The sequence below is a fragment of the Diuraphis noxia genome, unplaced genomic scaffold (assembly GCF_037042655.1).
Source record: "Diuraphis noxia isolate RWA-SAM2 unplaced genomic scaffold, SU_Dnox_SAM2 contig0001, whole genome shotgun sequence".
Classification (NCBI taxonomy): domain Eukaryota; kingdom Metazoa; phylum Arthropoda; class Insecta; order Hemiptera; family Aphididae; genus Diuraphis; species Diuraphis noxia.
In genome coordinates, this window is record NW_028301711.1 from 87,465,735 (window position 1) to 87,516,292 (window position 50,558).

At 29.3% G+C, this 50,558-nt stretch overlaps 2 protein-coding genes across 4 annotated transcripts; both read left to right on the forward strand.

Annotated features, from left to right (window-relative positions):
• The first annotated feature begins 25,083 nt into the window (after positions 1 to 25,083).
• Positions 25,084 to 44,024, forward strand: LOC107164007 (very-long-chain 3-oxoacyl-CoA reductase-like). 3 transcript variants are annotated; one of them, XM_089217037.1, is made up of 5 exons: positions 25,084 to 25,333; positions 27,962 to 28,197; positions 39,992 to 40,512; positions 41,045 to 41,275; positions 41,744 to 44,024. In XM_089217037.1, the coding sequence occupies exons 2-5, from the start codon at positions 27,999 to 28,001 to the stop codon at positions 41,900 to 41,902; spliced, it is 1,110 nt and encodes a 369-aa protein (XP_089073163.1). In that variant the 5' UTR covers positions 25,084 to 25,333; positions 27,962 to 27,998; the 3' UTR covers positions 41,903 to 44,024. The 3 variants fall into 3 exon arrangements, with proteins under 3 accessions (XP_089073163.1, XP_015367154.2, XP_015367153.2); XM_015511668.2 differs by having other exon boundaries at positions 27,965 to 28,197; XM_015511667.2 differs by lacking the exon at positions 25,084 to 25,333 and having other exon boundaries at positions 27,687 to 28,197.
• LOC149062336 (uncharacterized) lies at positions 32,281 to 39,985 on the forward strand. The gene has a single exon (XM_089217028.1). The coding sequence runs from the start codon at positions 35,235 to 35,237 to the stop codon at positions 37,233 to 37,235; it is 2,001 nt and encodes a 666-aa protein (XP_089073154.1). The 5' UTR covers positions 32,281 to 35,234; the 3' UTR covers positions 37,236 to 39,985.
• Positions 44,025 to 50,558: the final 6,534 nt, after the last annotated feature.

A 50,558-nucleotide genomic window follows, 5' to 3' on the forward strand; every position in this document is an offset into this window, starting at 1 on the left:
CGTTGACGGGCCAGTCTTTGTCTCAATGCATTAGCTCGGCGGCGTTCATTGCGTTGCTCTTGACTTTCATTAGCATGTGTGATTGCAGTCTGGTTTCTTACATATTTTTCATTGTCCGTCAATTGATCTTCTGCCGATCTATTTAACCGATAATTATGGACTAATTGTGAATTCCGAATAACCTAACCAATATTTTCTACTCCTTAACGTGGCATTGTTTTATGTATTACGCGTTGCTGTACTAAACTACTTTATTAAATAAACTACTTTATACAATTCTTTATTGATAACAATTCATTTTATAAATGTTATTAATTTATAAATGTATACTCGTATGTAGGTATGATAACCAACGGTAACTCTATAAAAAAAAAAAATTTCGTTGGTTAAAAAAATCCCTGTGTGACCATACCCTTTAGAGATCAAATTTTAGAAATTTTCTTTCATACGAACCTTCTGTCAATTACGAACACTACAAAAAAGGAATTAGTGAAATTGGTCCTGCCGTTTAGGATTAGTTCAGTTACAAACACACGTACAGTAGAATTATATATAAAGATGTATAATATATAGCCACCTTGTATTTAGTATATTATATATTAGTTATATTCTTATATTATCAAATATATATTACATGTGATTTGAAATACAGTTTATCACTTATATCACGATGTGTAGAATTATAAAAAAATTTGAGAAATTATATGTCTGGAGGGGCCTAGTCCTCTAGGCCACCCGCTGGATCCGCCCCTGGTCTTGCTAGAATCTTGCTGCAAGACCAAAACAAAACCATTACTGCAAAATTCTTTTCCCCCGAAAACACATTAGTAGGTATGTCTAGAATTCAGTAACTAAAAATGTATAATGAAAATTATTAGAAATTATTTGTATTGTTATTAAATTTGATCAATATTCGAAGAAATAGTAAATTATTGAAAAAAAGATTTAAAATAATTGGAATTGATATAACAAAATAAAACTATTGTTTCATATTAACTAGTAAAAACTAAAATATTATTTTATTTTCCCAAAATTGATAAAAACATCTTAAGTTTTCTTGCTAACAGAATAATTTATGCCCGTAATACACGTCTACTTTCATTCGAATTTCGAATATACTTATAATTTCTGGAAGTCATTTTATTGGAAGTACGTTTTTATTTTCGTTCGTAATTTGTGTCATTCTTCCGTATACTACTGGACATCGTGTATCTAAACTAGTGTCTCATACATTATAGCATATAAAGTGAAAAAACAACAATTTATTTTTGTAAACATTATATTGGTTAATAATTAGTAATTACTAATTAGTAACTACCTACTAAAATTTATTACAAATATAATAGAAACTTACAAAGTTAATTATGCTGGTAATTTGATTCACCAATACCAATACAAGTAAAGGAATATAAATATAATTTTAAAGTGCAGTTTGAAACAAGTATAATAAAAATTAAATAGTTTGACTTATTTTAATATGTTCATGTTTGAATTATAAATATATTATAATTAATATATTTATTGGAAATTTGACTTAATTTTCATCTTAGAGGTCGTAGCAAAAAATCTATACACACACCCATAACAGGTATTTTATTTTATTTTATACATTTTGTAAGAGTGGCAAGAATCTTGCAAGACCCAGACCAATACTAATTGATGTACCCAAGACCAAGACCAAGATCAGGATTTTGGAAGTCGTAGTCTTCGTTTTTTTTTTTTTTTATCATCACTAACTTGTATCCGGAAGTATTAAACATAAACATTTTTAATTTAAATGATTGTTTGAATTAAAATACTAATTGTTCATAAAATCGTAAAATTTCTTCGCTAATAATAATATTAATAAATCTGATACTAAAAATATTTTTAACTATAAGTTATTACATATATTTAGATTGTTTAGTAGTTGACTATAGTTAAAATTATAATATTATTTATAGCAAGTTTAGACGCTGTAAACAAAACGGTAAACTTATAAATTAGAATTAATATTTATAAAAATTAAAAATTAGATTTTTATTATATACTTATTCTAAACACTAGTAAGTATAGTAAATACTATAATATAGCTTATATTATAATATACTCCATAATATATTTGGATATTGCAGTCATCGATTTTTTTTTAAATATAATGATTGAATATTTTGAACGTTTAGGTCATAATATCATGAGTAAATCTGTAACCTTGTAGTAAAATGTTGTTAAAAGATTTTTTTTAGTTATATATAATAAGACATTCTATATAGTTAAAATTTATTCAGGTTTTTACTATCAGGATATAAAAACGAAACGTGTTTGTTTACAAAAATTTACAATTTATTTTAAAATGCATATGTTATAACTTGATTTAAGGTTAAAAAAAAACCTACTACGAAGAGAACTGAATAATATTTTTAACTCGAGATTTGACAATATACTATACAGGAAGGTCAATTCACACTAATAATATTAAGAATAACAGAGTAAAATAGATTCTACTTAACGTAAATTTGATATATTATGTTATAAGACGGAAATAACTGCTCTCGTACTTGGGGACGACGTCCTTTTAACTAAGAAAAAATAATAATAATAAGTTGTATTGAAACCAATACTTTTCTAAAATACGTATCGTGCTAGAATATATTTGAAAACCAAAATTGATGAAAATATAATAAAATATACTTTTTGTCATGAATGTATTTTCTACAGGGTTCCTAGTACATACAATATATTCAAGGAGACTCAAACCATCATTTGTGAGACATTTGTGTGTCACACTTTCATCAATAAGTAATTTGTTACTTTGGGCCTATAAGTTCTGTGATATACACTCATGGAAAAATGTATACCTAAGACTTATTACATCATGATAAATAATTGATAATATAATGAAGGCTACTAAAGACAACAATAACCTCATTATCATATTATATATTGATTTTTGTTAGCTATTTACCTTATAGACTATAGTATAACCGTCTAAACTCTAATATTGTACACTATGATACGTCATATACCTACCTGCTATAGTGTTCAGCCATTATATAATGGCGGTTTCCTGATTTTTTTACTTAATAACCAACAAACCTAATCCCGGATATGGTCGCCCACTGAACAGTATTTATATAGATACTATCGTACATACAATAACCATATTATATTGAGTAGTTTTACCTTATACACTCAGTACACACACTATACATACAGGGTGTATCACAAAAATGACAATCCTCCTTATATATATTATATATATATTATATACAGTAGGTACATAATTTAGCAAATAATTTTTCTGAAAATTTTGATGAAATAAAATCAAAATTCTAACGAGTAACTAAAGTTTTTGAGTTATTTAACTTTGTGTACTAAGGATAGTATCTATATAGGATATAGTGGTGTAATTAGGAATTTGGTTTAGGCAATATGTTTTTAGCAAATTTTGGTAAGCCTCGTACTACATAAAAATTCAAAAAATCAGTATTTATTGATTATTTGAGGGGGTGGTGAGAGGATAAAGGATAAACAATGAGCATGTTTGGGTGATCGCTTTGTACATACTGCCTAACATGTAAGAGTATGTATTAATATTACAATTATTCTGTAGGTATACTTTATAATATCGTATTAAACATAAAACAATAAAAAGTAGATAATTTATTCATGAGTTCCTATGCGTGAAACTAACCGGCTGACCGTGCTTGTCGGATCGCGAACCAGTTATAGCCGCTCTCCTTCTTGTATCCATCACAACAGTCCACACGGCTAGTCTACGCAGTTCTACTTCCGCGAGTAACCATATTTTACGAACTGGTGTATAATACTTACAGCTGATGGCTCATAACGATATCACCTCCTATATTGGAGGTACCTAGCTTACTATAACTATACGGCCAAACGTCATACCTAGTAATAATTGCTGCTGGCAGTGTAATTCACAAGAAAATACCAAAAAAACTACTAAACAATTTTGACATAATGATCTTATAAAATGCATAATTCATTTTTATTTTAAATAAGTTTTTGAGAAAATAATAGGTATTTACCTACCATTTCAAAATTAATACAATCAAAAATATCTTATAGTACTGACCTAAACTATTTGACTTGAGATTATATTAAAATAATAAAATAATTTCTATGAAATTTGGTTGAAAAATGTACAATTCTCATATAATAATAATAGATGTACCCAGTTCCGACTATTGTATCTATATAAATAGCTTTTAAAATATTCTCATATTTTTTAAATACAAATATTAAAGTTGAATCTCAACATTTCAATTAATGAACAAACAGAGCCAAAATCAACAAGGATCAAAGTAGAAATCATAATATTTCTTATTCTCAATCAAAATTTAAAAAAATACACTTCCTAAGTAAAATGGGTTTAGGAAAAAAAGCAAGTGAATAAAAAGCAACGGAAATAAAAGTGAGTAAATAAAGCAAATTAAAAATAAATATATGGAAAAGAAAACGAAAACCAATTTTTTAAACATTATTATTAATTTATTGTTTTAAAAATTAGTAGGTACATATGATTAAAGGTATATAATATTATAATGAGTCATGAAATAATATTACAAAAATTACCATAATATGTCAATATGATATATTTCCGATATACAGACTTCAGTCTGTCCTAAGTTACGAGATTACAGCTGTGCTGCGTTCATTGTAATAAATACAAAAATTCGACGTTTTTTCTATTTAGTTTTAAACTAATATTATTATTATTATTTTTGTGCTAATTGAAATGTCGTATCAAACAATGAAATCTAATAAAAAAAACGGACAGAGTTTGTTTTAATGGCCACATGTATACGAATATTATAGTACAATTATTTTTACTGTGAACAAAATATAATAGTACCTAATGATGATAACTCTATCGACAATTTCTTAAACGCTGTAGCTATAACCTAACACCTAATATAGCACGAATTTACTTTTAAACTCCATGATATACCATTTATTTGATTTTTTTTAATAAACTATTTGTAATAATTATAAACTAAAGTATTTTAAATTTAAATGTTATGTTCATTGTAAATTTTAATATTTAAATGTAACACAAACATTTTGATATTGTATCCGTGTATAGATGGGATGTAATATTATTTATTACGACTCATTAGTCATTATAATATTATATAGCTTTAATAATGTTTACCTACTAATTTTTACAACAGTAAAATAATAATTTTTACAAAATTGGTATTCGCTTTCTTTTCCATATGCTTTTTTTCATTCGCTTTTATTTCCGTTGCTTTATATTCTTATACTAATAAACATAAATATACTATACATTTCTATCACGACTATCAGTCACGTCACATTTTTGGATACATTTGAGTTTATTATATAATATTATATACCTATATTGTAGAAGATCAATGCCAAGGATGTTGGGTCTGCGGCGGCAAACGGGTTCGCTTGTATGTAAATAATAATATTGCAATGTTACGACAGGTCGTACACATATTATAATCATCGAAGTTGATCTTGACCGTGATCTTGTGTTTCTGAATCCACAGGTCGCGGGTTTTACAACTAACGCGGTTCTTGCGATTTCACTAAGTATAGGTAACATACAATTATTATAATATTATAACTCAACGTGGTTTTCGTTTACGTTCGCACACACGCCGATAATATTGTTATGCATAGTAATTTTGAATCGTATACAATGTTGAACTACGTCATAGGTATCAACATCTATGGATTATTATAATTAATCGGCAATGACGTGCGCGGGGGGGACGGATACAGTTTTTGTGTGAATTTTTTATTTTTATTTTTTTAAGAGCGTCCCCCACGCACCAAATCCACCACGCCACATATATTATTTTTCTCGATAGACTATACAATAATACTCTGTGTACTGTAATACAACTACGAGTATAGTACGACGTCAAAATATAGGAACGTTAAGTTATCTTGCGTATATTTTTTCACAGTATGCTCATTGCACAATTTAAATATTTAATTCCGATTATTTCGTATAGAACACGTCCGTCAACAATTTACTCGCATATAACCCACCATACAGCCACAAATCGCATATCATACCTACATTTTACATCAACAAACTATATTATTCTTATTCGAACGTTGTGTTGGTATAATTTTTGCACCAGTTAGTGGATAAGTGTTGATGTAATTGAAATGGTTAATTTGTTTTAATTAAAAACTGAATCGCAAAGATCTTTACTCCATTATGACTTGCACATCTAAACACAATAAAACTTTGAAAATATTTATACAAATTATAACGTATTTTTACCATGGACCTATTCACACCATCTCTATGTTTTGGTTTGTTTTAGCGAAAATGAATTAAAGCTACCTACCGAATTAAGAAATCACTAATAAACATAAAATATAATTATTATAACACTTTCTGTAGGTACTTAAGACATATAGATAGGTACCGGTCCCGTGTTCTGTTTTGTAATTTTTTTTAAACTAAAATTTCTCAAATGTATGCGTATTTTGCAAGCGGAGCAAAAGTGGCTAATGTGCTCAACTATTGCAGCGCTGTTGATAAATTATTTTTGCATTCTCTATGATTTCGCATCAACATACAATTATTGACGTGGCATTCTCGTGTAAATTATACCTTTTATTATTTATTGGTATAAAGGCATTGATTATAAATACTATTGTTTATAATCAATGGTATAAGTTGTATATTGATAAATACCTTACAACTACGTAGTTAATATTAATTCGGTGGTCGCCTATTAATTGACTCACTTTGAGAACAAACCATTAAAGTCAATAAGGCGAAAGATCCCACAAAAAAAAAAATAAGAATATATATTTACTTACTTAAAAAATATTTATTTCGGTTTCAGCTTTTATGTAGTTAAACGTATGATCACGAAAACAATATATAGGACCAGCCGTTTTGAGTCTAATAGGCAAATGAGTCCAATAAGCGGTGACTATACTCTACTATCTTATACTGCTATACCTAATAATATTATAGTATATAATATTGGTAATCCTTTTAAGATTTAACGTAAGGTACTCGATCTTAATTTCAAAAAACGTTCAATGTGTAAATACCTAATGACTAATGAGTATTATATATTCTATATATCGATATATTGTTATATTATGATGGCGAAAGAACGCCTGATTAATATAAATTTCAGACAAAGGTGCATAGAATAGGTACAACTGCAGCAGCATCTCTGGCACAATTATAAGCTGCAGCAAAGAGAACCTATTCTTCTAAAACGTACTATTAATATCATTATGTTCGCATAACATAATAATATAATATGTATTCAATATACCTATTTGAAATAGGTCGAAGCTGTAATAATAATTTATTGAGATGGAAATCGGGACACCATCATGGTTAGTGGTATAGTGGTACAAAAAGAGATAGATTGTGCGGTGAAAGCATGCCTAAATGTTGTAGTCTATATGTACCTACCTAAGTTTATATATATATATATATATATATATATATATATATATATATATATATATATATCATTAATTTATATATATATCCAAGCATGCAGTATGAAAATTATAAAAATACATATATTTCGTGCTGCAGCGATTCTATATATGCGCGTAGCTTAGTGCCAGTATAGGTATACTATACGATTATACTCGTATACAATACTGTATTAGTATATTAATCTTTACATTTTGCGGTATAATGAATTGTAATTAATGATACGTAGGTCATATGAATATAATACTGTAGATATATAAAAATGTCTATCATGTTGTGTACATTTTCACATCAGTACCTACATTCCTCATTTTAACGGTCAGTTGGACTTCAATTTGACAGTAAAACTAGTTAAAAAGTTATTTTTTTTTAAACTTTTGAACTGAACTTGTTGTTAGCTTAAGAATTTTGACTGTTGAAATAATTTCTCTATTTTCGGTTGGCTTAAAAATAATTCATCAACTTTCGAGATAAGGAATATTTTGAAATTTTCTGTTTAAAAACATGAATACACGAATAATTATTAATTACTGCGTATACCAACACAATTTATATTAAAAATGATCTTAAATATGATAATGCTATATAATCTATAATAGTAGTAAATAATATTCAATAATCTCTGTTATTTATCTTCATAAATATATATTATGTATAAATAGACAATAAATATTCTTTATTATGTGATCCACGAACTGATAAAAAATATAGATTAGGCAATTTTTTTTTTTGGACTGAATTAAGTTGATATATTTTGCTTCATTAACTTTAAACTTGGTGAACTGAATATTTAATTTGATATCTATCTAAATTCAAAGTATCAACCTTAAAGTTATATAGAAATTCATCTTTAACATTAATTTGATTTAATTATTTATTGGACTACATCCTTGAATACTCTTTTAATTCGAAGATATGCTCATGTAATAAGATATAATTTATTCCTTTCAATAATATTATTAGATATTAGAATAATATATTTTTTTGTCCATCTTCTCATCTAAATATTGAAACGACTCATATCAAAAAGTAATAACACACAGGAAGAAAAATTTAAAATCTTAGAAGTTAAAATATCACCTTCATACAACCATAATGTTGACCATAAATATCTATTTTACTGAAATAAAACTGTTGAATGGAGTATAAACTCTCGTACGATTTAATTTGAAAATATTTCACAAGTATTAACGAAACGGAAAATACAATTGATTTTCAATACACCTCCACAATTATTCACGCTTTCACGTAAATTACGAAATCAAAATACTGCCTGGAATAAAATTTCCGATATGGATAGATAGATATTATTATTGATGTTAGCACCCATAACAAGTTTGCCATTGAAAATTCAATTATTATCCAAATAATAATAGTGTGGAGGTGAAAAATATGTAATAATTTAACACGTAAGCTAAATAATTCAATAGAAAAACGGCTTCTTCTGCGTCTTCACTTCTTCGCCACCCAACTGGTTTAGGCGTCACTGTTCGCGGTTATTAATAATTATTATATTTTATTATACCACGCAACGAGGAAAATATTTTCTACTTCGATTTAGTAGATATACCATTATGGTATATGAATATTGTTTAAGGTGGCTTATTGGTATCACACTATTAACACTTAAGACGAATATAATATGTATGGAGAACGCGATAATAATACATATTAGGTGGATTTTTTGTGTGTGGACATCATTCTTACTTTGACAAAAAGCTTACTCACTAAACATAGTTTACGTGGAAAACCACTTCATAACCAAATAATAAAATATTAAACACTATCTCCAGTTCGCGATTTATATTTTTAAATTTAAATTTATCAATAAATATTAATCAACCGATTTTACTGGTATAACTGTTGCAAAGCTCAAATATTTGTAATGTATACTTACCTATGTGTTTAAGAATCTGATAAATATATTCATTGTATTTATGGATTTATCTATACCTACACGGTTTGTAGTAGGAAAATATCCTTTGATATTGATCTCATCTTTGAGAATGGTTTCTGATTGAAAATAAACCTAGTTGATTTTTTTTGGAGGTGTCAATATAATCGAAAATTAGAAATTTTTATGTAAAATTATATGCCTAAGTAGTTTTAACAAAATCAGATTTGTTTTTTTTTTTCTGTTAAACTTAAAATTAAAACACAAATAACAAGAGATATTTTGAAATTTTCGTAAAATGTAACAAATTATTTAAAAGCATTTTCCATCATAAAAATAAAATGTTCAAATATAATATTGTCTTGATAGTTAATATAATATTTGAATTTATCAATTTTTTAGTTTATCACTTTGGATTAAGTTTGATCGTCGAAGCTTAAATTCTAATTTAGTTATTCAATTATAATCAGAGATTCAGAGAATGGCAACGCTTCGTCTCGAATTTTAATTAAATAAGTAAGATTTTTAAGTAACATCGAAAATAACATAATTACGAAAATAAATAATGATAAGACGATGCGTACCCTTAATTGAATTAAATTGACTTAGAACATAAGGAGCGACTTTCTCGATATTTTATATTTTGAAAATGTGTTTATATTTTATAGTTTTTAATTTCTCACTACAAAATAATTTAACTACATAAATTAGTGATGACATAAACGATTTTTTTTTTTTAGTACAATATATTTTTACAATAAACACAATGGACGGATACCTATAATACATAAAAGGGATTGGTTGGTTTTGTTTGAAGAAACTATTCAATACTTCATGGCGTGGGTAGAAGTGGTTTGTCAACTAGCCGATTAGTAATGAGTCACGGCACCAGCAATACTTTAGACGTAAAAAGTCGTCTAAATAATATTCTTACCTTTGAATTTTATTAGAAGTCAATTCACTCTAATTTTTAAACTAATGGAGCTAAACGTGATCTGCTGAGCGTAAAGTTTGTTATGTTACGCACTTGTAAGAAGGAGACAATACATGCGGGTATCACGTACTCATTATGTAACATGCGAAATATAAAGCAACAATTAAAAACTTATAAAAGCTAAAGAATATAAATAAATGTATGTTTAAAAAGAAAAGTTACTTTTCTACAATTTATGCTGAACCATGCAAAATTCTTCAAACATGCTGATATCCCTAAAATGTGCATTTACATTTACTACAAACTATTTTTCATGAATTCTCTGCTATAGACAATTAACAGATCGTCAAAATTTCTTAATCTGAAGGACATAAGTACCTATAAAATAAAATAAATAAAAAATGAAAACACATCTAATACCGGATTTAATTTGGTTTACAAAATATATTAAGCTAATACCTATAACACATAAATAAAACTGCTAGGTACATAACATAATGATATCTAATCAAACTCAAAAAATTTAAGTATTTCGTAAAGTACTAAAATTACGTCAAACATATAACGTGTAAGATAATATGAGCATTTAAAATTTAAAAAAAATTTTTAAACTCAAACAAAGTTTACTAAAAATAGGTAAGTAGTTTTATGCGTCGCCTGACCTTGAGTGTTATATATATCATCTATGATAATGATATATATAAATAATGTTTAATACATTAATGATATCATTCAATCTGTCTGTGCGTTTATTATTTAAATAACTTGAAATTTCACTCGTTAAGTTAATAATTGAATGCTCTGCAGTAGGTACCATCAACTGTATGACAAAACGCAAAATACCTACCGTCATTATGCATTTGTTGATAATTTTTATCTATTCGTATATTATGCGTAGGTATATTATATTTTCGGTAATGGAAATCAAAAGATCACGTGTGAGGTAAAATATTTATGTCGATTCATTAATGTCAAACGATGTTATATACAGAGGCTAAATAACTATAAATATTTATAATTGTCTGGAATGTATTTCCTGTACACGGCAATTTGTGAAAATATGTCACAGCTATAATATGGTACCTACTAAATGCAATTTACAAACTACCATAGATACTAATCAGGAACATACAAAGTCCAGCATTACTATAAATATACTATCGTGGTGTATTAATATATTTTAATATTTTATTCGTATTTAGGCATGTTGAAGGGCATTGATTTTGAAATCGTAGGTATTCACCGTAATATGCACTGCAGAGCACCGCGATGTCAAGCATTTTATAATACATTTATTTTAAGTATCATAATTATTATAAAGCATATTTGGATAGGGTATGTGAAGTATTAATGATAAAATCGCATAATATCATATTCGTAATATATAAATATATGTAAAATATTTAAAAGGTATTTGGTTGAATTACTCACGCACATCCTTGTATAACTAAATGAAGATTATTTCTGCACATATTTAATGATTTAATTTTAACTAAACCGTAAAATACTCTCACTAGAGTAATTTATTAGGATAGGAACATATTTGAAATTTTACAACCATTAGGTAAATTATTAGGTACCTATAAAATATAATCTTTGTGGATAATATAGTATACCTTTATATAGTATAAATGCCTGCAGGTTAATCAATCATATTATGCAATATAATTTAATGTCATATTTTAAATTTGGAAAAAAAATATTGTATTTTATAAGCTATCACATTTGAGTATAATTAAAATACAATCTGAAAGGAAATTGTTTTTTTTTTATTTGATACAGTTTTGTAATAATTTTTTACGAATAAGTTCAATCATGTAAAGTATTTTCTAATACCTAATATACTAGTATTTATAATGAATGTCAATATATTAAATTATTTTATTTATGTTTTTACTTACTAATAATTTTAATTGATTGACAATTTTTAAAGTTTAATAGTCACCAACCACGCGCATAAAGAAAATATTATTTATTTATTTGGTTCATAAGTTTTTTATTCAATCTGTTACATAAAAAAAAAAAATAACAATTGATGGTTTATAGCTAATATTATTTATTAAGAAATATATTATTTTGAACAATTATTTTATACCTATATCATCGTTTGCCATGTAATACGTTTTTTTTCATTCTCGTAGTGCGCCCAACAATATTCACTTCACAGAAGATACCAAACAAAGTAACTAAGGTACCTCACGACATTGACGTTGTACTTGACACGATTATTTTTTAGTAGTTTCTAGTCATACAATTAATGGCTGCCGAATATAAAATTATAATATAGATACAGGTTAGCATACTAACTTGCTATAGCGATAAAATTTGTCACTACTTCAAAAGAGCTCCAAGCTCATATGGCACATTCGCTTTTTTATCACGATTTATTTCGGAAAAAAATTACTACACAATTCTAATATATCATTAGAATAATAAAAATATTTAAGTAATAATACAACAATGTTTTTTGTTTTACATTTTAGTCAAAATCGAATATTTTAAATTTTCGATTTAAGTATGAAGTTCCTCATCACTTGTTCTTGTTGGAACCTAAAAATCTTAAGCAATATAATATGTGAGCATAATTTTTATCGTGTATTTATTGATAACGATTTTAGTTGTTTTGTTGTAGTTTAAAGTATTCGAGGTGAGTGGTGACTTGAAACTTTTGCGTATATAATTAAATTTCATAAGTTACAATGACATTTTCAAAATATTTTTTGAATAGTTTTAAGCTATCGCTTATTGAACCTGTTTACAGCGTTCTACTGCAGAATTTTGGTAAGTCAATAAGTACAATATCCGCTTGTAATATATTATAATATATGAAATACAATTATAATTAAAAACAGGGTTTTGGTACAATTGCAACATTTTATTTCGTGTTCCAAGACCAATAGAAACAAGTTATAAATCAAGTGAATTAGATTAATCTAATAAAGTTTTATTTTGAACAAAATTATATGTTCAAGGGTTTTACATGGGATTACATATTTATCTCACTAAAATATATGCATTTTATCTATTATTAGTTATTAACAGGTATTATATAGATGACTTTTATTTGTAGTTTGTATTACATTATCAATGTTGTTGGACTTGGAACATAATTAAGTTTATGTAAATTATTATCATTCTATATTGTATATAATACGATGCAATAAAGATAACGAAGAAATGACCTATAGGCAGCAGACGACTAGGTTTATATTATATTTTAAGAGTACCAATGAATGTATTAATTTTACAATTGTGTGTGTGTGTGTTTTTTCTTTTTTTTTTTGTAAAAAAGGTGTCTGATTAGGATATAGTTCTATTTTTAAGTACACTTTTTATACCTTTAAATTTTAATAAAATTGGGTTTTCTCGCACTTAGCCACGGTTTTATATTAATAAGTGTTTAAATCGTTCCTTTTCCAATTTGTTTTAATACTATTAGTGGAATTTCTAGTATAATTAAGGAGAAGATTAGGAATATAATAGGATTTTTACAGTTGGTTAATTTGCTGTGGATTGTTTGGCTATTTTAAATAATAGCGTTAGCCGTAGGGTATTTTAATTGAATCGACGATCGACATGGACAATATTTTTAGAACAAACAAATCAGTGATTAATAAAAACATCAAGTAAAACTATATTTTAACTATCCATTTAAAATAATTTGAAATTGAGTAGGGACAAGTGTTATCGTTGAATACTCCAAAAATAAAGTGCCTTAGTAACCTCGAAACTTAGATAATATTTGTGATACTTAGGTTTTCGTTTTTAGGAATATCCCGGACATTATATTACATTTTAATGATGTAATAATGTTTGACAGGTACGTACTAAGTATCTACTATCTATATTATAATATATTGTAAAACATTGATTATATAGATTATAGATCATATTATTTACATCATAATTTATAACTTAATTTAATTATTTTGTATGTTATTTGACTTTTATTAATCATTTATAAGGTACTCACTATTTAGTTGATTTCAAATAATCGTTCGTATTAAATTATATTACAAACAATTTTTGTTATAAATACTTGTTTGTCCATAATACATTAATACATAATTAAAAATAATACAAAAAAAAAAAAAAAAAACAATAACAATGAATATTTTTAAAGAAAAAACTAAAATATAAATAAATACATAATTTATTACCCAACGTGTTGCTAAAAAACAATTAAAAATAACACAATTCATAGTTTATCATATATTAATGACAAATAAAAAAATCCATAGTTATCAAGACTTATATTCAGAGTTCTATTGAACTTGTATGTAATATATGTATGTATGTTTGTACTTTGTAGTAACAACAAAACAAACAAATCTAAAATAAATCGATAGCTCAGAGCAAACGGCAATATTGTATCTTTAGATATTGACTTAAAATAGATTCGAATTATTATTAATGCTGTGTTGAGACACCTGATGTGATGGTTAGCTTTAATAATATAGATAATAATAACTTCCTAATCTTAATTAATAATTTTAAAAACCACATAATATACATTTTTCGAGTTAAACCATGTTATTAAATATTTTCAAATGGATAGGTGGTTACTGGTTAGGTATAGTTTAAATGTGTGCACTAAGTGGTTCATACACTTCATGCGGTAACACGGTTTTCCGTTGTAAGTACTATACCTATTTACTATTTTTCGCTACTCTCTGCGTGAATTCACAGAAAATATGGTCTAATGGTCTTCACTGATGTCCTTCTAAACGAACTTGATCTTAATATAAGTATTTAAATATATTATGAAATACACTCAACTGCTATAGATTTAGATTCGTAAAAAATAACCACCACAGAAAGTTATATCAATGGATATACCCAAATTAAAATGAATTATAATATTTTCATTCTCAAATTGAACCATATAATATTTATTTATTGTATTCATATTATACTTAATTAATAATTATTGTATTATTAATACCATTTATGAGTGCTTTTAAAAATAACATTATTATTATTTTTTAAACCCTTCAGTTAATTGTTGTATTCAAGTACAATTAAACAATGTTTAGGTACGACATGTGATTTTGACCTAGCCTATATCCCGCGTGTCCATCATATCAATTGCTCATAAAAGTACCTACTTACCCGCAATGTCAAATAAATTATTATTTAACGTTAATTTAATATTAATGTAATATTTTTATCGTCGTCATTTCGATTTTATTCGGCTTTTAACACATCGTTGTGACCGTTGTCGTAGTTTTTTTATCGTTGCCCGACGATTGCGCGTTTACAATTATTTATTAATTATTACTGCTAGCCACTAGGTAATGACTATAATGAATAATGAAATTTTTAATTTTTAACGCGTTTGTTTGCACGTCCGGCGGCCGTGTTAATTTTAAAGAAAAAATAAACACCTCGTTGTCTCGGCAAAGGCCAAACGGGTCACAATTTACTCGGTCGTCGGCTTGTTCGAATAATATATTATATCATGTTATCTGAGCACGCTATAGCGTTACAATATAACATACACGTAAACATCCGTTTTCTGTGTACAGCCATCAGTGTGCCTATATCACCTATGCGTGTAACATAATCATAGTTTATAACATTACAGTACAATAAATATGTATATATAACCACATCGACCAGGTATCCCGTGCAACTATGTACATACATACATACACTCAAACACACACATATATATATATATATATATATATCGATGTAATAATAATAATTTATACTCCGACCGTTAATAACTAATAATAATGTTCCTTAAACCGTGTACACGCACTCACACCGCGTTGTGTTGCGTTTCTTACGTACAGAATTCATTAGGTTTTTAGGTAGGTAACAAAGTGTTGGTAACACGTTGCCTACACAATATTCAACTCTACGCGACATAGCGGTATAATGCAAATTTAACTTAAATATCGTTGCGATCCAATTCTATTCTACGAAATTCTATACTGAATTTAATGGATGTTTGAAATCAACGACGAGTGTGTCTCAATAATAGTAAAGAATAGATTTAACGTAATACAATTTTCCGGAACACTTCATTTGATAAAATAATTTTACAAGTATATAATAAAATTAAATTTATTCCATAATCAGATTGTAGTCAGTGGTGTGATCAGGGTGAAATAGGCCATGACCGGTTGTCCATTGTGGAAAGGTAGGGACACCAGTAGTATTTTCCCCAAATATGGGAATGTAGAAAAAGGAATATTGACAGATTTTATACAAAAAAATCTAGAAAAATTAAGATTATAGATTAGACTTGAATACAATAATAATATTATACGGTGAAACATTTTGTATCTGAATGCTCAAAATACGAACTTGTCCGACAATCAAAATCTACGTGACGCTTGACACAGCATTTGCACCTGCAACCGAAGACAACTCAAAAATGATAGACTTTTAAATCATTGGAACTTTATAATTTAATTTAATAATATCGCCTCTCTATTTGTATACTATAAATGTATTTTATATTTATTTATATTAATATATTATTTCATTAGTACATGTGTAAATATTTTAAAAACTGTAATTATTGTAACTATAACTAATATTGACATCCTACTGTTACAACTCAAATGTATCATCCAACCACCTATAATAACTGTAATTACTAAAACTATTATGGGCATTTATTCCGGATTCTTGAGATAAAAAAAAATTTATATACATATATTACATGTATTATAAGTTTCTCATAACGCTGTAAGTTGTTTATAATAAATTAACATAAATATAAAGTTGTTAAAATTGTTATTTATTTAAGTAGAATTCATCTAATAATATTATATTATTATACATTATCTAATCATATAATATGTATAAAAGTTATCTCTAGTACAAAAATAGAAAAGTAATTTTTATAAGGTTTTTATAGGCCTTCCCATTGGTAAAATATAAATTAATACAATATTTAAATATTATTAAAGATGTAAAATATACCTATAACATTTTAATGTGCATAATTATTAATATGTCGCTTGACCTGAAACAAGCAACTGAATTGAACACTGAACAGATACATCAAACTCATTAAATATAAATCAATAATTTTATTTTGTAAGTAAACGTATATTATACATTTATTGCAAATTTATAAATTATATGCATATTCGTGTGTCTAGGTGTATTATAATATTTTTGACATACATGCATATATATTCGTATATTAAATAACGTTAGTTTTGTATTTTATAATAAGTGTAATTAAAAATGTTCAATAGGAAAAATTACTATTTCAAATATTAGGCTGCATCCCTAAATTACCAGCCAATTTCCACTGAAAATTATAAAATCAAACACATTCACACTAGACAATATCATATAACAATATTAATTGATGAGAATACTATAGACAAATTATAAAATAGTTTTTCATTTGTTTGGACATTGATGCAACTAACAGTAAAAATCCTTGACTTTACTTTTATTACACGCCTGTACATACAAATTGCTATGAAAATTGTCAAAATAAATTAACAATATTATAATTGATAAATTATTAAGGATTTTGTTACATAAATTATATTAATAAAATCTCGTTTAAAATTTTTTAATAGACAGAATAAAAAATTTAAATGTACATATTAATCAATTCAAAAAGAATTGGTTAGTGAAAAAAAACCCTAATTTATGGGATTCTGTCGTCTTGAAAAACTCCAAAATGGATTTTGATTACCTAATTAATTTAAGCATTACTCGTATTTGATATTATTTTTGTAAGAGCAGACAAATATATATACATTTTTTAACTACTATAACATAATTTATTTTTCATACTTTACAATGTAGACTCGAGATTCCTCTTCCCTCTTAGAATTTATAAACTTAAAGGTACCCGGGAAATGTACAATGTACTATAGATACTACTTTTCTATTCCCGTTATCATTATTCTAACAAAAATCTATCAACCGTATGATGAGACTTACCATTGACGATCGGACCATTCACCATTCATCATTTAATAAAATATAGTCTTTAATTAGTTTAAACTTATAAAATTGTATTTAGCATATTTACTCTTATTTTGATATAAACGAATGTTATAAATTTCGTGGTTATATGTAGTGTGTACCATATACGTACACGCATAATCTTGAATGCAAATTCGTTTTTCTTTAAGAAATAATAAAAAAAAATTAATGATGAGTTTAGTTGTACAGAATATTTATTGTTTTACCAATTATAGATCATTTATTGTTTCCAGTTTGAAAAATTGATGTTAAGACTATTACATAGAACTAAAGGGTGTTATTTGAAAGTACGGCATTTTTATCTTCTCCTGAAACATCTTGTTTTTCTGTAATTTTGTAAACTATACCGCCTGTATTATTTTTTAAACGGGTATCTTTAACTATCCTTTCAATATTATATAACTTACTTGAATTTAAATGGCAATCTGTTGGTGGATTGTTGCATGGATTATCTGATGCGATAACATTTTGGTTTCCCCTTATCCATTCTGGAATTGGCTGGGATGAAAGAAATTCACAAATTTGGTTTTTTCCATAAACTGATTTCTTTGAAATTCGTGGATTTGATTCAGTATCGTTTTCGATACCAAATTTCGAAAAATTATGAATGGATTGTTTAGTACATACAGTAATATGATTCATTTTTTCTTCGTTTTGTTGTTGGTCACAATTATTATTTAAATTGTCGTAAATTTGATTTCCACCACAATTATTCATAAAATTAATTGATTTTTTTGAACAAACTGATAAATTACAAGTTTTATTGTCGTCAATTTGATTTCCATCACAATTATTTTTAAAATTAATTGATTTTTTTGAACAAACTGATAAATTACAAGTTTTACTGTAGTCTATTTGATTTTCAACAGAATTATTTAAAATATGGTTTGATTTTTTTGAACAAACTGATAAATTGCAAGTTTTATTTTCAGCAGTTATATTCGAAAACTGATTTACCTGTGCCATATTTTGATGCTCACTCTGTTTAAACATTTCCGCAGTTAGTTTAGCGTTTAAAAACTCACATAAAATGATATCACCGTACTTAATTTGATTATGACCCTCTTTTGAATTTATAATATCTATATTAGCTGTACTAGTTACATTAGAATTGTTAATTAATTGGCATACACATCGATCTGAAGTACACTCGCTTTTAATATTTGTGCTCTTGATTGGAATATCGGTGAACTGTTGATTTTGTTGTACATCAATTGAATTTGGTCGTATTAAATAATCAATACACATTTTAATATCGTCTATACTTTTTTGCAGTTCTTGTTTATTTTCTGTTTTAATGTTTGATTGGTTTTTCATAATTTCCTGTTCATTTTCTTTACTCAACTGTTGCACACTATATGTTAATTTATCTATGTTCATTTCGTTTGTGTTCATTTTATTATCCAGATCAGATAGATGAACCATGATTTCACATTTTTCATTTATTTTATCAATTTTAAATTGCGATAATGCTGACTGTATTTTTGTAAAAAAGCATTCCAACCTCTCATCTAAATAATCAGACAATTGGTCAATTGAATTAGTATTATTCTGAGTTGAAATTTCGGAATTCGTCACTGGATCATTTTCATTTATGATTTTGGTAAGATTTTTTTCAAAATTTTCAGATCTTTCAGGCTTTTCGGTATTTTTATTTTTTGTTACACTTGGATTGTTTTTAGTCGTTTTCTTATTTTTTATGGAAACTTTGCCCTGAACAATATTTTTCTTTTTTGCTGTCGTAGTATTATCTATAATGCTTAATTCTTTTTTAGAGTTTTGACTGTTTATACTAGAATTATTTAAAATAATATTCTGGTCAGTTTCTATTTTTGAATTGAGTTGTTTCAAATTAATTAAACCAGATAAAAAGGATACCTATAATATTAATTCAAAAATAATCAAAACATTTTATTTAAATTTTTGATTTATACTTACTTTTTTGGTAAGGGTGTGTATATTTTTTTCTAAAACTGGTATAATTCTTAAGATCTCCTCTATTTTACAATTATTTACTTCTTCATTTTTTTTTGTATTTGTTGTGTCATTGTTTAAATGTAAATCTTGTTTATTTTGTAATGCTTGTAAATTTGCGTGTACTATTTTTACGTGCTCAACTCTTTCTTGCAAATCAGTTTTAATTATTGATTCCTCTTCGTTATTCGACAAGATTTTGATTGATTCCTCATTAACCTTATCTTTGTTGAGCTTATCTTCGGCAACCTTATCTTCATTAACTTTATCTTCGTTAACTTTATCTTCATTAGTAGTTTGTTGAATTGTGTCCTCACATTCATTTTTTTTGGTTTTACTAAAAAAGCTATTTAGCCACATTTAAATATTTTTTTATGTGTTATAAAAATTAATGCCTTCTACATGGATTAAATGTTTAAATATATTTTGTAGTTATAGGTAGTGTATTAATTGACGTTTAATAAGTAATTTTATAAATATTTACTTTATTGGTATTTACTTTGGATACCTACTACTAATTAGTTATACTTAATTATAATTAAGCCAATCAATATTTTGTTTTTACAACATTGTTAATAGAATTTCAAACCAATCTGTTTTATTTTTGTTAAGTAATTATAAGTCCATATAGGTGATTAAGAAATGTAGATTAAAAAAAACTCTGTACTTACCTATTTATTTAATTTTTTCAAGCGTACATATTATTATAATCATATAATTTACTATTATAAACTCTCACTATTGTACAATAGCTATTATAAATATAATTATTTATATTCATTTAATCATTTAATCTATCATAAAAAAATATTTAAAAAATTGAATGTACTTAGACTATATAATATAAAAGATAATAATATTTCTATACAGGTAATATTGTTATCGTTGATATATTTATTATTATTTCAAAATAAACCATTAACATAGTATGAAGATAGGATTTGTATTTAAAATTAATAAATTAATTGTAGATAATTCACAAACAAATTAAAATAATAATGTATTAAACATGGTTATTACACAAAATAGTCACCTATCTGAATTCTTTACGGTTGCTTAAGAACTTATAATATAAGTAATATATAATATAGTATAATAGACAAGAAATGTATATAAACAACAATGTACCTATTGTCGCAATTTTTATTATATATATATATATATATATATATATATATATACATATAGGTACTATAATATATTAAATGTTTTACCATATATTTTTCAATACATACAGATCGTTCGTTCTTAATTAAACAGCTGTTAATTATTAAATATAAATACAACTCTTATAGAAACAATGTCATGAAGTTTAGTTTTTTTAATTGCTAAGGAAAGTGCATAACAAATATAATGAAATGTTATGAATGATACTTATAACTTAAATATATTAATTTATAAACATATATTTAAAAGATTTTGTACGCGTGATATACTAATATGATTGAAAATAAAAGTTGTGGCGTTAAAAATTATTTCATTACCACCGGTAAGATTGAAGTTCCTCTTTATTTGTCAAAAATCTTGTCAGAATGGTCAAAAGCTGCAATACGTACTAAACCTTCAGATCTACTTCTATGGTCTTCAATTTACTTTTCAATGAAAGCTAGTGGTAAACAGCCACCAGTAAAAGAATATTTGGATACCCCTGATCTAAAAATAGGACCGGGTGGCTTAACTCCAAACACGTTAAAAGCACTGGCTAAGACTTTATCAAATGAATATGAGACTTATGATAAAATAGAAACAATGTGGAATATTTTATCACTTAAGAAAAAAATATTTATGGAAATAATTAAAATTGGTAATTTTAAAAATGATATCAAATCAAATGAATTTATTGGAATTGCAGCAGCTTACTTAAATAATAGCCTTAAAGGTACAATGATGCTATTGTGCAATACATTGTCTAAAGATAACTCAAATGGTATTTTATTGGAAATCTTTGTGGAAATTTATCAATATTTGGCAAGACTTGATTGTGTAGACGTAGTATTATCTTCAAATAAAAGTTCAATAGTTGAACTTGAAATAGAAAATTATGAAGAAAACAGTGTTCATAATGATAGTCAATGCTTTAGTTCTTCATCTTCTCAAATCTGCAGCTTGGATACAAAACTTTCTTTTCACAGGGAATTTGAGGAACCAGAAACCAATTTATTAGATAGCAAATCTGCTGAAGGCATTATGGTTTGGCAAGACGTAAATATGGATCATGGACCTGAATCGTTAACAGAAATTCTACGTGTACCAATGATAAATACCCCGATAGTTACTACAGTTTGTGATGATCTGGAGTATGAATTTTTAATAAAGAAATTAAAAGATAATCTTTTTGATCAAGAAATCCTGTCACAACTTAGTGCTGAAAGCGTGATATGCGATAATCCACATTCAGAAATCTCATTTGATTCTATGTCAGATACTTCACAGAAAGCAGAACATCTGAGCTTTGATGAACTTGGTAACGAAGAAATTATCGGTAACCCTTCATCTTTAGTATTAACAGAATCAAATTACGAGAAAAATGACTTTGAAATTCAAAATGAAGACACGTATAATGACTATACTGAGATCAATCCTGAAATATTGGATGACATGAGTATGGTAAAATATGAAGACGATATAAATGAGATAAATTCCGAGATGAATGAAGAAATCAAAAATAATTTAAATAGTATTACAAACATTGAAGTAAACAAAGATTTCATTGTTATGATGGCTTTAGTTAGTGATGCAAATGGTCCATTGTCAAATATTGAACCCGCGGATGAATCTTTAGGAGATAATGAGTCATTGAAATCTGAATTTTCAATACTTGAAAAAACCGATTTAAATCTTAATACTGCGGATGATGATAATAATAACATACAAGTAATTAAACAAATCTTTGATGAAACTACATATATGACCAATGATAAGGAAAGTTCAGGCAGTGAAATTAGTAGCGGTTCAGAAGGATTCCATCATTCAAATATTGATCAAGAAAGTAATCGTTCGGTGGCGTTAGAAAAAAGTTCAATTCATTCGGAATCTAATAATAGTGCCATTTACTCATCCAGAGATGATTTAGTGACTTTAATTGATCACAATAAACTTGATGAAGATCAATTAACATTAATTGATTTATCGGAATCTGCACAGTTTGAGTCTATAGACATGCTGGATGAGCCTTCAGATGAAATTAGAGAAATGGTTGAGGAATGTGAAGAGTATTCAAATAGTTCAGAAAAATCAATAGAAATACCTCTAATGGATAATAATGTTGAATCAAAAATAGATAATCCCGAAAAACGTATTCGTGTTATGTTAGGAATTGGACCAGCACTTTCAGAAAAACAAATAAAATACGTTATTGACTGGGTTACAGAATGCGCTAGCAAACAAAATAATTATGTACAAGAACATAATTTAATACATTTTCAATGCCCTCCATTGGACTATCAGCCCGAGAGTGCTAACAAAAAATCCAATCAAAATGCATGTTCTTAAATAAATAATTGCTCTGTAAAAGAAAACATATTTTACTACATTATGTAATAGAAAATAAGAATTATCAATTTTTATTATGTACGGTACAATAGTATAACAATTTGTAAATCCATCTTTGACTCAGCAATAACATAATATTTTGAAAAATATACAGTAAAATTGTATAGTTTTTTTATGTTAATATAATAAATAATTATATGGTCCAAGTCTACCTTTATGTATTGTAAATTTAATACAATTTTTGATACCTTAAGTAAAATAGTATAATTTGTAGTACTTCTGTCATTCATTATTATAACTTATTCATATTACTACTATCTACTGAATACTTATAGCGAAAACAAAGTAAACGTTTAATTATTCAGAGGACACCAGCATCAATTTACGACTTTTAACTTATAAATCAATAACAGCAAGTAAAATTATTAAACGAAATATTATTTTAATAATAATAATAATAATAATATTAAAATATTATATAATATATAATAACCATATTATGGTTTGTTTTTTCCAAAATTATTTTAGATTTTAGATTTCCAGTATACCACCGAATTGTTTACAAAAAAGTACATTGTGAAGTAAAATATCCTTGGAAATTTAGGCTGACAGATTTCCGTTCAAAATCGTTTAAATTTATCATCGAATTCAAATTCACCGCATCCATATTGCTATCACTGCTATCTAATAATCAGTGGCGAGGTCCGAAGAGGAGAACTCGGACACTATCATACGGCAGAGTGACTACCTCAATTTATTTTTAAATTTATACAACAGTTTTTAAAGTAAGATTTTTTTGTAATATTATCTTCAGACCGATAAAGTGTATTGGTATTTTTTAAAAACATTAAATCCTCCTCCCTCATTAAAAGCACACAGATATACACAAAAAACAAACCTATATAAACGAGAAAAATATAAAGAACTTTATATTGTTACTATTATTATAACAATAAAAATATAATATTGTATTGTTTAAATAGTTTATTCTGGTGGTTTTTTTCTAATTGGTTTTGATTTTTAATACTTACCTAGTACCGCGATATATCATAACATCGTGGTCATAAAAATAAATTACATAATTATTTACGATTTTAGTGTTTAAATAAAACAAAACAATAATATAATAGGCCGTTGAGCGCGCGGCGGATGCTAAAACGCCGCCGCCGCCGACGTTGTATCGATCGACGGCCGTCCGGCTCTTCGCCGGGTCGAGTGGGTCGCCGCCGCGCCGCCGTGGCTATCAGCTTATCACTCGGCCAGAATATTGTTTATTAAAAAATAGTTCTTTTTTTTTTTAAATAATAATATACAATATTACGCTTTTTATAATATTTATTAATCAACATCGTTATGTTCTCAACTAACATTAATCTCGCCGTGTAAGGTGTGTAACCGTTTTCCACGATTTTATCTTTAACGAGCGCATGCGCGTGTGAAGCCGAAGACATGATAATATGCGTAATGAACACGCCGCAATCATAACGTATCAGAATTTATAATATTTTTATGATGGACAATGGACTTCATTAGTCGTAACAAATCACCAAACCTACACAACGACCACGTGGACGGTCGTTTCGCACTGCAGCTACATCAAGTACGTATGGCATTTAATTACATATTTATAATATTATAATACATAATTATTATCATTTATTACCTTCCTGTGATATCATGACGTTTTTGTCCTGAAATTACTATCACAAAAAATCGTACCTATCACTGCGGTATTAAATCCTCAAACGGGCAGCTAAAAAGTCGTTTATCGCGTTTCGTTGAACTCGGCCATCATGTCGACATTGATTTATTGTAACAAATATAGTAATGGCATTGTATAGAATAAAAACACTGTCTAGGACAACTAGGTACATTGTACTGTTGACCAGTGGTCGAAATGAGACATCACAACAAAACCAAAAAAAGGCATTTTTTTCATTTTTTAGTTGGTACTTGACTATAAATATTGACAGGTACGCCACACGACGTGGTTATCGATCGTATACGGTGACGAGGTATCTACACTGTCGCAGTGTTATTAATCGAAACCACTTTTGAGTTTTGACTTCTGTTGATATCTAACGATTATTTGTACAGACTACAGCTGATATAATGACGTATAGACCGTATAGTATAAGCAATAATAGACAAGTGGCAAGAAAATAAATTGTTTTCGTCAAATTAAAAATATAACATTTTGTTGAATATTTCATACTTACTGACTTTTGATTATTTAACTTTTACTATCAAAACATAACGCAACATTTAAAAAATTTTCACGATATACTTATACCAGGTTTTTAACAGTGTTATTCAATATTCTAAAAACGTATTCGCCACATGCATAAGGATCCGATTTCACAATATTTGTTGAGTGTTGTTCTTGTGTTGTGTGTACAATAAAATATATACGTAGATCTTGCAAATTTGGCATAGTATCACACTGGTCGGTATTTTACCACGTAAATAGCGATGATTATTCATATTTATATTTTTTCAAATATGGCTTAGGTAAATTATTTACAATATTACAGAACTAAAACAATAATTATAACAATAATAATATATCACCGTAATTTACGCGTAGTAGTAAAATGGCCAACCAAACTTTAACATCGACTTAAACATCTTCGTTTTTTTCCTTTTCTGAAATGAAAATATTTTAAAGATGAAATAATTAATTTCCGATCAATATTTAGATACCTATATCGTGAATAAGAGAGGACGCTACACACATATTTGCTGTCTCCGTCTTACAAGCGCGTAACATAGCAAATTTACGCTTAGCATATCACGTTTAATTCTGTTAGTTGGTTATGTTACGGAAAGTTCAGATTTGGTATGTCGTACATGTGTCAGGATGGAGAAAATACATAAGGGTGCGGCGTTCTCTTAATATTTTTATCAGTTATTAGCAACAAGTGTTTGTAAAAGGTATTATTATTATTTATAACGCCCCCCCCACCCCCCGAATAATATCTGAGCACACCAGATTTTCACTCAGATGTGGAAAACAAATAACTTACCGTGGTACAACCTATGAAACATTGATATAATATTATATTAATTCAAAATTATTCCAAGTCAAGTGTACCAGAATATTACAAATTAAATCCGAGCCAAAGTTATATCATCACGGTGTCGCCTCAGGACGATATCTCTAAAGGACTAAAGCTATAGTCTATGCCCACTGTCAGGCCTGGCGGAAGGCACAGGCAACACAGTGTTATGTCTGGGGTGGCATTATGTAAGAGGCGGAATTTTTCAGTGGTAGGCAGTGCCGTATTTAGGGTAATGATTTTGCCAATTTATATTCATTTTGTCTAGAGACGTCCCTGTCCACTGTGTCTGTGCAGTGGGGGGAAGGAGGGGGGGGAATGTAATTTCTTTAAAAAAACAGTATACAGAAAACGACATAACAATATCATAAGCACGTCTTCTTGCCGGGCGTGTTTTGGAGGACGATACCTGTGCACTCGCTGTGTAGTATTATACGATAAAATTCCATACAAAATTATTATCATGCAGTGCACGCGGAAAACGAATAACCAGTCGGACGAGTATGGTCGGGCCGACTTGTAACTGACTAGGAACAGGAATCGTTTCGCCGTGTCGGACAGGTTACGGAAAGAAAAAAAAATTAAAAAAAAAAAAAAATCGTCCAGAAAAGCAACGCGGAAATCATAGTGCAAGCGAATTAAAATATGTAAGCAACTCGTAATATAAATCGCGTGCGCGTGTACACGAGTAGGCGTCCGTGTGTGAGCGCCGCTGCTGACTAACGACGCCGACTTCGACGACAAACCGGTAATAATAATGCATGTATAATGTATGCGGCAAAACTGTTGCTGATGAGTACGCGCGACTGCTGCACGACAAGTCCGGTGGTAGTGGTCAGCGTTTTCAGCACACAACACGCGCGTCCGTCTCCTGCACCACTCCTCCCGACCGGCCACCTCCAACGACTCGGCCGCCGCCGTAACCCGATACGCGTTTTATTATTAGTACATTTCGATCGCGATTAAATAGTCGTCGCAGTCGCAAGCCCCGCGCAACTGAGCACCACTCAGTAGCGTTACGAGTACCCGTGAATATCGATCACGCCGTACCGATCCGAAGTCAATTGTCGGTTTAGATCGCATCGAACGCGAAGAGTGAAATCGCCGCGATCGTCGTTTTTTTTTTTTTTCGGCTCTCTAGACATCGGACTACATTATATATTTTTCAGCAGCCGACGCCACTAAAGCACACGTAACTACGCCGTCATGTCCTTATCGCAGTCCACGACCTCGTCCGGAGGTTCATCCACTAACAGCGTGCTGGAGAAGTTGGGCCTTCTGCTCGTAGCCCTGGTCGTGCTCCGCCTCACCCGGGCCACCATGCGGTTCGCGTACCGACACGTGTTCGGCCCGTCGGCCCTGTGCGGGAGCACCGTCGACTTCGCCAAGTGTGGCAAGTGGGCCGGTACGTATCTATTCAGGTTCTAACTGTTGCGATTCAGTGGCGTCATTTGGCGGGCTCATTTAGGCCTTTGAAGGCTCGAGGAGACGTAGTTACATCCGCACAACGAGTTGTGTTTCCGTCTCATACAGATGGACTACACGCCAAATTTGCGTTCGGCAGTTCCAATCTTGTGTGGTTAGCTTCATTTAGAATATTTTAATTTGAGCTAATATTGATCCACTGTCAAACATTTCAGTGGCGCCGAATTCAATTTAAAATGGGATGGCCAACTAGTAAAAAATGACCAAATACCAGAACCGTTAAATCAAACCTATGCGCTTATACGTTAACGTTATCATCAGACAGTATTCATGTAAAATATTTTAGTATTTTCACAAATTTTTCAAATTTTCCTGTTAGATGTTTACCCATCTGCATAACCTACGACCCACCCATTTAAAAGCGGTGGCGACTGTATAGGTTCGGCGCCACTTGCTCAAACTTTAAGAAAGGTTAAAGATCGTGACCTGCGATTATTCACAATATTTAAATTTCCAAGCAAGTTATGAGCGTTTTTAAGTATCAATATTTTTAAACTCATAACTCGTTTACTTGAATATTCTAGCTAAAAGTATTGACATAATTGGAACTGCTGAATGTATGTTTCGATATAATAGTAAACCTACGTGTTAGTAGAGACGAAGCATGCCAGGCATTATAGCAAATAACATCTTATTTATTAATTATTTCGATCGGAAAATATTTGAGCCCGGAGACGTGAAAACATGACGCCACTGCGCAACAGCGTTTCAATATAATATATTATTATTTTACACTGATCGTGAAGCAGCGACACACGCAATACGAACCGAAAAAATAAGTGACAACGGATGCATAATACAATATTGTGTATACGATTGACACGCACACGACACGAATCGACATCACACGTCATACATAGATATCAACTGTTATCGTAGGCTTTACACGTATACGCGTTACAATAATGATTATTGTTGTGTTTGCGCAAGTGGCTTCTTTATCTGTGTTTTTTGTCAATAATATGAAAAGAAAATTTATTGGGAACCACCGCCACCGTCGCCGCTAATATAATATTTCACTCATTTGTACGGCAGTGGTGGCGGTATAGCAACCGTGTTGGACTTGTATCGATTCAATACAATTTGTATTATTTTATTTAGTACTTAATATTATTATAATATTAAATTAAATCGATATTTTACTACTTTATCAACAGTCATTGAATAGAGATAGTCCCAGGGCAAAGGTCTTCAGGAACTCGATTAGTAATCTTCTTTACATGTTTAAGTATATATTATAAAATTATACCTAATCGTGTACGGACGGAGATTGTCGAATAAAAAAAGATAAAATTAATAACCGGTCAAGTATAGACGTCTAAAATACCGTTAGTTTTCTACGATCGTAATAATTTTAAATATTAACATAGTATATTATATTCCGTGAAAATTGTCGTGCGCACTAAACTGTCACTCATAATTATTCTTTTATTAATTAATAATGATAGTATTATGCTCGTCTACAATCGCCGCCGCGTATGTATTATAATTTATAATAATACAGGGTGTCACACAAAGTACGAACTTTGGAACGCTCTGTATGACATATGCGTGGATGCACTGCAAGTGGTTCTGTTGCAGTTGTTTGGAGAGTGGGGAAAGGGGCCCTAGGCACATTCCACTGGCCGTGGATCTTGGATGGTTTTGATTCTCAGTACAGATTTTGAGCAATTATATCACCGTGGGCTACGAATTTTTTCTCCGGACATCGTGTAATCATTAAAAAGCACAGATCCGCAACTATTTCTCAGGTTTGCAATAAGTTTTTGGTGAAATATTATAATAAATTATACCACCTCAATAATATGCATATAATACTAATCAAATAACTCATTCGATTATAGTCCAAAGTTTGTAATTTTTCGAATTGTCTAAATATATTTTTAAGGGTAAACAACATAAATACTAAATATGCGTTAATCGTAAATATTTTATACTGCGTTTTAGTTTAATCCGATTATGCATATTTTTTGTTGGAAATTTAAAGACGAATAGCTGAAAAATTATTACTTTAACTTTATTGATCTTGTGTATTTATATAAATATTTCAAATACAATAACATAAATATCATGGATTATAATATTTGTTCAATATTATAATTTATAATGCCTATTCTAATGAATTATAAAAACAATACACAAACCAACGGAAGTTCAGACAATCAGTTCGCCACTGTATAGTATGACTGTTATGAGTTATTACCACGATTATTGATATTTGATAGAATGGTTACGCAACGAGCGAAATAATTACTATATTTTAACCTGCGATGACACTTTCGAGTCTCGACATACGGTGTACGACATCTTTCTAAATGTCTAATTATATGTATTCGATTTGTTCTGCATTTTCACTCGACTTCTTTCAAACATAATATCGTCGTATGGCTACATTATACATTGTAACACTGTCTTCACTCTCGAAGCGTAGTCGTGGTCACTCATTTCTCACAGACTAAAAATAAAACGTGATGAGTGAGTGTGAAAGAGTGATGAAGTGAAGGCTTGAAAGATTATATAAAACTTTTATACTTGTAAGTGACGAGTTCGTATATGTGAATTGTTACCATTGTAAAGACGACGAAGTCCCGTAACTGCCCTACATATTTACAAATATTATAATTATATTCGACGCTATTTTATAGTGTTATATGTTACATATATATAGTACGTGTTTATTCTGTTCATCAAAATCGTTTTAAAATATGATATGATATTTTATCGCATTGATCGTTCGAAATCTTTTCTAGGAAACTTTTAGATGATTTTAAAGAATAATACCGAATTGATTGAAAATGATGGAATGAATGTGAACAACTTTTGGCTTATTTATACTTATATTGCTACAGGAACTAAAATCCTACTAATTCATTACGTCTAAAGTTTCTCGACCGGTTTGTTGTACCTAATGCATTATAATGTTGTTGGTAGGTAGTTGAGGACTATATTCTACACCATATTCTAATAAAATTCACACAACTATTTGTTTATTAAGTTATTATTATTATATATTTACTTGCATAACCTTCGAATAATATTATTTTTTTCTCATATTAAAGCAGACTACACTGTTTTCAAAATATAATCGGGTGGTGCTGCCGCCTGTTATAAGCAACATCGCTTATAATTATTATCAAATAAACATACCAAAATAAATTACAAACAAATAATGGATAAATTAAAACTAAAGAATATATTATCATAAAACGTTTGCTTACAAAATTATATTTTAAATATATTTTATACATTTAATTAATAGAACACCATAAACAGAAATTACAAAAAATGTATAAAATAAATCACATTTTTAAATTTAATCGTAAATTAATTAGGTGTAGCCTAATCCAGTTAATTCGAAAAGGCTTGAAATCAAATTGTTAATTTACACGCATTATTCAAAATATATACACGTTTAGATATTATAGAAAATGTACTTAAATTAAATTTATATTTTAAGTAATAATACAGTTTCCTAGTTATTAATACAGTGGATTCTTGATAATCCGAACCTCTATAAGTAGAATTTTCGATAACTCGAAGGAATGCCTTGTGCTCTTGTCTTACAATATATGACATGTGTGAATTTCCTTAAGTTTAATTATTGATAACTCCAATTTTTTTTCGCACTTAACCGATTCGAGTTATCGAGGTTCCGCTGTATTTATTTATTCACTGCTGTGTTTATAGACGTATATAAACCGGTTTTTCTGTAAATAATTAGCTTTAGTGCAGTAATATAGTAATTTCATTGAATAATTTTTATATAATTACAACTTTTTATATTTCAACATTTGATACCTAATGTTTGTAACTTGTACAGGGCTTAAAATTTAAATTTTTTTAAATAATAAATGTTTTTAATGTGTTTAACAAAAATTAATTTTAATACCTATAATTAAATACAATTAAATACAATTTAATTAATAGGTAGGTAATTGCATTATGATGAATTACAACAATCATAATTATTATTGTTTTATTTAAATTAGTCCTATGAAATTATTTTGTACTTTTTCTTATTTTTAATATTAAAGCTGAACTGTTTTTATTTGAATAATTAATTCATGATAACAAAAATTATAAATAATAGTTAGATTTAGTTTATGATCAACAGTAACTATAAGCTACTAAATAATATATATGTTGAAAATTCTGGGTTTTTTTGGCACCTGAGAAGAATATATATTTTTACTGATGAGAAATATTATTATGTGCAACCATTCGTGATTTATATCAACGTGTCGGGGGCTGGAATATTGAATAAATATAATATTAATTTCCTAGGCATTTTGTTTTGTGATATGTGCGTATTTTGTATTTGTCAATATGTGATTGTGTGAATGCACAATAGACTATTGAGTGCGTTATCTTTCGTGTTACCTTTCGCTATTATCGTCACACATCTATAACGTGATGATTGCCTCGATGCGAGAATAAACTTAAAATAACGTGAAACTAAAATATTAGGCACTTATATAGTACCTACTTACCTATATGCACTATGTACATATTTGCATGACAATTAAAGATTATTAAAATCACTAATTATATTTTTACAAAATCATTATACGATTATTATTTTATACTTTTATAGGTATTTATCATTTTTTAGAAAAGTATTTTGCATTCGATTATTAAATAAGAAGAATATGTGATTAAAATAATAATAAGTATTATAAATAACTTTGAGCTTTAACTAACTTCACGAAGATGACTAAGACAATTAATGTAATCGTATGAATGGATAAACACGAAAAATTCGTGAGTACAACCCAATACTTAAATCCTATAATATATTATGTATTGTGTATTATTACTGTTATACACATGTGTATAATACACATAATTATGTATTAGTATTATACTTGTAGGTATTTAAGTATAATACGTGTTTTTAATTTTTAGTTAAAAATTAATCTTTTAAATAAAACATTCGTCTGGAAAATATTTAAAAAATTTTAAACACGTATTCTAATATATTGTTGTGGAAATTGTAGTTTTATAAAGAATTAAAGTAGATATAAACGTTTATTATATTGTAATACATCTACTTTGTAAGTGGTTATAAATGAAATCACCACGATAATATTAATAACTATTAACTACATATACAACACATGGTATAATACTATAATATAGATTGAATTATTTATAATTACGTTTTGTTAATTAATTAATTAAAAATTCATTGGGTAACCTAACCATCAGTAACCATGGTAATAATACAATAGTACATTATTCACTATTATTTTTCTTAAATTCGTATTAAACACGGGTATGAATGAGGTTTTAGAATCGATAGGAATTGACAGATTGTATAATATCATCAATATCTCAAATTTAAAAATATTATTATATTATATATATTAAAACGACGCATATAGAATCCAATAGTATACTAGAGCAGTAGAGCACTATTTGTTTTCTCAATCTGACTCACGCGCAACATAACACATTTTACGCTCAGCATCAGATCCAATCGGTAATCTTGTTATTGTTTTAATATTAGAGTGAATTTACCATTGACCAATGATCAAACTTTAAGTTCAGAATATTATCTGTGTTTGTACATTGACATTTTTGCAATGTTTAAATTTGTATGTATGTTATGAGTAGGTATGCAAAACATTACAATTCAAAATACTCATTATTTATCCACCCATATAAGTATGCTAGGATGACACACCGGCTTCGCTCAGTATCACTTTTCGTATGTAATGATTTAAGATTGAATTTAAATCTAACACGTCTGTTATGAACGCATTAATTATTAACACATTACAATGACATACTTGAAAACTACTGTACAGCAGAGCATTCAAATAAATAAACAAAAAGTCAAAATAACGGCAACATTAATGTAGGGACACAGTATCCATATTATATTATATTGTAATCGTAAAATAGATTGTACGACTAAATATATATTTTTAATATCGTTATTCATTAGTACCTACTACCTATGTAATAGTTGGATTTTCAACTTTGGTATTCTGGTCATCAGAAATGTGACGGTAAAAACATTTGTTGAAATATTATTGTATATTTTGTTCGGTCGACGTTTCGATTTTTTTCTGCACAACGCAGTGCCATCGTCACCTCCGACTCACTCGCCCTCGACCCTTTGGCGTACATGGTCCTTGGTGGGTAGACGAGTGCGGGACATCGAATGTTTTGTGGGGATCATATGAGAATATACACATAAGTTGTGGTGGTGGCATGGGTGCTTTGGATTACACTAGAGACCTTGTTGAACGGCCGCTGCTCTAGAACGGCGCCAATGTCGAGCGCGAAAATGGGGGGTGCGCGTTGGCGATGGGGCTGTATTATCGCCGGCTAACTCTTGTCTGGTTACTCTTGCCGCTGTCACTTACTCTACCGAACGTACTGCGCGTGTGCCTTGTTCTGTACGTGTTTGTATCCTCGCGCTTGTTCAATATAGTTGGTACCGGTCGATATCAAACGTATAATATACAAAATTACATCAATATAGCGTACGTGTGTAACCTCCGTCCCGCTTGTGCTGTATATAATAAACTGTTGCGCGTGTACTTATTCGATTTACATGTTCGTTTTCAACTGTTCTGTTGCTATTATAATATGATTATTTTTCAAGTACCTACATAATATTATTTTTACCTAACATAACATATTTTTTTATGCTTCCACCTTCGTCTTCATATTTATAGACCGATTAACTGATCATAGACCGCTGAATATATACGATTATTGTACATATTACGGTGTAAAAGACAGTCACATAGTATCACGACACAAAATCGACATCAAAGTTCATCTGTTGACTACGTAACTATAAAGGTTTATTATTATTGTTATTATTATTATTATTATTATTATGATTATTATTATTATTATTATGATTATTATTATTATTATTATTATTTAGCACTATTGTAATATTATATGTTTGGTGCAATTTAAATTTAAGATTTTAATATGGACCGTATCTTCGAAAAAACGAATGCAGACAAAGAATTCACACAGTCGCAAATAGGTACTGAAAAAACGTCGTTTGCATCATCATCACAGCAACCACTAGCAAATTTAAATCCCCCGAAGGAAATTGAACACGCACCTTTGAATTCTCCTATAACATCTATAATCACAATTAGTGATGATGATGATGATAATGAATCTTATAATAGAAATGACGAGGATAGTTCAATCATTTTTGATTCGAATGATGAAGAAAATGAAATTAATTGGAAATCATTGGATCGGTATAATCGTCGGTTGAAATATAAAATGAAACGAGCAATCAATATTCTTCTTAACTATCATATTCAAGATCTGACCAATGAACAAATATTAATTTTAAAAAAGAGAAAAAGTGTTTTCAGCGGTAAACGAAATATTAGGAGAACAGCTGAAGCCAACAAGTTGCTAAGAGCACGACCCATGCATGAAGAACATAATCTACGTGGTATAGAGTCACTGCGGCGACGGTATCTTGATGCCATACGAACTTCTCATCAGATTATGTCAGTTTGGTTCAGCGATGACTTGAAATATGACTGTTTCAACCCAAGAACTGAATACATGCGATGGGCGAACACTTTAATTACTAAAGATGAATATATCCCAATTACTCGAGGACCAGACGGAGAAATAGAATCTAACGAGTTAGATTTTATAGCTCGAGATATCGAATGTAGCGATACTGAGTCTTCAAGTACTTCTGAATTTTCTTTAACCACATCACCTGTAATAAATGACTACAGTGAACATCGACAACGCCGGTCACATGCCCCATATCATTATAATACATATAACCAATATAAAAGACGTATGCAGCGGTTGCAACGGCGTCAACGGCTACGAAATCGTTTTAAAGTTATCCATCACGAATTTTATAACAATGATATTAAATGTCTAGTATCAACACAATCGGGACATTTTGAGGAAGAAAAGGATAATACCCAACATCCCATATCAAAATCTATGGTTGATGAGGTTGAAGTTATCAAACCGCTTCGGCCCTGCATTTATAGTGCAACTCAGGAACCTAACAGTCCGCTTGGAAACAGTTCTTTGAGTTCAATTGCACAATCAATCGCAGCGACAACAAAGCCTTTATCATCGACCCATATTGAAATATTTGACGGTATTATAAAGATGGCTGAAACTTTAAATAAAATAACGGCTGAACCTATTGAAAGACTAGTGGAGGAAGCAAGAGAAGAAAAACAGGATATATCGGTAGTGAAAGACAATACGAATGACGATCCATACATAACGCTTAGAAAAAATAATATGATGAATGACCTACAGCAAACATTGGACTCAGTTTCTAAATTACTATCGCACCCAGTACCTCTTAATCAAGTAAAATCAACTGCTTTGGCCTTGTCAAAATCTGTAGAGACTAGAGTGCGGCAGACAGAACTTGTGATTAATGAAATAGTCTCTAGACGGATAAAAACTACACAACCACCACCAAGCGCATCCTCTTCTGTTTATCAGAATTCTACGATTAAGTCTCAAAAGTCAACCCGGGAACTACATCGCCCCGACTCCTGCCGGCTGTTGGATGATGACGATCTGAAAGATCAACAAGAACCAAGCTCTTCGGCCGGGCTAGACGAAATGTATGAATCAACAGTAAGAAAATCAAACCAACCCTCACCACCTATCTTTGTCATTGCCCCCGCACCTGATGACCCAGCATCTTGTATTACTGATGAGCAGCCCTACCGACGTAATAGTAAACAGATAGTAGAAACCAACAGTTTGTCGTCCGACACACCAACATCATCTCATGCAATCACAAGCAACCTGTTGGCGCCGTCAGTAATGCGAGTCCAGCGTCGTAGTCGCAGTCGGACTCGTAACCATCGTCGGTCCCATCGACTTAGTTCATCATCGCCGCCAGGCAGTCGCACGCGCATCATTTCTCAAGAGCAGCGGAAGAGGTCGAGATCACCGCTGTCTGATTGACGTTCACCCCGCAACACCACCAGTACCACCACCAATATTAGTTCTAGTACCGGAGCTACTGCCGGGCGACCTAATTTGTGATCGTAACCACCAGAAGCGCTCACATCGACCCTGCAGTGTGCATTAACTGACGACGACGCTACCGCTACGCTATCGTCGGTCGCACTCACATTACTTCAACTTTCCGGACAGTCGCAGAGGTCCGACCACACCATCAACACTTGTGTGGTTGACAATCGAACTTTCCAGACAACCACTACAACTACCACTGCAGCCACCGCCGCCGCCGCCACCGGTGATGTGTTGTCATTTGTCAACCATCACTGTAGGCGGTGGCGGCCTCGCAAGGAATCTGGCGACATAAGGACAGCGATCCTGTAATAAAAGTAATTCACAATTGAACGAGCAAAAACTAAAACCGTGGTCATCTTCAGATATCGAGCATCAGCCCAACAAGCAATAGTGGACGGGGCTATGTCTACGAAAATTAACTGTAAATATTGATCAATATGTATTTTAATCATAAGAAATGTATAAGTGTAATAGATCTAGTTTTGTTTAATATTTTTATTTGTTATGTATGGAGAAGGAGAACGCATAGTTTTTCTCGATAGTTAATAGAGTAGAATATTATACCCGTGTACGTACAATCTATCCTCAGTTCGATTCGCTTGACTTTGATATTTATTCTCTCGGATACAAAAAATGAAAAAAATAAACGCATATTTATTAATTAGTTATAAATAGAATAAAGTACTTCTATCCACAATTTCGGCATCTATCCATCGACATAATGGCAACAGACTCTAAAATAAGAAAAAGTGGGGTGCACTTAGGATTCAACTTTAAATTTGACTAAGATCGTCGGTAATTTGTTAATAGTAACTTTATTATACATTGATTATTTTTGGTAAGTCACTGACAAAAAAAAAAAACAAACCTAGTAGGTATTCAAAAGTTTAAAAAAACTACCGGAAAACATCGAAATTCTATGAAATTGTTGACAAGAAAATTAATTTATAACAAATCGCATATTCTTTAGACTTATGCACAAACACGTTAAAATTAAAAATTATTATCACGCCAATAAAAAATTTAATCACTATTTAAAGTAATATAAATAAAATAAAATTTAATTTAAATAACCATGCGATGTTTGATGGTAGAAATAAAAAAAAAATAAAAAAACGCACCGATTAAGCACCAGTTTTATGTTTGGTCGTTAAGTTTACTTTTTATATTGTTCATTTTAATTTACTGTTAAATATTGGTTTATGATTTTATTAATTTTAAGAGGTGTACACAGCTGTCATTATAAGGTATTCTAATGCGGGACTACTGGCTTTGGCAAATATGAAGCCAGTGCCCAAGACGCGCATGATAGACGCCTTTGGTAACCCTTGCACCGTTAGGTTTAAGTGATAAATAGGCCTTAAAGATTTACTTTTTAACCAAAAAAAAAAAAATTAATTAAAATAAAACTAAAAAAACAATTGGTTAAAATAGTAAACTGGGTGGGTTTATAATAACCGAGACGAGACTAACTAATTAGTATATAATTATGTAAATCACAATACAGTTTAAACAGGTACTAATGCTATTATATCATTTGGTACTTTATCGACTTTAGGAAGTTGGACACGAGCAGTCGTGTGCTGCCGTGCTGGTGATTATGGCCGCTTAGCGTGCCTTGAGCTTACGCTCCGGTCCAGAAGTTACCGTGCTTTCGTGTCGAACGTTCGCAAAAAAATAATAAAAATCAAAAATAATAAAAAAAACACAGAGAGTATATATTTTTTAAAGTTTTTGGTTAGTTTTATTTTACGTTGCGTTATTGTCTAACGTTTAATTTTAAACAAACGTCTAAATTTCAATCGCCAGCACTTGCAGTAGTAACTAAATATTCCGTTAGACACTATAATTTCGTAATCTATATTGTTCATGGGATTCATTTAAAATGAAGAGTATAAATGTTTATCGGGTTATATTACCCATGATGAGCTTGAACGACGACGTACAGTTCTGAGGCAATATATGTTATGTAAGACAAAAGCTTTATTTGTTTTTATTATTTAATCGTTTAGTCTTTTCTTAATATTAATATGGCGTATTAAAAGAATAAGAACAGGCAATATTCTATTGTTACATCTTAGTATATTTTTGTATTGTCGATGTAAGTCTGACGGAATAATCAATAGCCGCTCCGCGACCGCAAATTATTCTGCTACTGCAGGTGACCTTCCGTAGTGATGTCCATCGTAGACTATAACAATTTATACCAATATGAGTACCTACACCTATATATATTATACATCATCCCTCATCCGTAAGTGTGTCGATTCGTATTGTATGCGTGTTATGTGTATCATAATAATATTATATACTACACAATATTGTATCGGGTTTTGTTTTTTCTTATTGTAATTTTTTTTTTAATAAGTACTGTCCCACCCTGAGGCGGTCACCTATATAAACAAATTCTGTGAAACGTGTGAAAATCCTCAAAATTAGCTCGTAATCTAATACATATATATTTTTAAAATTATATAAATATTTTTCTACATATTATATATTTTTGTACCGTGTGCCGTTATTATTTCCGTTATGAATCTTTAGTTTCATTATTGCGTGTCGAAGTCATCCTCAAAGATATGCTTCACGTAATGGCGTCAAACTAATATATTACTACAAAAAGTAGAAAACGATCAACGCGTGATTAAAATGTGTGTTCGCGTTCGCGCGCTATTGTGTTCAAGTTGTGACAGGCGCAACGGACGGGCTGGGCAAGGCGTACGCCCGGCAACTGGCCGGTCGCGGCATGGACGTCGTGCTGGTCAGCCGGACACAGGCCAAACTGGAGGCGACCGCCGAAGAGATCCGCGCTGAACACCCGGGCCGCCGCGTCAAGTGCATCCGGGCTGACTTCACCGACCCGGACACGTCCTCGGTGTACGGCCACGTGGGCCGGGAGCTGCACGGTCTCGAGGTGGGCGTGCTGGTCAACAACGTTGGCTTGTCGTACCCGCACCCCGAGTACTTCCTGAAGGCCGCCGAAGACCGGTGCGGCGACGCGGACGGTGGCAAGGCCGCCTCGTCTGCCGGATGGGGACCGCAGCTGTTCGACGACATGGTCCGGTGCAACATCACGTCCATGGTCAACATGTGTCGGCTGGTGATGCCTGGCATGGCCGACAGGAAGCGCGGGTGCGTCATCAACATAGGAAGCACCGCGTCCCGTATCCCGTGCCCTCTGTTGACGATGTATGGGGCCACCAAGGTAAATGCCGCCTGTCGTATATTATTATTATTGTTATCATTTTGTTATCATCGTTTAGTGATTTTAATACATAGACTGATAATAAGTCTATGTTCTATTAGGTATTAGATTATTATATTGTTATATCGTATCAACGGCGTGACTAAAGCATTATAATTTACTTGTTTGGTGATAATCTTCCGATTGGGTGCGTCTCTTGGGGAGGGAAGGGATTAAGACAAATCGATCGGTATCATTACAAGCTTTCAAGTTTTATAGCAACTCGTAAATATAATTCTCTTTGAATCCATAATTTTCTCATCGTATAACCAAGAACAAGGGCGGCTTATATTATAACATATATATTAAATATATGCTAATGATACGCGTCGAATATTAATATGTAATGTTTCTACATGATGCGTCACGTTTCTTGACGGCACATGATATATCATTACTATCATAAACTCTCCGGTTGATGAATTTTTTGTCATTATGTTATCATCACTGTCGTAACTATCGATTTTTTTGGTTGTTCTATGGCGTGGTGCAGAAATTCGTCGAGAAATTTAGCCGCGAACTGAACACCGAATACGGCGGCAGAGGCAAGAACGGCACAAACATCACCGTGCAGTGCGTGATGCCTGGTTACGTAGCCACCAAGATGAGCAAGATTGCGCGTACCTCGTGGTTGGTTCCGTCGCCAGACACTTTCGTCCGATCGGCACTTCAGACCACCGGACTGGAACCAGTCACCACTGGTTACCTGCCACACACTTTGATGGTAAGCTACAGATTTTCAACCCATAACAGTATAATGTGTATCGTACAAGCTGCAATTGTCACTCCGCATTTTATAAATGTGCTTTATGGTCTTATAACCTGTTGGTGGTAGTGCGGTGGGGTGGGTTAAGTTGTGGATGGAAGAGGAGGATTAGAGCAGATAGTTCGATAACTGATATTATTATAATTCTTCGTAATTATTATTATTATTTTTCTTTTATTTACAAGCACAATTTACACATTTTAATGTAAACAATTTGCATATCATAACTAATTTATCATTCATATTTTTTTATATTCATACATTATACAGTGTATGAATATAATATAAGTTAAAGGCTTTAACTATAATTAAGTTTTTTAAAAACCAGTTGCACAACCACTGACCATATACGATCGTGATCGTAGTATCACTGCAATTTTTGAATTTTTATAATATTTTAATGTCTGCTGTCATTTTAACTCTCAGGTGAAAGGCATCGAACTCGCTGAGAGCATTTCCGAATCTATAATGGCCCGTACAGTGATGAACAACATGCTGAGCATCCGATCCAGAGCCTTGCGCAGACAAGCCAAAGAACAACAGCAGCGAGAGGAAGCACAAGCCGCTGCCGCCACCGACGAATAGATCGAACGGTTAAAATTTGTAATAATTTCACTACACCAGCCAATGTCCGTATCGCACCACCGCCACTAATGATTCGTTAAGAGCGCCTCGTCACCGTCTAGGACATGATGTCGCGCACCACCACATTACGGTTGTATCGACCTTAGTGTGTAATTTGATGTTTAAGGTTTAGGATTAATTGTAAACGATAGGAATATTACGTTAAGGCTTTAATTTAGGATTAATATATAATATTAACAATGTTAATAAAAATAAGTCTTAGGAATAACTATTATGTTATCGATTATTGATAATTAATTATATTTAAGTACATATGTCTGCGTCAAATGGACGAGACAAGCTTACATAAACGCAATAATATTTTCTCTATTTTTGATATCCAGTTTCAAGGGTTATTGTGTTTCAGGTCATTATTAAAATATAAATTAATTTCAAATCTATATAAATAATATTGTAACTTCACATGCCCCTTTCTTTGTCGCTGAGTGCAATTATTGTTACTTTGTTTTTTACAATATTTTTTTTTAATAAAAAATATACTGATCCTTAAGTTATATTATTTAAGTTTTAGTGAATCACATTATCCTACCCCTGGGAAAAGTGATTCGGTAGTTAGGTTAATTTATTATTTTGTTCAAAACGTTCGGTAAAAACTAAATTTTAATCTTTGATCTGTACACAAAATAACCTTGATAACTTTTTTGTGTTACTTGTTTTTTGATCCCTAAATTAGTCTCATATTTATATATTTTTTGATAACTTTCACTTTAGCTGTGTAATCTTTAGCGATGAAACTCAGTTAGTCAGTTATGGTTAGTTTTATTTAATTTTGTTTTGTCCTGTGCTAACACAAAAACGTATTTTTATGTGGTACTCTTTGGCTAATTTTAAACATAGTATTTGTAAGTCTAATGTAGGTTAGATAGTTTTGATTTTGATTTTTATTAATTTTTTCCTTTTTACCTGTTTAAAACTTGCCAACACTCTTGAACTACTTATGTAGTGGTGTTGGTTAGTCTTAGCGACAATGTGGATAATTCTACTTAAATTTAGTCGTGCCATAAGAGTGTTTCATGTTTCAGACATGCCTCTGTATGGCACAAATTCTATATAAATTTGGTGTTTATTATTAAGGTAGATATACGTTAGGCTAAGTAGGTACTTTTAAGTCACACAACATATATTATATTTAAAATATTTTTATATTTATATCTTAAGGTTCTTATTTTGTTCTATTTGATTTTGTTCTGTCTTATATTATTTTCTTAGAAACTATGTGCTGCCCCCTCCCCCCCCCCAGACATAAATGCAATATTAAACAGAAAATAATTAATTATATTCGTACGTACACGGGAACTCTTAGTGAATAATTCGAGCGTTCTATTATATTTGGGTTATATTTTAATATTGTTTTTAAATATTTTTTAAGATATGTTACGTTGAACGTACATACTGGTTGAAATAATAAAAGATTTAAGGTGACTACTGCTACTACAATGCACTATGAATGTATTGTACTAGAAACTAGTAGCGCCTTGTAGAATAGATATAGATATAGTAATTTTAATTGTAAGATTTTATCATTAAGGCTTATATTATTATTTTAAATTTAATTTATGTATGCGTAATAAAATGCTGATTATTTTTTTGTTAGTTATACCTATGTTATTATACATTATTAATTAATATATTATTTAATCATTATTATCATTATTGTACTGTATTATTATTATTATAACACGGCGGATATAGTACAATAATAAAATATTTTTTTAAATTTTTTTTGTTACTGTCATATTATGCATGCTTTCAATATTAAATTATATAAATATTTTATGACTAATAGTAGATTGAATTCTTTTGAGCCAAGAAAAGATTTTTGGTGACTGTTTTCAACAACTTTTGTGCCACCAACTCGGTGTACCTCAGTATTGAGATGCGATTAATATCATGTTTCCAAAAATTATTCTGGCTCAATCGTAAATTTCAATGTAGCTTAGCGTTTCAATTAAAATGGAAAAAATTGTCGGAGATTCCGGACTCTGTTCGATTATATTATTGTAATATTATTCATTACGGATTGTCGTCTTATATAATAAACATTGTACGTTCTCCGACTGCACTAGCTCGAGTATTATTTATCTGCCACTATATTCTATTCCTATATACTTGAATACTCCTTTTAAACAATTTTAACTAAAAAAATATTTATTTTTTTTGTATACATATTAGGGGTCGACTGTCGAGTGTAAGTACCTAACTGCAATGGTTAGTTTAGTTAGTGTTAAATTTGAATTCAACGATAAATCATTGAATATATTTGATACAAAAAAAAAGATTTTGAACCGAGAAGATCTGAAGACTATATTATCAACAATTATATTTTATGATATATTTATAATTAGTAATTAATTTCACTATCAGTTATACGGTAGGTGGAATTAATTTTTACCAAAACATTTTATTTATTATGTAATTAATATTTAAATACTATAATAGAATATATTTAGATAGTATATTATTATTATTATTATTCACTTTTAAGTCCATAACGACTTACTGTAGAACAGTGTTAAAAGTTTCGTATCATAATAAGCATTATCTTAAAATAAATCTAAATATTTCAAAAACTACATTGCGTATATAAAATATAATAATAATTATAAAAGTTTAATTTCTCTTGCAGTAATATTTTTAAATTACATTGATAGAACTGAAATGTGTGTGTTTTTTTTTTTTTTTTGTGTCTGTGTACAGCATAACTAGTCGAAATAATGCTTCGATTTCAAACTTTGGGGGTGGTTTCCGATGTAAAAGTGAAAATCCTACAAGTAAACATTTTCCAACAGTTTTCAAAAAAATCGAGAAAAACAAAAAAAAAATGACAGAAAAACGGGAATTTTTACGCAAAACCAGTTTTCGACCAAATCGATATTTTTATATGGTTGTAATTCAAAAACTAATCACTGTAAATACTTGAAATTTTCACCAAATGTTAATGTTAGTGATATCTATTTACAGTATAATTTTCAAAAATTTTCGACTTTTTTTTGAAGTGTCAGTAAAAAAATGTTGGACGACCAAAAAAACTTGAAAATTTAATACACGGTTCCTTAGGAGTTGTTCTTATTGTAGCTAAAAAAAATTAAAAATCGTAAGTGACAATTTTTTTTAATAAGTGTTTACAGTTCAAAATTTTACGAAATCTGTCGAAAACGCAAAATTTGCAAGTAATTATACTAATAAAATATAAATTAAAAGTCATAAAAATCATAAAATTTTTTTTCGTTTATAACTAAGGATTAAAAATACAAAACTAAGTTTTCCATAAGTTTTCCTTCAAGTAGCTATAGAGAAAACTCGAAGCATCATTATAGAAAAAATTTTAATTGCGTTTGAATTTTAAATTTTTACGAAATAGCGTAACGATAACGATTTATCCTCAAACGATTTTAAACATTTGTTATTATTCAAAAAGTATAAGTCGTAGATACTTGAAAATTTTATCAGTTATTTAGATTGGCATTTTCTTTACATGATTTAATTTTCAAAATATTTTGACTTTTTTGAGATATTTATAGACGACTGAAATTTTCAATTTGTCTGAAAATTTTTTTTAAAGTGTCGATAAAATTTTTATGGCCCTATCAAAATACTTGAAAATTTAATGCAAAGTTCCTCATAAGTTATTCTTATAGTGATTAAAAAATTATAAAAATACATAGGCACGAATTTTTTTTATTAGGATTTGAATTTCAAATATTGACTTAATACGTAAAAATTACGGCAATTTTCAAATTATCTTAGATCGAAATTCATAAAAGTTTTTCTTTTTAATTTTAAGATTTGAGAATTTAATACAAGGCTCATAATATAGTTTTGCAATAGCAGTTGAAAAATACAATAAATGTATAGTCTTTTTTTTTTTACATGCATTCAAATTTTAATTTTGACAACATACTTAAAAATCACGAAAATTCGCAAATTATTATAAGCTAGAAATTTATAAAAAATTTTCCTTTTATACCTAAGATTTGAAAATTTAATACAAGGCTCCTAAAATATTTTTACAATAGCAGTTGAAAAATACAAGAAATGTATAGCCACATTTTTTTTTTACAAGCATTTAAATTTTAATTTTGACAATATACGTAAAAATCACGAAAATTCGCAAATTATTATAAGCTAGAAATTTATAAAAAATTTTCTTTTTAAATCTAAGATTCGAAAATTTAATACAAGATTACTTACAAATTTGTCAATCTTAACCACAAAAAAAATGTCCACCGGAAATTCAAATTAAATTTTTATTAGCATTTGAATTTCAAATATTGACAAAAATTTGTCAAAACCATGAATATTTGCAAATTATTTTGTAGTTCATAATATTGTTTGTATTTATATCTAAGGTTATAAAATTTAACACCAAGTTTTCCACAAGTTTGCTTCAAATAGGTATAGAGAAAATTTGAAGCGTCATTATAGGAAAAATGTTTTGAGCGTTTGAGTTTTAAATTTTTATGAAATCGCGTAATGATAACGATTTATCCTCAAACCAGGTATTCGTATACATAAGGTATTATGAATTATGATAACTACATGATAACTACACTAATTGATTATCCATGCCATATGCAAAATGCGTCTTAATTGAAAAATAAAATATTTGTTTCAAAATAGAATATATGACAATATTTAAATATAATATATCCTAGACTGACAAATCATCTCCGTTCAGAATCGTTTTTCGTATACAATGATACCTATCATTGCATTCAAATTTAATCCCATTCATCACAGTAATCTAAAGTACAGCAGAGCGACATCCACGACTTACCCGCTTTTTTTTTATTGGAGCTAAATAATTTTAAAAAATATGAAATGTTTATCATAGCTTAAAATTATTCCAAATATTTTAAATATTTTATTGAGTACACAAAGTATTAATTTAATTAATATAATGATATTTCAAACTTCTATTTTTTTATTAAAAAAAGAATAATAATAGTAATAAAATAATTTGATTTGAAATTGTTAATTTATAATTAAGTATGAATATCCTATTTTGTTAACATTTTAACTTTAGGCGCTTAAAAGAAGAGCCGGTATCTCAAATTCCTAAGTTAATACGTAATAATATTTCATTTATTTATGTATAACTTTTATTATTAATTAAGACAATAATTACAGACACGACATATCGAAATATTGTTTGTAACTGTAATTTATGACAAGAGGGAATAAATATAATATTTAGTTTTAATTAAGCTCGTCTCGTACGTTTCATTAATTATTTATATCACATTTTAAATTAAAACTTTTGGATGCCATATTATATTTGCATTTGACATCCAAGTGAGATAACTCTCGATGTGCGTGCTTAACCAACTGTATCAAAAGCTAGTAGGGTAAAATAGTTTCAGTAAAACTTGAAAACATTTGAATACAAATTATACGTTTTTCTTTTATGTCTATCATAACGTTTTGGCGTAGATGAATTTCAACGACCTCATCAATTTGTTTATTATTTGTTGCATTTTCTAACATATTAATGATAGCAGGAGCTTTAAATTTTTCAACATTACGTATATTATGATTTTGTATACCTACACAATAAAATTTTAAACATAATATAATAAATATAATATTTCCGTTGTATGAATTTCACAGGGTTCAACGGTAGGTACGTAGCGCGTTGACATTGACGACATTGAGTTAACAAAAAATAATGTAGGCATGTATATACTATTGATTATAAATAAAAAAATACATCGTATCACTAATATAATATTTCAATTATTCATAGTAAAAAATATATGAAATTTCTGACAAACATTAAAAAATATAATTGTATGATGCGATGTAATTTTATTATCTAATGGAAATTAATAAGGAGTTTAATATAGATAACTTTCTAAGTACACCCGTATATTTAGTCTAATGTTTGTGTAGTTGATACTTGATTATTAGTAAACATTTATTTGCTTATGAGATTGTAGTGCAAAATCAATAACAGAGCGTTTCTCGCACGTCATTGTAAACAAATACATTCATCGGTCTCTCAACATTTAAAATTAATTAGAAACTTTAGAATATTTTTAATCATGTTTAAACCCAACATAACGTATATTAAATAATAAAGGTTTAAATAGATCTATTTCAACACTCAATACATTTCATAATAATAAATATTTAAGTTGAAAGCATGTTTTTAAGAAAAGCATAGTCGAAACACATTTGACAATTTTAATTTCAAACAATGAGTTTATTGACCAAATAACATTATTATAATAAAATAGTAGATACAATAAAAAATTAATTAGATTTTAGCATGGACCTATAAAATGTTCATATAATATATTTTTTGAAATTAAAATGTTTCTAACATAAACCAGATCGTAATTTACTCAACGAAAATATTGATATTTAAAAAAATTGTAAAAATCAGCCATTTGACTTAAATAAGTGTTTTTACCATATATATTTTTCTGAAAATCAGATTTACAAATTTGAAATTTGTTATATTAAATATTTTGAGAAAAATGTTATCAATTTTTAAGTATTTTATTATCAGTATTAAAAAATAAAAAATAAAAAATGTATTCTAAAAATGTAGCGCCAGTGTCTATGAATTATATTTCAAAGAAATTTTTTAAAAATTTGATTAAAACAAAAGTTATTTCATTTGTCAGATCTCCGTGAGACATTTTATATTATTATTGGAAAACCATTAAGACTTAACAATTAACTCTTCAAATATATTTCTAGGAAAACGATCTTGGTGAAAATTATTTCTGCTAAACTGAAATGACAATATTTTGATAAAAATATAACCTTTCAGAAAGGACAACTGTCAAAAATTTAGCTTTGGAAAATTACTTTGACCAGTTTGTAGAGATATTAATCTTTTATAGTGCTCATGTGTACATGGTGTGCTCATGTGAGAAGCGATTGTGGGCATTTCATTAAATCAACGAGTGGTGTGTCAAATAATAAAAATACGGTAAGATATTCTGCTTTTTCACGCAATGTGTGTAATATAGATTCCTGATGGAAAAGTTTTTAAATTTTTGCATTTCAATTCATTCACTTTTATAAATTGTTGTAGATTTAGAAAAATAATTTTAGATTTAAATGTTTCAAAATATCACACTTTGAAAAATCACCACTGTTCCTCCCTATGTCTCAAACCTAACCATATTACAGAGACCTAAGAATAAAAACAGTAGAAGGAGAATCTGCTGTATTATATAAACGTTTTTTTATTAGATTAGAAAACCATGAAAATCCTGTGATATGTAAGCCTTTTATCACAATACCGTCACTTCCTGGAAATCTCGGTCGCAGACTTAAAAGAATGAATCTAATTTCTGTGTAGACGAGCATTAGAAAAAAAAGATAGTTATAGGACCTTATACGAGTACCTATATACCCCTTCTTAAAATGTTTGGTAAAGGAAGCCCTGCACGCTAATCTGTCGGTAATTCGATATACAATTTTAAATAGAGGTGAGGTCATTCCTCACAATTTTAATCCTATGGTCACAATGGCGTATTTAAGGAGATACGTTACCTAATAGAGGCAGCATTATATGAGATTAAAACGAGAATTTTTTTTTCGTCATAAATAGACCAAAAATTCGAATATCGATATAGTTCTAAATACTTTATAACATCTATTATAATTTTTAATGCCCGTAAAACCTCACTTGTCTTCCAAACAGGGTATGTTATTATAAATTCTGATATTATATAGTATTTTATACAGTTCCTATCATCTATTATTTATTAACAAGAGTGTTCCCATAGAATATACTATATAAATGCAGTCAGGGGCGCATTAAGGGGGGGGGGGCAAAAGGGGCATTTGCCCCGGGCGGAAGTTTTTTGGGGGCGGTACATTTTTTGTAATTTTTTTTTTGTATCTCAGAGTCAAAAAGAAAACATACAAATTGTATGACATAATGGAAAACTTGGGTTTAAGAAACAACTAATAATAATTAGTATTATCATACTAATGTACTATTAAACGTTATAATATATTATGTATATAAAATTATGTCATAGTATGAGATGGGCATTTATGTAATAACATATTATACATTTATACTTATACATGTGTCATGACGTATACAATCATACAGATAATTATATTTATATATTGTGGACTGTGGTAGCGTGTACGTGTGGTTTTAGTAATAATCGAATAGTATTTTGGTATTTGCTATTATAGTTGTCAGAATCATTATACTAATATATAATGATAAATCATAAATGATACGGGAAAGAATTATTCCATAGTTAATGTGGAAAATTATTCTATTTTTAGTCATACCCGTATGATATCATTGATATGTTATGTTCAAATTTAAATGAACGAAAGGCAGCCTATCTAGTTATTAATAAAAACTTTGGTTTTTTGTTTGATTTGAATCGTTCGGATACTTTAAGTGTTCGTCAAAGTGCATTGAACATTGTAAGTATATATACTGAAGATTTGAATACATCATTTGTTGAAGAAGTTATTCAATTCAAAAAAATTACTGAATCATTTCACAATAATGATTTATCTATGAACGGACTGTTAAAAAAATTATATAATTCTCCATTAAAAGCTACCTTTCCTAATGTTCTTATAATTTTAAGAATCTTTGCTT

Excerpts from the sequence above, each read along its gene's own strand:
- LOC107164007 (XM_089217037.1), top strand. The coding sequence starts at position 27,999 with ATGTCCTTATCGCAGTCCACGACCTCGTCCGGAGGTTCATCCACTAAC. Across the intron at positions 40,513-41,044 it reads CGATGTATGGGGCCACCAAG|AAATTCGTCGAGAAATTTAG; the intron begins GTAAATGCCGCC and ends GGCGTGGTGCAG. Across the intron at positions 41,276-41,743 it reads ACCTGCCACACACTTTGATG|GTGAAAGGCATCGAACTCGC; the intron begins GTAAGCTACAGA and ends TTTAACTCTCAG.
- LOC149062336 (XM_089217028.1), top strand. The coding sequence starts at position 35,235 with ATGGACCGTATCTTCGAAAAAACGAATGCAGACAAAGAATTCACACAG.